Raw genomic sequence first — 71,238 nt, 5'->3', positions numbered from 1 at the left:
GCATTGAACTTAACTCCATTGCTGGAGAATTGTGGAAGTTAGCATTCTCCTGGCATTTCTTGCACTTTCTCACAAATTCTTGAGCATCCGACATCAGGGAGGGCCAATAGTACCCTGCCCTAATGAGCTTCCTGGCTAATGCCTTTTTCTCAATATGGTGGCCACAGCATCCTTCGTGGACTTCGCTCAGGACGTAGTCCGTCTGGTCAGGACGTAGGCAATTTAACAGTGGCTGGTTAAGCTCCCATTTGTATAGTTGACCCTGTTTTGCTACATACTTGGTCGCTTTCCGCCTCACCGTCCTGGCGCCTTGCTCACCTTCAGGAAGCTCGCCATTTTCTAAAAAGCTGAGGATTGGATCGATCCACGAGGGGGGTTCATCGCTTATGTCACATAGAGGGTTACCGATGATTCCTTTATCAGCCCCTGGATCAAGGATCGGTTTCCTATCTCTGGCTTTGTGCTTGTTAGATTTGACAGGAGGTCGGCCATTTCTTTCCTTTCCCTGGGTACATGTTGAATCGTGACCTCTTCGAAATCTTCACACAACTTTTTCACCTTCTTCGAAAGCTTTGGCCTGATAGGTTCCGTTAACTTGGGAGGTAACGATCTGGGAGTCGCTGTTGACTTCGACCCGTGATGCCCCGACCTCTTTAGCCAAGAGAAGGCCCCTATTAAGGCTTCATATTCTGCCTAGTTGTTAGATACTGAAAAATCGAACTTGACCGATTGCTCGGAAGTCACTCCGGCCGAGATTCTGAGTATTATTCCTGCCCCTCCGAACGCTTGGTTGGAAGCTCCGTCCACATGAAGCTTCCACCATATGCTAGTATCCTCGGATGGGTCCCCGACTACCTCTACCAGGAAGTCCACCATTGCCTGGACCTTGATTGCGTGCTTGGGTTCGTAGTGCAAATCGTTCTGGGAGAGCTCAATTGCCCACGCCATCATGTGGCCCACTAAATTGGGTTTTTGTAGAACTTTCCTGATAGCTTGGTCGGTTCTAACAGTGATTAGGTGTGCTAGAAGTATTGTTTCAATCTTCTGGATGAGGTCAGCAGAGCATAGGCCATCTTTTCTAGCTTGGTATACCTCAGCTCTGCTCCTTGGAGTGCTTTGTTGACGAAGCATACTGGTTGTTGGACCTTGTCTTCCTCTCGAACGAGGGTGGCCGCCAAGCCTTGATCCGTAACTGCCAGATATAAAGACAACAATTCCCCATCCTTCGACTTGCCGAGGATAGGGGCGCTGACAGTATGCTTTTGAAGTGGTTGAATGCTTTTTCACAGGCTGGGATCCATTCGAAGGCTATTCCCTTCTTCATCAGATTGAAGAAAAGGAGGTCCTTTCCTGCCGACGCACCGAGGAAACGAAATAGAGCGGTGAGCCTCCCCGCCAATCTTTGCACATCCTTAATGCAACTTGGACTTGTCATTCGCAAGACAGCTTCGCACTTATCCGGGTTGGCCTCTACTCCCCTCTGCGTTATCATGAAGCCGAGGAACTTTCCGGCTTCCATGGAAAAAGCGCACTTGAGGGGGTTGAGTCTCATGTTGTGTTTACGAAGAGACTTGAAGACGGTCTCAAGGTCTCCTACCAGATCGTTCGGCTCACTGGTCTTCACGAGGATGTCGTCAACATATACCTCAACCGATTTGCCGATGAGGCTGCTAAAAACTTTGTTCATCATCCTTTGATAGGTTATCCTGGCGTTTTTTAGTCCAAATGGCATCACTTTGTAACAGTAACTACCAGTTGGTGTTATAAACGCCGTCTTTTCCTCGTCAGGTTGGTGCATGGTTATTTGATTGTACCCGAAGTAAGCGTCTATGAAACTCAAGAAACGGTATCCCGCTGCTGTTTCGACCATGGCATCAATGTTTGGAAGGGGAAAAGAGTCTTTGGGGCAAGCTTTTTTTAGGTCCGAGTAGTCGACACACATTCTCCACTTTTCATTGGCTTCCTTGATGAGAACTATGTTGGACAACCATGTCGAGTACTCGAGCTCTCTTATGAACCCGGCATCTAACAGGCTAGCCGTCTGCTTGGCCATTTCGTTAGCTCTTTCCTGCGACATTTTCCTCCTCTGCTGCGCTACGGGCTTAGCGTCTGGCTTTATGGCCAGCCGGTGAGACATGAAATCAGGGTCTACTTCTGGCATATCGGCTAGGGTCCAAGCAAAGAGATCACCGTTCGCTCTAAGAGTCTTCACGAGGGGATCCTTTAGGCTGTGGGGGAGATTTTTAAGTCGGCTAGAAATACACCGGCTGCCTCCTTCAACTTCTTTCTCAGGAAAAGGCTGGTGTTGTCGCATGCGACGGTCATTTCCACATCTCCTCTTATGGATCCGACGACCTTATCGTCTGTGACGAATTTCTTAACCAGAAACTTGGTGTAGGCTGTTGAGTCTCTTAAGACGATGAACTCCGCCATTACTGACTTCTTTCCTTCGGTCGACCCTACACAGACTGGGAGGGCAATTACTCCGTCGAGCCTTATGTAGTTGTCCCCGAGGCCTATGACCCGGTGTTGGTGGACCTTGAGATCAGCTTCCCTGAGTCCCAGGGCATCAAATACGTTTTTGAATATGATGTTGGAGTCAGCTCCCCTGTCAACGAGGATTCGTTTGACCAAGCCCGTGCCGATCCTTGCCGTGATCACCATGGGTGGGTTCTCCGAGAGGTCGCGCAACCATTGGTCCTCTGGGCCGAAGGATATCCTAGGAGGGCCCCTAGATTGAGTCTTCGGGTTCCCTAACGACGTAGCCAGGATTCTGACGTCCTTCCTTGTTGCCGACTTTGACTTGGGGGGCGAGACTCGGCCTACCACTACGTTGACAACTATCATAGGGGTGTTGTCCATGTTTTCTGTTGTCCACGTTCTTTTCGGCTCCCTTATGAACTGGAAGAATTCAGCTAACTTCCCCTTACGAATGGCTTGTTCTAAGGCATCATTCAGGTCGAAGCAGACTTGCGTCTTGTGGCCAAAGCCTTTGTGATAGTCGCAGTACAAGCTCTTGTTCTCCCCTGTCCTATCCTTCAGCTGCCGGGGTTTTGATAGGATCCCTTTGTCCGCTATCTGTTGGTACACCTCCGTTATAGGGGCTGTGAGGGGGATATAATTCGTGAACTTTACCACTCGAAGAAACGGTTTGGGTCGCTTTGTCAATGCCCCTTCCCTAGGGTCTCCCTTTGTCTTTCCGAGTAGACGTGTTGGCGAGGATGGGGGTTAGCCGGCTACTGTTTATTGGCCGCCACTACCTGACTAACCTCCTCATCATTGATATATTCTTTGGCTACATTTTGAATTTCTTGCATCGTCCAGACGGGTCTAGGGGTGAGGTGCTTCCTGAAATCCTCATTTAGTAGGCCGTTCGTCAAACAAAAACTGGCCACCGAGTCCGTTAGGCCGTCTATGGTCCAGGCACTCATCATTGAACTTGTCTAGAAACTTTTTGGTCGGTTCTCCGATTCTCTGGGTAATCCCTAGCAGGTTGATTAGATACTTTGCTTTGGCAATGTGTGTGGTGAACCGGGCTAAGAAGCTGCACGATATGTCCACGAAGGCCGTAATGGACTGTTGCGGAAGCGCGTTGAACCACCGGATCGCCGGGCCTGCCAGCGTCACCGGGAACGTACGACACCTTACTGCATCGCCGACCCTTTCAAGATTCATCCTGGCTTCAAAAGCCGCCAAGTGTTCTTGAGGGTCCTTGGTCCTGTCGTACTTCATGTCCATCGGTTTGTCCAAGTGATTGGGTAGGCGGACCTTGAGGATGGAGGGGTGGAAAGGGGTTACCCCTATGATGATGCGGTCCCATTTTTTCCTTCCTCTATTTCCCTGGGTTTTCCCGTGGCCCTTGGTCTTTTCGGGCGTACGGGAGCGAGTACAGGCATTGGTCCTGGCTCGCCCGTCTTCTCTCTCTGGATTTCGTTTGCAACCTCCCGACCTTCTGGATGGAGAATGAGTGCTGGACAGGCTTGGACGAGTGTCCCTGCTGCGAGAGGGTCAGTATCGATCTCGCGCCGCCAGTTCGCGTTCAAGGTTTTGTACCCCGTGCCTGAGTTCCTGGATGATCTTTGAGTTGTCGCCCCCGTCCCCCCGAAAGGACACCTTTTGGGAGATCGGGAGTGTTGATTCTCTCTTTGCGTCACAGGCCTCGATAGCTCGCAGAAGGCTCCCGTAGAGTTCACCCTGCTTCTCATGCGGGATCCTCCTTCCTCGCGGAGCTCGTTCGAGTGCGGGAACGCTGCCATATTCGATCAAGGTCCCCACAGACGGCGCCAATGTTCGGTTGCTCGGGTCTAGAACGGGTCTAGTAAAATGGAGTTCGAGAATTGGTGGGTTGCTGGATGCCTGGCCTGGATGAGCTCCGGAAGGAAGGTGGATGAGACTCTTCCAAGCTGACGAGGAGGGGAGTGCCACCTGCAAGGACTCCAACGCTCCCAGAGGCGGCAATTAGGGTAAAGTATGTGACATACCTGGGGGGAGGGGGAGGGATAGGGCCCTTCCCTTATATAGTCTGTACTAGAGTGGGTCCCACACGTGCAGACCCTCTTTCCTGGAAGCTTCCTTTCCAGCTGTCCAGATGCTCTTACGAGGTAGGGGAATGAGGTGAGTTGGTGGGTTGGAGAACCCGTCCGGTCGGTTCGCGGAGGATACCCGAACCCGATTTGCTTGTGGGCTGGGGCAGAACAATATGGTAAAGTATTATTGTTTAAATAATAATAATAATAATAATAATAGTAATAATTTTATTTTTCTTTTTTTTAACGGAAGACTGTTATGTCTAATGAAAAAAAAAAGTTGGGGATTGATATGTGTATTAATTTTTTTTGGGACTAAATGTCTGTTTTTAAAATTTTTAGGGACTGATCTAAGTAATTACTCTATTGAAAAATGAACTGAAAACTGATTTATCTGTCGAAGTAAAATTTTAAAAATATGTTTGTGTATTAATTTTTGTTAGAAACTAAAATATATATTTTTAAAATCCTTGAAACTGATTTGGGTAATTACTCAAAAAATAATTTTAGCAGCTAAAATTACTAGAAACCTAAAAACACTTTAAAGTTAAAGTTTATTTATTTGTGGTTTTTTTTATATAAAAGAAAAGACAAAATGAGAGAACGAAGAAAAGATAGAATAAGTAAATAAAGTCTAAAGAAAAAGAGAGGCATGAAAATTAAAACCTGTATTATATTTTTTCAGAATTTTTGGTCAAGCAAAAGATTTGTTTTGTAAAGAGGTGAGTACGGGGTGGGAACTGCTACACATTTTGGGCTCATCCACTTTTGCTTTCGGCTATGCACGTCTCATCAAATTCATATTCCCCACCAATGCATTCATTCATTCCTTGAATAAAATTATATTTGTTGTTGACTTACAAATACAACATACAAGAATGCAATGAATATAGGCAAACATAATGCTTAAGACACAAGTTTCTTAAGTGCTACAAAATGGTCAATTTAACCGCCCAAAACTAATGATACTTATTGAGTTGATAGACCATTTAACCGCTCAAAACTAACGATACTTATTGAGTTGATTTTGTTTAAACTATAACGTAAGTGGGATTGTGTCCAATAATTTCGCCTTTTAGCCTTGTAACTGAGTAATCTTTCATTTGGTCACACATAAGCAAACAATAAAAAATGAATTGCCATAAAAAAAAATAAAACCATATATATACTAAAATCAACTATCAAAATCAGCTATTAATATAAAATATATGTTAGAATACAAAATATACAAAAATATATTAAACAAAAAATATATTTATATATAAATATATGGTGGCTAATTTTAGTATATAAATAATATTTTTGAAAAAAAATCAATGTTCAACACATATCTCAAAATCACGTTTCTTCTCCAAACGTACCCAATAGCAAAGAATTCAATTCAACACACGCCATTAACATAACGGCATGTAGAAATCAGCTTGAACTGGCTTATCCGTAATAAAAATAAGAAATGTGCGGAATATTAATAAACATTTTTCATGTGTTTCAAGTTTCAATAATGCAATATATATCATGCGTGAGGTTATATATGTATAAAAATGTTACTTATACACAAAAATTCAGCTATAATATTAAATACATATATTATTTAATTTATTTTTAATATATATTTTTTATATTTCAATATATATTATATACGAATAACTGATTTTTTATATACACGTGTCATGTTAATATAAGTACGAGACATATCTATTGAAGTTGGTCAAATGCCATCATACGAAGCTACCAATGAACGTTCATTGGATTAGATTCCTGTTAAAGTATTACAAACAGAAGACAGTGATGAGATAGTTCTCCTTAGCTTCTCCTCCAAAGGGTACCTCCTTATCTAGTATTCATAGTTATGGTTAAAAAAAATGATCCTCCAACAAAAATTTTATAATTATCTTCATGTAAAACTATTTCTTTTTAGCAATTAGATAATAAATTATAGAGTTTAATTTTAGTATGTTATAAAAGCGTTTTTTTTATTTAAAAGATGACTAAACAAATATATTCATGAGAAGATATTTTTGGCATTTTCGTAAGAGTGTCTGCAAGGAAAAAGACACCAGGAGATTATGTAGCAGATAGAAAAGAATCACAAGGATGCTAGAATAATTGTTAGGCATGGATCATATCATCTAAAATCCAAAAGAAGCCCCAAATAACATAAGAAATACCTGATGGAGGGCCATATGCTAATTATTTTTTCTCTATTCTCTTGCTCATGATATTCGGTGCCTTGAGCAATGTCCTAAAGGTAGCACGAGAAGGGACCATGACAGCACTAAGCAACTCACAAAGGAAGATTACATTGGCCTTGGATTTTGCTTTGTATACAGCATGCAATCTCCATTCTAACCTTGCTCGTTATGAAGTGAATAGGATTTCTTTGTTTATTGCCTAAAAACCAAAAACAAAAAGGGACACCTACGTACTTGCATATAAACCCCACTTCAAATACTCAATCGTCATCATCCAATTAAACAGAGCATTCTTAGGTTACCTGAACAGATTTTGGAGGAAGCATGCTGAAATTAGTATCTCAACCAGAAGATCTATTGAGTTGGAGAATACCAGAAAGATTAATGATAAGAAGTTATAAAGAAGTCAGTGCATCAGGTAGTGACTGGACATACCATAATTTTTTTGGACAACTAGGCTGCAATTTCCAGAGTTTTGAATGTTTTATTTATATTTGTTCATTTCCTTTAACTATTTACATTTGCAAATTATACACCTCTACACTATTAAAGCTGCAGATAATGTATGAAAAGGCTAACTGCAGAACATTTTAGCTTGATGCTCAGATGTTTCAAATCTAAAAGCTAATCAAGAAACAAAGTAAGAGAAAATTCACTTAGTTTTTGCATATGTGTTGAGCTCAAGAATACCATTTCCATCTCAAAGAGGCAGGAAGATGTTCCGTGGGCAGCAGCAAGAATGTCCATATCAAGGAACAAATTAACTAACAGCCAAGAAATATAAGCCCTTGCCTGCCGCTGTACCCAATGTGAGATATCACCAGAATGAGTTCATATGGACAATGGCAGTCTTCTTTCCCTCTTCCTTGCCAGTGTTTGTCGTGACAGCCTTAGGCGTACAGGAAGAAATATACATAAGCCTATGACAACCAAAAAAAGCCGAAAACACCTCAAATAGAGGGTCATCACCGATAAGACCACCAGCATCGTGAACAATAAAGCGAAACCAATTGCCACAGCAACATCAACCCTGCAATAACACAAGAAAAATGTCAAGCATAATACCACCAATGATATGCCATAATCTTCAAATGCATTTCTAACATTATTACGTTAATAAATCAAACAGAAAAGGAACCTTGACCAATTTTTGCAAATTACCCAGTTTCTCTTTCAAGAGAGCATCCAATTCTACAGTGGATTTATTTAGCAGAAATGTAGAATACTAACAAATAGACCCTCATTTGTAAGTGCTACAAGATACTGCACAATGGAATCCTCAGTAATGGACCAAAACCAAATATGGCAAATTCTCACTTGCAATTTAAATCTTACATAAAACTAAAGAGATGGAAACAGATGAAGTGCTTTCATTGTTATGGAATAAAAAACACTTGGTACTTTCATGGTCCATAAGAAAAATCACAGTGTGGATTATGGACTATAACTGATAAATCAAATCCAATCAAATCAAATGCAGGTGTACTAGACATCAGTTTAGCAATACATTTACATCCCAATAGACATAGCTGAAAAAGGATCAACTTCAAAAACTACTATAACAAGCTTGATCAGAAAAGATATATCTAAAGGGTAGCATATCTTAGCTTCACCAGAAGAAACCTTAGCTCTTCATAAGCTTGTATGAATCATTTTCAATCACAATTAATAACTGAAGTGAAACAAATACTCTTAGCTACAAAATGATCACAAGACATGATGCTATTCAAGATTTCCCTTTTCTCTGTAACCCTAAAAGGAAATTCAGGGGGTACTCTACTGATATCTAATAGTTACAAGACAAAAGGATTTTTTTTCCTCCCTTTATTTACTTGTACTTCCTAACAAACTGTTAAATGTTAATTCCAATTGGAGGAGTAAAAAAAGGGATCGAAACAGGAAAAAAAGTGTTACCTTGAATGAAAATAGAGCTTGGGGGAGAAGAAAGTGAGGGGAGAGTAGCTGTGTTGGGATCGGATCTGATATTCTCTGAGCTGCTCCGCAAGTTTAGAGCGAGTTATCATATTCTCTCTCAGTTTCCACCGATAACCCCAGAGAGAAAAAACTACTTTGCTTAAGAACTGCAATGGAAACGCCAATTTCAGAGATCAAAAAAGGAAAATTGGAAGCAAAGAGGGAGCTAGGCCATTGGTAATCTTGGAATCAAGGTCGCCACAAATCGAAGACAAAAGAAGAATGAAGAATCGTTGGGTTTAGGAGGCGAATCAACGAACCCAACCCTGCAAACTCATTTTCCGGCCACGTTCGATTTCCAGTTAGGGGCAGGAATGTAAAACTACTGAATCCTCTGCTAATTACTTAATCTTTGAGTCCAGAAAGGTTGCATATTATTGCTGGGAAAAAAAAATATTTTCGTTATGATTAATCTCTACATACAAGTATTTTGCATTTACAAGCTTTACAAGTCTGAACAAAATCCACCTATTAAATGTGCTGTTTATGTTACGTGCCTTTTTAACAGAATTTTAAATCAATTAACGCACAAATATATAACTTCCATTTTTCAAAAGATTTAGTTTCTTTTTCGAATTTCTTGCCAAATTGGTTGGATCTCCTTCTTGCGTTCTCTCTTTGTTTCGTTTTTTTCGATTTTCATGGTTTCTGAAATCAAGCTTTGAAATCATTTTGAAGATAATGGAACTTCAGAAATACACCCAAACGATTACATAAATACACTCAAACGATTACAGAAAGAATTACAGAAATACACCCAAACGGTTACAGAAATACACCCAAAACAGGGGGAGACAGTATATTTCTTCTTGAAATCTTTTAATGTTTTGCTGGTTAAGGATGAGGCACATGGCAAAAACAATCTAGAAGAAAAACCTAGAAGAACAGTAAAACAGTACCTTGAATAATGTTTCTTCCTTTTTTCTGGTGATTTTTATGGAGATTTGTATCTTTTCTTCTTGATTTCTTCTATTCTTCGCGAGGAGTTGGAACGTTTCTGCAGAATCATAGTAGTTTGTTTCGAATGTCCCTTGAATCTTGATGGTTTGCGTTTTGATTGAGGAAGAAGAGGAAGAGTGAACGTGTTGTGGAAGGGGCGCGTGTTTTTTTCTTGGACTTGGAGCAACTTGTATAGCTTGTAACCCAAAAAGACTTGTATGTGTAGCAGGCCTCTTTTCTTTATCAACAAAAAATTTTAAAAACACTAAGTTTTTAATGCATATATAATCTTGTTCTCATATGTATTATTCTAAGGATTTGTTTCGGCCCGGTCCAATTGGCCCTGTGTCCATGTCCGTCGACCCGATGGGTTAAATAGATCCGAACCAGAAGGTAACCCAGGCATCGTCACCTTCTCCACCTGGCACCTGACAGCTGGGGAAGAAAGCTTCCCAAAAGGGGGGGGGGTCTTCCAATGTGAGATCCGCCTCAATACAGACTATATAAGGGGAGGGTTCTACCCCTCTCCCAGAAGTACGCTACCTAACCCTCACTTTTTTTGCTACCTTGTACGGATTCTGACTTGAGCGTCGGAGTATCTTTTACAGGTGGCTCCCCTCATCACTTTATCAACCCGGAAGATCCTCAAGCTCCATTCCTCTCCCTTCAACGTTTGCCTGGGAGATCCAATCACACACGAGCGACCCGGATCCATATCCCCTGTCACCCGGTATATCAAGCCCATCTAACCCGTTCAGAAACTGACCGAATATGATTTTTTTATTTAAATTAAATAAATATATAAATTATGAAAATGCATAAATATGACGTAACTATCTAAATGCACAACCTATCATATCTTAGACACTGATGGACTATACGACGCCGTGACGTATGCAGAATGCATTCGGAATATGTGTTAAGTGAGAGAATGGATACTGAGCATTCGAGATACGCATAAACTCAAAAACGGGGTCTCAATATCCGATATACGTATAAAACGCGTAATTCGTATCTCAGCATCTGAGATATGCTCCGAGGCATATATAAGGTCGCAGTCGAGATTTTCGTTCATTTGAATAGCTTTTAAGAATTTTGTGACTTTATAACCATTCCTGAAGTACATATGACCCCGACAATATGTTCGTGACGAAGACATCAACAGATTAAATGCGACGACTTAGCACATAGCTGGAGCTTTGAGTTTTGAAATTAGTTTTTTTTCTCTTTTATTTTCCGTAAATAATTAATTTAGATATTTAGGTTTTATTAATTTAGTTAATGCGCTAGGTATTTTGAGTAGGGTAAGTTAGAAATTCTATATTAACTTAGTTAGGTATAATATATTTTAATATTCTTATAATTAATTTTAACTTAAGTTAAATAAATAAAATAGCTAAACATAAATTAATATATTCGTTAAATCAAATAAATATTTTATTTAAATAAAATATTTGTTCGATCATATTTTTTTGCTAAAACATATCGTTGGATTGAAATCATCTAGAATATTACCAATTAAGTTAGAATAGTGCATGAATGATTTATTTTTTAAATCTTGCTTGATTGTTCTTTCTTTACTTAACACTGTGAATATTAGCAATAAAAATTGTATTTATATAAAAATAATATTTTATTAATGATATTTATCTATTCGGTTTATAATATTTAATAATTATTAAACATAATTAATGGTTCAGACGAGATTAATATGCAAGAGTAAATTTTGTGACTATTGCAGAGGTCTCGGTTACTGTTATCACGTCGTGTGACCTTAGGTCTCTCTCGTCGGACAGCCTTTTGCCTTATATCAGGGAGACGGAAATTGGGCATGCAATATAGTTGAGGGATTTCATGTTGACAATTCTTTGATCTCTGCATTTGTCAAGCGGTGGAAGTCTGAGACACACAACTTCTACCTTCCACGGGGTGAGGTCAGTATTACGCTTCAAGATGTTGCCTACCACCTTAGTTCGTAAAATGAGGGTACAGTGAACTGATTAGGATTGTACTAGAGACTTCCAGCAATATAATATTATGGACACTCCATCAGAAAAAGAAATCTCATTGGATGACCCAGACCCAGCAACATAATCTGAATCGTCCTCGTTATCGTCTTCTTCGACACTATCACGAGGCCAGGCGTAGTGAATCGGTTTTACATCCAGCGGGACTACTTGAGGACTCGAAGAGAATGGCCCACCACCAACAACCACGTCACGCACCGCAGCATACCTCTCCATCATACGTTATGGCATTAGACTTGCATGTATGTTGAACATTACCGTCACATGCTGATCCCCTTTAATACAGAATAACCTGTTGGTAAATCTACTGTTTGGAAGCGCGTGCAGAAATCTATATGCAACCTGTTCAACCTCTTTACTACTTATTCCCTCATGTTGCTTAGTATGACCGTCTTTAGTGCATGCAGGGTATCAACATGGTTAGTGTGCAACATCACAGTTGAATTAGATTAAAAAATCACTCTTTCGTCACATTTTTTATTATCCCATTGGGATAAATTACAACAAAAAAAGAACTGATTATTCTCCATAAGAACAAAAGAGAAACAGAAAAAAATATTAAATTGTGAGAAGATGGTTGAGGATGAGAGGATATATATATAGATTTTTTTTCTAAGATATCTAGAGTACAGCAACACCTACATTATAATACATATATCTCGGGTGATAAGACCCGTATTAACGTTTGAGTGTACCCCGAATGCTGAGACCCGAATTACGCATTTTATACGTATCTCGAACACTGAGACCCTGTTCTAAGTTTGCATTATCTCAGATGCTTAGTATCCGTTCTTCCACTTAATTCGTATTCCTGGTGCACTCTAGATACGTCACGGCATCGTATAGTTACAGAATGAGGTCTTAGTACCCGAAATATGCCTATTTTCTACTTAATCTTACAGTATTAGAGATGTGATACGTTGTACATTTAAGTAATTACTTCATATTTTATACATTTACGTAATTTCTGTATTTATTTAATTTAAATATAAAATTTCATTATTCTAAACACATTATAATTAGAATAAATTATGATAATTTAATTTCAATAATTAATTATTATTTAAATGAAAAATTTTAAATCAAATGATCGCACTTTGTTTAAGAAAAACTAAGACGTGTTATTTTAATGGGAACTTTTTATGATTGAGCAAAATAATACTTAAACTAAATCAAATAACTCCTTTTGAGAAAAAGTTTACCTGTATTAAAATTTATCTCTTGATTTTTCGTTTTTATTTTTATTGTTTTTTATTTTTTTATTTTATAAACAAAATTATATTTTTTATTTTTATTTTTATTTTTTACTTACAAAATTTTTAAAATAATAAACACTAAAAATAAAAATACAAATCAAACTCTAATATTTTCAAGTCCAGGATATATTAAAGATGTTATAAAATATTTTAAATTTTTTTATATTTATCTTATATTTAAATAATCACTAATCAACTTATCTTTTCACTAAAATTATTTTTAACACTAAAATTTAAATTAAAGAAATATAAAGGGTAATTAAGGCAGAATACATACGCCATACACCATACCATAAAATTATAGTTGTCAAAAACTCAAAATGAAATTGATGATCGAACTAATTAAATTATTAAATCATTAAGTTGTTAATTTAATTATTAAATTATTAGTTGAACCGATTAATTCGTTTTTGTTTGATAAAAAAAATAAAATTCACGTAATCTATTATCTAATTACACAATTACATAAATATTTAGTCATAGGTCAACCCTAAAATCCAATTATATAATTTAATTAATTTTTTATTAAGTCAATTTTCTTTTTAGGTAAACACAATTTAATTTAATTTTATAATATGAGCGATTACCAATTTGAACATTTAAATTTGTCCAATTACTAGTTTCATTTTTACTAAGGTTGTTTAAAATTTAAATTTTTGTGAAAATAAATAAATAAATATATAAAATAAAATATTTTTTCTCTTAACGTTTTTGCAATTTTTTAAAATTATTCTTAACATTTAATTTAATTTAATTATATCTTAATATTTAAAATAATTTTTATCCTTGTTATTAAACTTTTGACGATAAAAAATTAGCATTTTTTTCAGTTTTAGCCTTAAGCTAATTCCACTTTTAAACCTCTATTAATGTTGCCACTGCCACCTATCCATCCATCATCACCACTACCAAGTCTATCAATATCGGTCTTAATGCAAATTCTGTAAAAAATCACTGCTTGATGCTCTCTTATTTGCTTTCTATTGAGGATATAGAAGGAACGTAAAATAATAAGGTGTTAGAAGTAATTTTCTGTTTTAACTAGTGTTGCAGTTCTATATATTAGAAGAGAGAGCTATGACTTATTTTGGTATTTTCTATTCACTTATATATAATTCTAATAGTTGAGTGCTGTTAGAAACAAGAGACTGAGAGAATAATTTGAAAAGTGTATTATTGAATGTATTGAAAGGTACAATATACAAGGGGTATTTATAAGTGCTAAATGAATCAAAGTAATAAAGACATAGAATCATACAATTAATGTACAGATATGCTATATAAATATAGGTGATGCTAATTGATCTAAATTGATTCTAATGATTCTCTAACATCCCCCCTCAAACTCAAGTGGGAGCTAAGGATACCAACTTGAGTTTGGATAACAAAATCCGAAAGCGAGTTGGGTGATGAGCTTTCGTGAAGATATCAGCAGTCTGATCCAGTGTCCCAACAACAATGAGACGAACAGCATCAATAAGGACACGTTGTCGAACAAAGTGACAATCAATCTCAATGTGTTTGATGCATTCATGAAACACATCATTATGGGAAATATGAATAGCACTGCGGTTATCACAAAAAACATCAGTAGGGGACGACTGAGGAGCACCCAGATCTTCGAGAAGCCAACGAACCGAGATAACCTCAGCAGTGGTGTCAGCGAGGGCACGGTACTCAGCTTCTGTGCTTGAGCGAGCAGTGAACGTTTGCTTCTTAGCACGCCAAGAAATGAGAGCATCGTCAAGAAACAAACAGTAACCAGTAGTAGAACGATGATCAGTGGGATCACCAGCCCAATCAGCATCGGAGTATGCCTGAAAGGTAAAAAAGGAATGGGCAGAAAAATAAAGGCCATGAAATAGAGTGCCTTTGATGTACCGAAGAATGCAAAGAACTGCCGCATAGTGAGTAGTACGAGGAGCTGACAAGAACTGGCTGAGGACATGAACTGAATAGGCAATGTCTGGTCGGGTGACAGTCAAGTAGACGAGACCTCCAACTAACTGTCAATAGAGGGTCGGATTATCCAAAACAGTGCCATCCATAGGGGTAAATCGAACATTAGGCTCAAGAGGAGTAGACTCAGTGCGACTATCTGTAATCCCAGCGCGAGCAAGAAGATCTGAAGCATACTTAGCCTGAGAGAGATAAATGTCATCATCTGTGGAGATGACCTCGAGACCAAGAAAATAGCTGAGAGAACCAAGATCCTTCATCTCAAAGGTACGGTGAAGTGATGCCTTGAGATCAGAGATACCATCAACATCATCTCCAGTAATGATCATGTCATCAACATAAAAAAGTAGAAGAACAACTCCATGTTCGCTTTTACGAATGAAAATGGCATTCTCATGAGGACTAGAAATAAAACCAAGACTGCATATGGTAGTGATGAACTTGTCAAACCATTCACGAGGAGCTTGCTTAAGTCCATAAAGTGCCTTGCGAAGGAGACAAACCTTACTGGAAGGACAAGGATATCCCGGAGGTGGTTTCATATAGACTTTCTTTTTCAAATTTCCATTAGGAAATATATTCTTCACATCCATCTGATTGAGAGACCATCTTTTAACCGCAGCAATGACAAGGAGAGCTCTAACAGACGTAAGGCGAGCAACAAGAGCAAAAGTATCTTCATAATCAATACCATACTCTTGCGTACAACCTTGAGCAACCAAGCGTGCCTTATAACGGTCAATAGAGCCATCAGAGCTAGTCTTGATCTTGTATACCCATCTACTGCCTACAACTTTCTGATTAGAAGGAGGATCAACCAAATCCCAAGTGTGTACTTTTTCAAGTGCCTGTATTTCTTCCTGCATTGCTTGTTGCCAATTTGGATTTGTGGAGGCTTCTCTGAATGACTTAGGTTCATGTTGATGAAGAATAGTAGAAAAGCAATGATAATCAAGAAGATGATGAGGCGGATTCCTTACCCTAGAAGAACGAGTGGGAGGAGGAGGCATGACGCTAGGAGCGGGATCGCCGTCCGGACTGGAATCATCGGGAGATGGAGAAGGCGGAGGAGCAAGGGCCTCGAGGGATGGACTTGGGGTAGACCCTGTAGTATCATCACTAGGAAAGAGATCAACATTTGGGTTAGTAAAAAACGGTGATGGAGTAGAAGGAATGGACTCAAAAGAGGAAAAACTAGAGAACATGTGATGCTCCCAGAAGACAACATGACGAGATATACGAATACGGCCAAAGGTAGGATCCCAACAACGATAACCCTTATGTTCAGAAGCATAACCAAGAAAATAACACATGCGAGCCTGAGGTTCAAGCTTGTTGTATTCATAAGGCTGAAGAAGGACAAAACAGACACAACCAAAAATACAGAGAGAACTGTAATAAGGAAAAGTATGATAAAGACGCTCAAAGGGAGTAGTGTTACCAAGAACAGAAGAAGGGAGTCTATTAATAGCATGAACAGCAGTGAGAACAGCTTCACCCCAAGCACGCTCAGGACAGGAAGAGGAAATAAGCATCGCACGGACAGAGTCAAGAATATGACGGTATTTACGCTCAGCTCTGCCATTTTATTGAGAGGTACCAGGACAAGAAAACTCAGACAAAGTACCCTGTTCAGCGAGAAAATTTAAAAGTTTGGAGTCACGATATTCCATAGCATTATCATGTCTGAAAATTTTAATGACCTTTGAAAACTGGGTTCGAACCATAGTGGCAAAGTTAATATAAATATGAGGCAACTCACAACGATTAGTCATCAAATAAACCCAAGTAAAACGTGAATAATCATCAATAAAGACGACAAAATATCGAGCCCCTCCCATAGAAGCGGTGGGAGCAGGACCCCAAACATCAAAATGAATAAGATCAAAAGGAGAGCATGCAATAGAGGAATTATTATTAAAGGATAAGGCATGTTGTTTTACAGTGCGACAAGAAATACAATCTAAAGACTTATTTTGAACTTGACCTAAAACACAGGTAGAGATAAGAGGACACAATTTTTCTAAGGAGCTATGGGCAAGACGACGGTGCCACAAGTGAAGAGTGGATGGAGAGAAAACAGCACAGAGATTTGTAGAGGGAACATGAAGGTTCTCGAGCTCAAATAAGCGTCCGACCTTACAACCAGTCCCGATGATCTTTCCCGTCCGACGATCCTACACACGACAACCAGAAATAGAAAAAAATGATATCAAAACCGAGTTCAACAAGCTGACCGATAGAGATAAGATTAAAATTCAATTTTGGAATAAAATAAGCATCAGAAAGGTGAATATTGGACTGTGAAATAATCCCGTGATGTGTTGCATGCAAGAGGGAACCATTAGCAGTGTTGACAGAAGGTACATTTGTAGTGGGAGACAATGACGAGAAAAGATTACGCAAAGCAGACATATGATTAAAACAACTAGAATCAAAATACCACTTAGAATTACCTGGAGGGGTGGAAAGAGTAGCGGGGGTATTACCAAAAAAAGAGAGAAGTTGCTTAAGAAGGGATTCAATATCTGATGGAGAGACAAAAGGTGTGTTGAGAGATGTGGAAGGGGTGGACGCAATAGCAGCAGCAGCAGTAGAGGCAGGCACGTGTGGAGAGTTGTTGGGATGAGGTTGATACTTGTTCTGATCTGAACGTGGTGGTCAAGTAGGACAGGTAGCAATCAAGTGAACTGAGAGCTTACAATAATGGCAGAACAGTTTTGGGCAATTGGAGCCAATGTGGCCTTTTTGTTTGCACTTACGACATTCAATAGAAGGACAGTCGGAGAAGGAATGCCCAGACCGGTTACAGTTTCGACAGATTTTTTCCTTTCTGCCGGTGGGATCTTTAATAACAGGCTCACAGGAGGTCAACTGATCCCAAATAATCTCCATCTGAGCAAGAAAATTAAAAACTGCTTGGCCACGTTCTTGCTTAAGGCTATGAAGTTCCTTAAGCAGTTGGTACTGATGAGAGCATAGTTGTAAAAACTGGACCAGACCGGCCGGTTCGACCAGAAAACTAATAAATCGGACCATACACCGGTCCGGTCCAAAGTTAGGACCGTTCAAGGCAGAGAATCGAACGAACCGGTTGAACCCATAACAAACCGGCTAAAACCGACCAAATTCGGTGAAAACTGGACCGAACCGAACCGTTCGGTCCCAACTGAAGGCGAAGCTACGATGCATCTAGGTTATGCAAGTCCACCATGCTCTCCATAAGCTCCAGCATGCCAAGTGTCAAAGCTCCAAAATGGCTGTCATAGGGTTCGAACTGCTCACTCCAGGGTTGCAAGAAAGACAATTTAACCACTAAGCTACATTGCTTCTTACTAATACATATCCAAATTATAACACATATAGCAATTTTCTATTTACTTATATTCAATTAATTTTTTTTAAAGTCACTAATTTTTAAATCAATTATATTTTATTTAACTATAAATTTTATTAATATATATATATATATATATTAAAAAGATAAAAAAATTAGTGATCATAATTTATTTTTTCTTTTCATGATTATATGATATCTATTAATATTATTTTTCAATAAATACTTGTAGTATATAATAATAGGTAAAGACTCACATGCAGTTGTCTTCATATGAAGTTGATAGTTAAAAATCATTAGATGATATTTAGTTAAACTTGTCAAATTATCTAACTGTTTTTAAATATCAACTTCACATGAAAATTAATTGTATGTAAGTTTTTACTTATAATAATATAATAATACAATAAATATGAATTAATTAATAATGTATTAAAATTTGAAAATGATCATTATTTTTATAAAAATAAAATAAAAATACTTATAATAAAGAAAAAATAATTAAATTTTACATAATTATTTAATTATACCGGGTTAACCGGTTCGACCAGTGACCCACCGGTTGAACTAGTAACCCAGTGACCCAGTAACCTTACCGGTTCGATCACCGATTCGGTTCTGATAACTATGGATGAGAGAGATCAGAAATAGTGTAACGTTTTGCCAAATGATCCCATACCTCTTTAGCAGTATCAAAATGCCCAAACTGTAAATGAATGCCAGGAGTAGAAGTGTTGTGGAACCAAGTGATAATCTGATGATTTTTACTATCCCAATCTTCCAATTTCTCTGCATATTCCTTCTCAGCATCCTCCTTGGATTTGGAGGCACCATCTTTGGATTTGTCAGTCACAGTTGGCTTAACAGGACAGGTAATATCACCAGTCACATATCGCCATAATTTTTGCCCTTTAAGAAATCCTCGCATAGCTTCAACCCCATGTGCATAGTTGGAGCCATTAAGGATAACAGGGATAGGCTGAAAGACATCTAATTTTTCTATAGTAATAGAAATAATAGCAAAGAGGGAGAAGAAACTGCAAATTCGGGGTAGAAAACGAGAAAACAGAGCACAGAATCGGAAAGAGCTCACCAAAAAATTTTAGGAAGGGTCCCGCTTGTCTGCCACATCAGCACCGCATCAGCAGGGACGTCAGTGCCATGTCAGTGGAACAGTGACACGTGGCAGCCCATGAGAGGACAGAGAAGACAGGCTGGCGTTGAAGTGGAGGTCGGGTCAAACATCGGGCCGGGTTGGGTCAAGCGCGGGTCGCAGGAAAGTTGGTGGCGTAACACGTGGAGGCTCCAGGATCGTGGGATCAGCAGCAAGATCCAACGGCTACTGAAGCATATGGGAGGAGGAACAATGGAGGTGGGCAGGAACATTCCGGCGGCGCGTGAGGGCACATCCGGTGGCTTCGGGCGACGATTCTGGCAGCGTTGGAATTTTGACGAAGAGACGAACACAATGGTGGTGGAGGTGACGAACCAAAGCGTCGGAAACAGAACGAAAAATCATAGCAAAGAAGCACTGTCAAAAGAGAAAAATAAGGAGGCTATGAACAAATGTTCATTGAAAAAAAATTTTAGGCTCTTGATACCATGTTAGAAATAAGAGACTGAGAGAATAATCTGAAAAGTGTATTGTTGAGTGTGTTGAAAGGTACAATATATATGGGGTATTTATAGGTGCTAAATGAATCAAAGTAATAAAGACATAGAATCCTACAATTAATGTACAGATATGCTATATAAATATAGGCGATGCTAATTGATCTAAATTGATTCTAATGATTCTCTAACAAGTGCACTATTATTCAGACTAATCTTCTCAGATTCAATATACTCTTCTCTGTTTATTATCTTCTGTGTTTTAGCTCTCTGTCATGAATCTTGTGTTCATTTCTTGTTTTTTGAACTTCTGTACTTGAGCTTCTATATGGTATCACGAGCTTCTGGTTTTTTCAACTATGGATGCATCTCCACATTCATCTAATAATTCACCTCTTGGGACCAACAACAACAGTTCGATCTTGGAAATTCTGGCAACAACAATAATAATTCAAATCCTGAAAATTCTGCTAACAATAACAATAATAATCTTCTTGCTAATTTCAATCCTTTTTCTTTCCTACCTCAGTTGTTCAACTCTCGATCCTTTACTTCGATCATGATAAATTAGGAGAAAGAAATCATAAAATTTGGCAACAACAAGCATTAGCAGGTAATTCGAGATCAGCTTTTGAAAAATCATCTCTATAAACTATAAAGATCGTGTTCTTCCTAGATTCACTACGATTAAAGATCAACAAAATGGAATCGAGTCATCAGCGTATACCCAGTGGCTTCAAGATGATTATAATCTCCAGTCTTGGCTTCTGGCATCTATTGATCTTATATTCAAAACCAAAATAGTTGGTTGCTCTTTTAGTCATAAAATTTGGGGCAAAATTGAACAATATTTTGAGAAATCTAAAATATCATGTCAAACAGCTCAAAGCACAAATAAAGATTATCAAAAAGCAAGGTTCAACAGCTTCTGAATATATTTCGAAGATTAAGGAGATTGCAGATTCTTTAGCAGCTTTAGACTCTCCTTTAACTATTGAAGAACATGTTGATGCATTGATTGAGGGATTGAATAAAGAATATCAAATTTTAATTCACACTATCAATTCCAAACGAGAAATTTCCAGTCTTTGTGAGGTTGAAATTCAAATTTAACCTTTGATGATATGCTTGATAAATTCCGAAAATTCACAACCACTATGATTCAAGCAAATATCTCTCAGAGTTCATTCCTTCCAATTCTAATCTAGATCGTGGTTTTGGAGGAGGAACAGGTAGAGGTGGTAGATTTTCACGAGGAGGCAGATCCTTTTTCAATCAGAATAGCCCACAATACCATGTATGTGGTAGATTTGGTCACATTGCTTGGTATTGTTTCAACAGATTCAACCAGCATGTACCTTCTCCATCACCAAAAATTCTCATACTCCCTCTTCTATCTCCTTTACCAATTCTCCAAACTCTTCTAATCTATCACAAGTCAGCACCACTACAACTACACCTCCACCACCAACACCTTCCTTTCATAACCCTGCAGCCTATATGGTAGAGCTTCTATACTTTCAACACTAATAATAAGACTATCTTCTTTTGAATGACTAAATCTTCATAGTGGTCTCTTAGATTTACGACTTTTATTATTTTAGTCTCTCAAATCCAAAATTTACTATATTCTCCAATATCCAACTATAGGCACCATATTGAACTTTGGACTCTTTCTAGTATTAAATCAGTGAATGAAGTGTTGAGTTAACTTGAATTGCCACGCTAAACACAAGGTTAAATGATGTCATTTCGTTTTGCCGCTTAAATAAAACAAAAGTGAGAAGACGAATAAGAAATTTATATAATGTGCAAATTATTTTATCTCTCCCCATCCTCTAAAATGATTTCATTTTTGCGTTGTTTAAGCTCAAAACGAAATGACGTCATTTATCCATGTGTCTAACATGATAAATCAGAGCTAATTCAACATTTTGATCATTAACTCAATGTCAAAAAAAATCCAAAGACTAATATAGTGCATGGAACTAAACCTCAAATATCAATAAAATCAATTTTAAATGTAAAATACTAAAATATTAAAAGTCATACATCTCAAATATCACTACAAAATCTCAAAGACCAATATGATGCCTAAAATTAAAATTTAAAGATAAATAAAATTAATTTTAAATTTAAACAACTAAAATATTAAAAATAGTAAATCTCAAATATTACTACGAAAATTTAGTTCTTTTGAACCCTTGAAAAGGAAAAAGAATAGACGTTATGTAATAAAACCCTTGAAAAGGAAAAAAAAAAAAACCGTTATGTAATAAAAATTTCATGTATTCTGTATTGTAAAAAAATAATTTATTTTTAAAATTTTGAGCTTAATTGGTTCACCCCATTTTAATAAAATTATGATTTTTTTAGTTGTAATGTTTTGAATTTTCTCTGCACATACAAGCACACAATCAAAGGCTATGACTTTTCAAATAGTTGATCTAAAAAATGGTGTCTGAAAATGAACCAGTTGATTACTCAGATGAAGCAAGGTGGTGAATTTCATATCTGTGACTTCGACAGAAACGACGCCGATGAAGGCTGGGGGATCTGGAGTCTAGACTACGTGGTGGAGGCGTGAAGCCAACGAGGTGGAGCTTGGAGTTCTGGCCACATAAAGGGAGATTGTTAATGTTACAAGTACGAGGAGTGCATGAACTTAGTCGCAAATAAAAAAAAGCAAGGAAGAGTGAGGAGTTTATAAGATGAGAGACTCATTAACTTGACACCTTAAGGTTTTGAGTTAGATGTGGTGTCTTCTCATCTTATGTTCTCTCGCTTGATTCCTTCTCGAAATCTCCCCGATGGTCGAGAGCTCCCCACGGTGGCCCAACAAGTGATGCTGAGTAAGGAGACACCGTGGGGGAGGAGGTGAAGTCGGTGATGGTCTCTCCTAGTTTCGATCTGGTTTAGTGATTCTACTTTTCTAGGCTCCTTGCTTTTGTTCTTCAACACCTTTTTTGTTCTGCATCTAGTTTCTACTTCTCTGTTCTGACACATTAATTTTTAAAAAATTAGGGCCAATTACACGTATAAATAGATTGGAAATCATTATTATGTAGATGTCTTAAATTAAATTATGTTATATGTGGCTAATTTTTGTAGTAATAGAAATAAATTGATATAATCCAATATTATGATTAATTAGTATATTTTTTATATGAATTTTATTTATTTATTTATTTAAAAAAAACAAATTAAACCTTTAGATCATATTTTTATAAGTTCGATTTGTGATAAAATAAAATAAAATTTTTAATATAAAATAAATTGGACAAAAGATAAATTTGATCTTTAAATTTATATATTTAAAAAATTTTAAAATAATAAAAAAAAACAAATCTAACATTCAAATTTATAAACTTCAAAAAAAAACATAAATCTGACCTATAAGTTTTCATACCATAAAAAGGCATCAAGTTTTCACATGGTTAAAAAACATCACTAGAACTACAACACAAAAAAAAAGCGGTTATATAGTTATCTCATTTGTAACTCTATATAAATCAAATCAATTAAATTTGATTATACTAAATATGTAACACCCAACCACACAAAATCTTATGCTTGTGAGGTGGTGAGGTATTACGATCTCTAAGAGTAAAATTATATATATTAATAGTAAAAAAGATATTTAACTAGGAGCCTTAAAAAACGGGTAAAACAAAATCGCAAAATAGAAAGCGCAGCGCTCAGAAAACGAGTTTACTTGCGTGCTAAGAAATCTAAAGTTTATAAGTATAAATAAACAGACAGTGAGAATAGAGAGTCAAGAATACATAATAACTAGCTCCTGACTCAGCCTGCGAAGCCAAGACTGGCCAGAGAATATTTACATACATATATACATATCTCAAAATACCCAAAGTATAAGATAAACCCTAATTCTCCATAAACCTCTAAGAGGTACAAAAATAAAGTAGCTGTTCAGAGAGTTAAGGACATGTATAAATATAAACTATACATCAAAGAAAATCCAGAAATCACTCCGCATCAGAAGTTCAGACGCCTAGTGAGGTGCCTCTCGACCTGCATCTGAAAAACAACAACACAGTATGGGGTGAGAACCAGAGGTTCTCAACATGGTAAAGGTGCCCCGCACATAATATATAAGGTCATGGAAATGCCAAAGGCAATCCTAGAACGCCGACACTCAGTTATAAAGCTTAAAGGACTAAAAATAGAAGCCATAAATAGGTGGTTGTCTAAAGGTTCTCAACCTAACCAAACTTAATCCTGCACACTAATCTTTTCCACCTTTCCTCCGTCTCCTATGAGTTGCACAGACAAACAGGCAAAACAAGGCAAACACAAGTAGTTCACAAGTAATACAAATAGCATTTATAACAAATAGTATATTATAATCACGTAGGCAATCCCATATAGTTCACAAGCAAGCAAATCATACAATATGCACATGATATATGCCTGTCCTATGGCTGTTGATATCAACTGTCGGTTACGTAGCCAGCCCGACATGTCCTCAAGCTCAACACTCACCATGGGAAGAATCCCCAAGCTGACATGGGGGAGAGAACACCCCAAGCTCAATAACATCCATGGGAAGAGTCCCAAGCTGACATGGGGAGGAGACATAATACCCTAAGCTCAAAGGTTAACCATGGGAAGAATCCCAAGTTGACATGGGAAGAACAACACCATAAGCTCAATAATAACCACGGGAAAAATCTCGGCTGACATGGGGAAGACAACGCCCCAAGCTCAAGTTATTCAATCGTTTCTTACAATTTATCATTTTCAATCTCACAGTGATTCATATCTCATCTCATCATTCTCAATTATTTAACATCATTAAGTGTCTCATACATCATTATCAATGTCACTTTACTCTCTTAATTACCTCATATACTATTTTCATCATCTTTATTGATCAAATACCATCTCCTCTGATCACTTATTACCTTTTCAAAGAATCTTTCTTCACTTCCAAGTTACCACAATTTCCTAACTTCATTCTATGACTAGGTTTACTAACAATATTTAGGCTAAAGAAATGAAAATAGAAGTCTAGAGGTTCGAGTTTGAGCTTTAAAACACAATCTATTTTTGCTGAAACAGGGGACACGCGTACGCGTGGGTATAAAAAATTCTTACTCGCGTACATGTGAATCCCAACCCGAAAGGGTTGGTCGCGTCGCGAGAAGCTGGACGCGTACACGTGGGCGTACGTTTTTCCAAAAATTTGATAAGTCTGAAAAACTGCAGAATTTCATTTTCAAACTCTAAATTTCCGATGCGCATAGCTTTTTCGTTTTAAAATATTTTCATCCATTCTTTGAACGACGTAAACTTTATGAACCTAATTTTTATTTGAAATAAGTTTGAAACACTTTGGGGGTCCGAAAATCAAGTTATGTCTTGCCGAAGTTCGGCAAAAAATCAATTTTTTACAAACCGCAAACCTTAAATTCTCACCAAAACAAGATTCTCTTTCATAACTCTAAGGTTCTACACAATATTGCACAACCCAATTCACCTTTTTCATATTCTCATTCTTTATACAACATTCAACACATCACTCAACTACTCAAAACCAATCAATCTTGATGGTTTCAGTGGCTAAGAGAAGAGGGGTTGAATCTTAGCCCATTTTTACTTGATAACACTTTCTGGAGACTTTTTGTCTTTTTGTCTCGTAACCAGCCACGAGACTTTTTCTTTTGTCTCGTACCTAGCCATGAGACTTTTCTTTTTGTCTCGTTGAACAGCACGAGATAATTTTCAGTTTTATCTCGTGTGTAGTAGAAACAGAAATGGAGTAGAAGAGAGAGGAAATTACACCCAGATATATCCTGGTTCAGCTACTAAGTGCAGTGCAGCTTACATCCAGTCTCCATCACAAAGATGATAGAATTTCACTATAATCATTCTTGATTACAAACACCAATTCTCCCTAGGAACTACCCTTCATATCCGGGACAAGTCCAGAATCTAAACCCAATCCTGAACTTGACTTGGTCACCTACCAAGCTTTCAACTGTAAAGTGCTAACCCAACTTACAAGGGGATTCCCACAAAATCATGAAACACAACACAGATATACAAAGGACCTCTAAGGACATCTATGGCTTTTTTTTTAATTTTGCACTCTCTGTCTTTTTCCGCTCTATGGCTTTTTCTTACAAACCTCACTTGTTTGCCTTTTTTCCATGAGACTTAAGACAGACAAAATTAAATAGAAAATTACAAAACATAATACATTGAAGGAGAAGAAATTCTGTTAGCTTTAGGTAGCTCTGAGAATCCTGTGCTTTGCACTCTCACTCTTTCTCCTTGAATCAAACCCTGACTGTTCACCCTTACTTATAGGGAGAAGCCTCCAAGGTTGAACCAAACAAACCAAGCTAATCTTCTTCTTCTTTAAACAGAACCGGTTCAGCCAGAGAGAGAGAAGAGATAACACATGCAAAACCCAACATGCAATTACCTCTAGTCCTTCCTTGGTCACCAATCTCCATCAATCCGAGCCCTCCATCCTTGTCTTGCTCTCCAAGATGAACTCCTGGCCCTTGATGCTTCATGATGATGATAACTTCATCTGCTCCAATCTCTGCCTCCTCCATCACATAGCCACTGTAGCTACCTCCTGTGGTGGTTGAGCAGAATCAAAGACAAGCCATCCCTCTAAGGATCTTCTTCTCTGACCGAAATCTTCTCTTCCATTTTTGGTATGGAGAAGCCAAGATCTCTTCACCAAATCTTACCACAAGTGATGAGAATCTTAGCCACAGCATACTTTTAGTTTTCTTTTTCTTGCCATCATTATGATGGTCTTGTAGCGTGCATCTTCTTCTCTTCGGTAGCTAGCTTTAGCTTCTATGGTTTGCTGTGTAATGACCGAAAAGAGAAGAAAGAAATGAGAGAGAGGAAAGAGAAATTATGAACAATAATTAATAAAACAAAGAAAGAGAATAAAAGTGAATTAATTTTTCACTCCCTTTGTTGAGTAGCGTGTAGCTTGATGATGTCTATCAAATCAAAGACCAACTCTCTCTCATGTTTTCAATGCATGTATTAACTTCAATTTAATAAAATTTGAATTCCACTACATGATAAAAATGGATTCCGTTGGAAGCTAGAAGCAAAACATTTGCTTTCTCTCAAAATTGGTTTTGGACCAAGCATTGGATCATTTAGCAAAGATTATATTTGGGCTTATAGCAACAAAATTCAATCTGGCCCAATTTCTTTTTATTTCGAACCAACTTTAATGGTCTAGTAACAAGTATTTAAATTGGGCCTGTATCACAAATTCTGACCTAAATAACACAGCAACTATTCAGCCATAGGATCAAATTAATTTTGTATCAATGCTGAATGTGTTTTCAATATGATTGGGCTTGCAACATTTTTCTTTTATTTTCGGCCCAAACAGAACCTGCATAGCAAAAATTAATTTAATCAACAAATCTAAATTAAAATTAAATTAATATTTTTATAATTAATCAAATTAATAATGTTTATTCATCACAAATGTTATCTTAGAATTTTCCAAACTCATCAATCCCCCCTTGATGACAAACATTATTAAAATTGAAATGGAAAGAAATTAAAGGTTAGAGTATAGAATACTCCCTTTGCAGATTAGTGTTTCTTCCCTTTCCAAATGTTACAAGGCTCCCCCTTAATGTATGCTAGTTTACCAAGGGAAGCTTTATACCTGTAACTTTAGAAATCAAGCTTAGGCAACTATATTATTCAACATATTAAGTTTTGAGATGTTGAATGCTTGATTTATGAGCAGAATTAGATGACAAACAAAACTCTTTTGTTATCATAAAAATAATTTTTCTACTCAATCACTTTAAAAACAAAAATTGATGTTTTCTGAAGCTGTTTTTCAAGCTATTTTGAAACTGTTTTCCAATTAACAAATCAGAACAAATTAATCATACCAAGGAAAATATTTTAAAAATAGCAACTATCAGATTTTTCATGTCACAACTTAAAGGAACTGCCAAAAATAAATTCAAAGCAGCAACATTTTATCAAGGTAAGTCAAAAGCATCACAAACCTAGCAAGTAAGTATTTTACCAAGATAAATCAAATAAATTACAAGCATCAAGCAGCAACAATCAAGATAGAACAAATACATAATCAACCTCAAACATATCATCTTAACAAGATATTAAAACATGAAACAAGGAAGACCATGAATCCTCAAAAGGATTTCATCCCCTGTTTTGTGAATTTCAATTTTTCCAGAATTTCTTCCCCTTTTGGCATCAAGGAGCACCTGCAAAAGATGACATAGAAGACAGAATATCCAAAATATATCTAAAATGTCAAGAGTGTTTCACAGTGTCATGTGTCTATAGTACCAAAATAAACTACCACAGTATTAGATTGAGCCAGAACAACCCAAATATCAACAAACAGAAAGAAAATAATAACTAATCATCAGATAGGTGAAACTCCGATTCCTCAGCTTCTTCTTCACTAGCAGCACCCAACTCCTCCTCAAGGCTCTCTAACATCAGACTCATCCTATCCTTGCATCTCATCCAAGCCCTCTCATTTTTATAGGCTAGCTTGCGGGCTGCCTTATGGGATTGTACCATAAGCTCTAACATGTTTGAGAATTCAGTGAGGATTTCTTTGATTGATTCTGTTGCCTTGGAGGACTCAGGCTGACTCTCAAAATCACTATCCGAAGCTACAGATTTTTTCCCCTTGGTTCCCTTCACAGCTCCTCCTCCTTTGATCATAGATACCTTATTTTCTACAGCTTCATTTAGGAGATCAATTTTAAAATATTCAAAGATACTTGTTAAAAATATGCCATAAGGCAGATTCACCTTTTTGGTGCTCTTAACTGATTCCCACATGTGTCTGATCATAAGATAACCAAAAGTTATAGGAGTAGATGTAACGAGAGCAAAAATTATGAGAGTCAGAAAAGGTTACTCTGTTATGGGAACCACTTTGAGGGGTCAGGATGTGGGTGATGATCCTGTGAAGCAGAGAGTTGGTAGGGCCGAGTGCTTTGTGGGTAGAAGTAGTACCGTCCAAGCCAGATAGGTTTTCACAAATATGTTGCAGGACAATTTTGTACGTGACCCCAACCTGGGAGTCCCACTTCTCAGCCATATAAGCTCTTGGCCCTGCATCCGTATAGCCCAGGGCAGTTTCAATTGCCTCAGTATTCAGAGTTATGTAAGCCTTCTTGACGTAGGAGTGGATGGTGCCATCAATCAGTCGCATATTGGCATAGAACTCACGTACCAAACCGGGGTAAATCGGTTTCTAGATGTGGAGCAGTGGTGTCCATTGGAGAAGTTCAAACAGAGAAGAAATATTGATCCCTTTGTTGGTGAGTGAGTCGAGATTGACGAGATAGGTGGCACAGAGATGGCATTTTTTCAGAACCTCCTTATGGAATTCATATGAGGCACATGAGTTGAACCTGGCAGGATCAAAGTAAGAGTGTGGTTTGTTGAACTTGTTTTTGAAATCCAAAGATTCCAGGTTTGCTGGCTACTTGGTGTTGTGCAGCGTGAACCCTTTGGTTTTTTGGGTACTCTTTCCGGGTGTGGCCTTCTTTGGTGGAGATGGCGGTGGTGATGGAATGGGTGAGGTGTGTGATTCTTCCTCTTCCGCCACGGAAACCTTCTCCTTTTTCTTCCTTGAAGAGGTTTTCGTGGCTATTACTTTCCTTCTCATGGTGTCTGTGTATTTTGAAGGTGGTGAGGGAGAAGATGAAGATGTAGAATGGATATGAATGTGGGTGTGAGTATGAGGTGTGGAAGGTTTTTGAGAGAAGAGAATCCTTTCACTTTTTCTAGGGGCGGTTTTCTTTTTCATGATAAAAAAAATGGAGAAGTGGAATAGGAAGAGTTGAAGAAGACCGAATTGAGTGATGGAGTGGGGATGTTAGGGACGCAATAAATGTGGAGTGGAGAGAGAATTAGAGGGAGTTTAATGACTATTTATGAGTGGTTATTACCCAAGGGAGTTTCTCTTTTATTTGAAATAAACTGAAAAATGGTTTCCTAGAATCAAGGGATTAGATGAAGAGAAAGATTTGATTTGACAACATCCTCTTCCAACAAGATTTGATGAGACAACAAAAGGAGATTGTGATTTACATAGAGAGAAACTAACAAAACGGTCAGAGTGGGGTCAAAGAAATTTGGTGGGCCCATAAGAATTAATTTCGGCGCAGTCTCCCCCTTGATCATAGCCCTTCTAACACACCCTAATTTTTATCTCCTGCTTTCCTACGAGACAAAACTGAGCAGAATAAAAAATTTCACAAGTTATCAATAGAACTTAAATCAATCATCCCCAATTTTTTTCTCAAAGTGCAAAATCTGTCTTCACAGAGAGGTTTTGTAAAAATGTCAGCAAGTTGCTCTTCAGATTTTACAAATTGAATATCAATAGTACCCTTTTACACATGTTCTCTAATGAAATGATATTTAATTTCAATGTGCTTGGTTCTTGAGTGCAGGACAGAATTTTTTGAAATATTTATAGCACTCATATTATCACAAAATAAGGGTATACTATTGATCTTTAATTTGTAATCTTCCAACTGCGTTTTTAACCAAATTAGTTGTGAACAACATGTAGATGCAGAAATATATTCAACTTCAGCTGTGGATAGAGCCACTGTGGCTTGTTTTTTGCTTGACCACATGTTGAGTGAGCTTCCAAGGAAGCAACACATGCCGGATGTGCTCCGTCTATCCACTCTATCTCTCGCATAATCTGCATCACAAAACCCTACTGCACAAAAGTCATCAGATTTAGGATACCACAAGCCATAATCACTAGTTTCATTAATGTATCTAATTATGCGCTTAACGGCCGAAAGATGGGATTCTTTTGGGTGAAATTAAAACCTTGAGCATACACCCACACTTTGAACAATATCCGGTCTAGAGGAGGTAAGGTACATAAGTGAACCTATCATTCCTCTATGCCTTGTTTCATCCACATCTTTGCCTTCATCACCCTTTTCAAGTTTTGTGTTAGGATGCATTGGTGTTCCCATTGGTTTGGAACTTTCTAGGCCAAAATTTTTTGATAAGTTCTTTTGCATACTTTCCTTGGTGAATAAAGGTACCACTAGGAGTTTGTTTAATTTGGAGGCCAAGAAAGAAAGTTAGCTCTCCCATTAAACTCATATCAAACTCACTAGTCATGAGTTTTCTAAACTCTTCACACAAGGACTCATTGGCCAAACCAAACACAATGTCATCCACATAAACTTGAACTAGGAGAATATCATCATTAGATGCTTTAATGAATAAAGTTGTGTCGGTGGTTCCCCACTTTCCAATAGGAAGGCACTAAGCCTTTCATACCAATCTCTTGGAGCTTGCCTAAGGCCATAAAGGGCCTTTGAGAGTTTAAAAACATGATTTGAAAAATCTTTATGTTCAAAGCCGGGGGGTTGAGCCACATGCACTTCTCTATCAATAAATCCATTAAGAAAAGCACATTTTACGTCCATTTGAAATATTTTAAAACCCTTATGGGCAGCATAGGCAAGAAGCAACCTAATTGCCTCCATTCTTACTACCGGAGCAAAAGATTCATCAAAATCTATCCCTATTCTTGATCGTAACCTTGGGCCACTAATCTAGCATTGTTATGAACAACCTTTCCATCCTCACCTAATTTATTTTTGAACACCCACTTAGTACCCGTAACTTTCTTACCATCCGGATGAGGTACTAGTGTCCATACCTCATTCTTGTCAAATTGAGCAAGCTCTTCTTGCATGGCTTTGACCCATGATGGATATTCAAGAGCTTGTTTGACATTGTTGGGTTCTATTTGTGACAAGAGAGCAAAATTGCTTGGTTCGGATTGCCTTTTGATTGAGGATCTTGTTGTTACACCTTGAGAGGGATCACCAATGATAAAGTCATGAGGATAACCCCTCATGGACTTTCATTCTCTGGGTTTCCAGAGTGGTGTGGAGCTTTGATGAGCTTCTGGGGGTCTCACTGTTTCAGTTTCTCGTACTGGCTCAGGAGACAAAATGGAAATGTCTCCTCCAATCTGACGAGACAAAACTGGACTGGCAGATTCTTCATTTTGAGCAGACTTGGGATTTTTTTTACTTGTTCCAATTTCTTCACAATCTGAATCATTATCTATCACAGTACTGGGAATTAAATTAGAATCACAAAAAGTAACATGTATGGATTCCTCTATGGTCCTATGTTCTTTGAGATAAATCCTATAGGCCTTGCTAGTGGTAGAGTATCCAACAAACATCCCTTCATAGGATTTTGGATCAAATTTGCCAAAGTTTTCTTTATTGTTAAGTACAAAGTATTTGCATCCAAAAATATGGAAATACTTAAGATTTAAAGGGGTTCATTTCCATAGCTCATAGGTGGTTTTCTTCAACCCTTTTCTAATAATTGTCATATTCAAAATGTAACAAGCTATATTTACAGCTTCAGCCCATAAAAATTTTGGATTCTCATTCTCACAAAGTATGGCCCTAGTCATCTCTTGAAGGCTTTTATTTCTTCTCACAACCACCCCATTTTGTTGAGGGGTTCTAAGGCATGAAAAGTTATGAGCAATTCCAAAGTCATCACAAAATTTTTCAAAGTCTTGGTTTTTAAATTCTCTTCCGTGATCACTTCTCAAATGGGCAATTTTTAAATCTTTTTCATTTTGAATTTTCTTGCAAAGGTTTGAGAAGGCATGAAAAGCATCATTTTTATGAGTAAGAAAAAGTACCCAACCAAATCTAGAGTAATCATCTACCACCACAAGACCATAGTGTTTACCTCCTAAACTTTGAGTTCTTGTTGGACCAAAAAGATCAATGTGTAACATCTCTAATGGCCTTTTGGTTGAGATTCCATCTTTTGGTTTAAAAGAGGATTTTACTTGTTTGCCCAATTGGCAAGCATCACAAGTAAGATCCTTATCAAATTTGATATTTGGAATTTCTCTAACCAGATTTTTCTTAACTAGCTTAGAAATTTGGTACATGCTAGCATGACCCAACTTTCTATGCCATAGTCATTTTTCAGATTCAATAGAAGTAAAACATGTTACATGTTGTTCTTTCAAGTCCTCAAGAGTCAATCCATACACATTATTATACCTTTTAGTCTCAAATAAAATATCCCCAATTTTTTCACAAACAACCAAACACACAAACTTTCTAAAGATAAATTCAAATCCTATATCACACAATTGGCTAACACTAAGTAAATTATATTTCAAACCATTTACAAGAAGAACATCATTTATACAAGATGAAAAGCTTTTACCAACTTTCTCTATGGCCACTATCTTTCCTTTAGCATCATCACCGAAAGTGACAAATCCTCCATCATACTCATCAAGCTTTATGAAGAAGGTTGTCTTTCCGGTCATATGCCTAGAACATCCGCTGTCCATATACCACATATTCTCCTTCCGTTTGGATGCTAGGCATACCTACAAAACAAGCTCAAGTGACCTTAGGTATACAAATTTTCTTGGATCCTTTCACGTTAAACCATCTCTTATGTCCTAAGCCATTATAATAAAAAACGACTTTGTAAACTTTATCACTTATCATCCTTTCACCAAAAAAGCATTGTATGGGAAAGTGTCCATTTCGGTTACATAGTCTACAAAACCTTGGAGTTGCTGTTTTGTTAAAGCTTATTGGGTTTTGAAATCTTGTATCATTGGAAGATGAAGCAATGTTTTCAAAAGGAGGTTTCTCAACAGATTTATAGAACCCCAAGCCAGCTTTATCATAAAGAGGTTTTTGACTAGCCAAAATTTGATTCAGATTTTCAGAACGTTGAGTGAACTTGACTAAGTCTTCTTTAAGCCTTTTGACCTCTTTAAGAAACTCTTCATTTTCTTTAAAATAATTTACATATGCAACAACTGAATGATCACTCTCACAGCTCCTAAGTTGGGCTTTTAACTGCTTATTTTCTTCAACAATATCACAAGTAGTTTCGGCCTCCCTTAGTTTTTCTTTGAGAAATCCATTTTCTGCTTTAAGAATGATGATTTGTTGTTCAAGTTCTTGATTATCCAGTAAAAAGCATCTTATTTTTTCAGAAAGATGATCTATCATAAGATGAAGAGATTAGTGTTAGGGTTAGGTATGATTACCTGTTCAACATGGTCAGCCATAAGACATGGTTGAGACTTGGTTTCGGATTCTTCATCGTCTTCTGAATCATTTTCCAGATCCTCCCATGATGCCATTAGTCCCTTTTTCTTTCCTTTCTTCGGCTTTTCTTCCTTCTTCAACTTAAGGCAGTCGGATTTGAAATGTCCCGTTTCCTTACAGTTGTAGCATGTCACCTTGCTGAGATCTTTCTTCTGTTTTCTTGAACTGCCTCCTTTTCCTCTCTCCTTGAGCTTCACCATTTTCCTGAATTTTTTGGCAAACAACACAAATTCATTTTTAGAATCACTGGATTCATCATCCAGGGGGTTAGTCACAGATGTAAAAGCAATTCCTTTCCTTTTTGAATCTTTTTTCAAATAAGTGTTTTCAAAAGCAAGAAGGTTTCCTCTCAAGTCATCATATGTCATAGAATCAAGACCACTACTCTCAGAAATTATTAATGCTTTTGTTTCCCACTCTTTTGTGAGACATCTCAACACTCTTCTCACAAGCACAGATTCAGGATATTTGATTCCCATAGCATCCAAGCCGACAATAATGATGTTGAAGTATTCAAACAATTCATCAATAGATTCTCCTTCCTTCATTGCAAACATTTCATACTCTCTGTTTAACATATCTATCCTGGTCTTCTTTACAATGGTGGTTCCTTCATGAGTCACTAGAAGTTTGTCTCATATTTCCTTTGCCGTTGTGCATCGTGATACCCGTCGATATTCCTCGAAGCTGATAGCGCAGTTGAGTAAGTTAATGGCCTTGGCGTTGAGCTCAACCTTCTTTCTATCTTCTTCGGTCCAGCTTGCTTCTGGTTTAAGAGAGACAACTCCTTCGGCACTTGTGACGGTTGGATATTGAGGACCCTCCAGAATAATCTTCCAAAGTCTGTAATCCACGGCTTGCACAAAGATCTTCATTCTCTCTTTCCAATAGGTGTAGTTTTTCCCATTGAAAAGAGGAGGTCTGTTGCTTGATTGTCCTTCAGTCAAGTTGTAGGACACCAGATTTGAGCCACTATTTTCTTCCATCTGGATCTTTTCTCCAAGCTGCAAAGCTTGATCTCTTTGAGACCAAGCTCTGATACCAATTGATGGTTTCAGTGGCTAAGAGAATGGGGGTTGAATCTTAGCCCCTTTTTACTTGATAACACTTTCTAGAGACTTTTTGTCTTTTTGTCTCGTAACCAGCCACGAGACTTTTTCTTTTGTCTCGTACCCAGCCACGAGACTTTTCTTTTTGTCTCGTCGAACAGCACGAGATAATTTTCAGTTTTATCTTCTGTGTAGCAGAAAAGAAATGGAGTAGAAGAGAGAGGAAATTACACCTAGATATATCCTGGTTCAGCTGCTAAGTACAGTGCAGCTTACATCCAGTCTCCATCACAAAGATGATGGAATTTCACCATAATCATTCTTGATTACAAACACCAATTCTTCCTAGGAACTACCCTTCCTATCCGGGACAAGTCCAGAATCTAAACCCAATCCTGAACTTGACTTGGTCACCTACCAAGCTTTCAACTGTAAAGTGCTAACCCAACTTACAAGGGGATTTCCATAGAATCATGAAACATAACACAGATGTACAAAAGACCTCTAAGGACATCTATGGCTTTTTTTAATCTTGCACCCTCTGCCTTTTTTTGCTATATGGCTTTTTCTTACAAACCTCACTTGTTTGCTTTTTTTTCCATGAGACTCAAGACAGAAAAAATTAAACAGAAAATTACAAAACAGAATACATTGAAGGAGAAGAAATTCGGTTAGCTTTAGGTAGCTCTGAGAATCATGTGCTTTGCACTCTCACTCTTTCTCCTTGAATCAAACCCTGACCGTTCACCTTTACTTATAGGGAGAAGCCTCCAAGGTTGAACCAAACAAACTAAGCTAATCTTCTTCTTCTTCAAACAGAACCGGTTCGGTCAGAGAGAGAAAAGAGATAACCCATGCAAAATCCAACATGCAATTACCTCTAGTCTTTTCTTGGTCACCAATCTTCATCAATCCGAGCCCTCCATCCTTGCCTTGCTCTCCAAGATGAACTCCTGGCCCTTGATGCTTCATGATGATGATAGCTTCATCTGCTCCAATCTCTGCCTCCTCCATCACATAGCCACTGTAGCTACCTCCTGTGGTGGTTGAGCAGAATCAGAGATAAGCCATCCCTCCAAGGATCTTCTTCTCTGACCGAAATCTTCTCTTCCATTTTTGGTATGGAGAAGCCAAGATCTCTTCACCAAATCTTACCACAAGTGATGAGAATCTTAGCCACAGCATACTTTTAGTTTTCTTTTTCTTGCCATCATTGTGATGGTCTTGTAGCGTGCATCTTCTTCTCTTCGGTGGCTATCTTTAGCTGTGTAATGACCGAAAAGAGAAGAAAGAAATGAGAGAGAGAAAAGAGAAATTATGAACAATAATTAATGAAACAAAGAAAGAGAATAAAAGTGAATTAATTTTTCACTCCCTTTGCTGAGTAGCGTGTAGCTTGATGATGTCCATCAAATCAAAGACCAACTCTCTCTCATGTTTTCAATGCATGTATTAACTTCACTTTAATAAAATTTGAATTCCACTACATGATAAAAATAGATTCCGTTGGAAGCTAGAAGTAATACATTTGGTTTCTCTCAAAATTGGTTTCGGACCAAGTATTGGGTCATTTAGCAAAGATTATATTTGGGCTTATAGCAATAAAATTCAATCTGGCCCAATTTCCTTTTTATTTTGGACCAACTTTAATGGTCTAGTAACAAGTATTTAAATTGGGCCTGTATCACAAATTCTGACCCAAATAACACAACAACTATTTAGCCATAGGATCAAATTAATTTTGTATCAATGCTGAATGTGTTTTCAATATGATTGGGCTTGCAATATTTTTTTTATTTTTGGCTCAAACAGAATCTGCATAGCAATAATTAATTTAATCAACATATCTGGATTGAAATTAAATTAATATTTTTGTAATTAATTAAATTAATAATATTTAGTAATCACAAATGTTATCTTAAAGTTTTCCAAACTCATCAAATCTATATCCAAAGCAATCATGAGATGTCAATAAAACAACAATAATAATTTCATATTCACAAATCCTCACTAAATCACCATCAACCACAATGTCTTATCATATCTCAATTCATCAATATCATGCATCAATCTCTCAAATACCTCAATAAAATCATAATCCACCTATCTTAGACATATAGATTCATGTCATCAAGTCATTAATCATTAACTCAATATTCATCCAACAAACACCAAATTCATATCACAATTTTTAATCAAGGTTACTAAACATCAAACACACTCATACGTTCCAACCTATCCTATGGTCATCTAGCCTAAGTTTTCACAGAACATTATATATTAAATACGTGAAACCTAAATCATATCTTGGCCGATTTCCACGTATTCCCCGAGACAACCCGCTAATGCACCGAACACAGCCCCAAAATGTCCAAAATCACCAAGGCACAAGTACCCAACCTCCACTAAGTTCCAAAACTCACAATTCAAGCTCCAACATATACATATATACACCTAATTTCACATATATCACACATACATACCCAAAATCAATACCTAATACACAAATTCAAGGAATTGACTAGAGTTCTAGTATCCTCACCTTACCCAAGCGTCGTATAAGTAAGAGTGAATATTTTTCTCAAGTTAATCGGATCCTAATACATCAAAGAGGCAAAACATCAACACCACTTACATAATTTTCGAGAAATTGGGGGAAGGAGAGGCTGAGAGTAATAGAGTAGCTTACCTATAAAATTGTTTCGATAGATTTGTAGAGCTCAACGTGCTGGACGCGTAACCGCAAATGGTGCGGCGATCGGAGCTCGAAGCAAGAAGTTGTGGTGGTTTGAATTATTGAGGGAGGGTTTGTATTCTTTGGAATCTCTCTTCTCTCCCTGGACATGCATCAGCGTGTTTCTTATTTGGGGAAGAGTAAGAAGGCTGAGCTTTTTTTAATTTGGTGGGTTGGGTTGTGTTTTTGGGCCCATTTTGGGTTCGGTTCGATCTTTTTGGTTTAATTTTTTGTCAAATTCTTTGAAATTAGTGTCAAAATTTTTGATTTAATTAACTCTATCTTATTTTATTATAAAATTCACATTTTTATTTTTTTATTAAAATTTAATTTATTAATTATTTATTCGCTAATTTTGCGAGATTTACAAAATACATGTAAATCGAATCAAATTAATTTGATTTACTGTTAATACACTAAAAATATATAAATTGAATCTAGTTAATTCGATTACTACTTGTATAGTATATATATATATATAAATCAAATCTAGTTGATTCGATTTACTACTTGTACAATTTATTATCAATGACATTTCTAAATTTAAAGTTATTATATTAACTTTAAAACATAAATATCAATTAGAATATACTCCTCATTTGGATTCAAATAAAATATCAAAAATTAAATTGAATAAGAATCGAAAATTAAAATTTGTATTTTAGTTCAAAATCCAGAAAATTTATATTTTTACAAACTTATGAATTCAAAAACAGAACAATAAACAATTTCTAAAAATTCAATAAAAGTCATCCTTTGACTCATTAGTATCTAAAAAATTATTATCGAGACTTTTAAAATTGAAAAAGTTATTATAAAGTACAACCATCATACATGTACACCAAAATCAGCTACCAAAATTAGTCACTAGTATAAAATACATGTGTTAGAATACAAATACACGTTAAAAATAAATTAAATCATACATATATTTATACATAAATACAATAGTGGTTGATTTTGGTGTACAGATAATATTTTTTTATAAAATATAGCTCTTGAAAGTAGCATGAGTTAAAACTTGATTTTTTTTTTCAAAGTCAAATGTAACAGATAATTATGTGAAATTAAATAATAATTTAGTTATATATATTTTAATTATTTTTTAAATTACATGTTGTATAAATATAGTTGGTCATTTTATATTGTGTAACTATCTATTACATTTGATTCTAAAAAAATGGATTTGGATCCTCTAAATTTTGAATTTTACTCTAGAGGGTAAAGTGTGATCTCTTATTATTTATTTCATAGGTGGGACTAAGAAAAAATATGAGAAAAATTATTTAAGGGTGAGAGATCACACTTTACCCTCTAAAATGAAAATTTAAAATTTAGAGAATCCAAATTTAAAAAAAAAATCAAGTTTTAACTCCCATGCTACCTTGTGTAAAATTGTTTTATATGTGTATCCAATCATATAATACCACATTAGCAAAAATAACTACTTTTTAAATTGACCGCGTAAATGGTCATTCAAAAGAACGGTTATGATTGCACGACTGTGTACACTGTCGATAAAGATTCTTTAGATACTAATAAATCAAATGATAATTTTTAATAAATTTTTAAAAATAATTTATTATTTCGTTTTGAATTCATAAGTTTGTAAAAATATAAATTTTTTGAAATTTGAACTAAAACAAATTTTAAATTTTTATTCTTATTCGTTTTGATTTTTTTGATATTTTATTTAAATTCAAACGAAAAGTATTTTTTATTATTTATGTTTGAAAGTTAATAACAATCTGATTCTATTTATATAGAATTATAAACGAAAAGATGTAACACAATTCAGTTTAGAACATCTATGTAATATTGATTCCTAATCTATTCATGCATGTATTACCCTAAAAATTAAATATCAATAGGTTATTGAAATTCTAGACTGGTAATTTCCTCTGGTAGGTTGGAGATGAGGGATGTCATTCAATTCAATTATGTTTTTTCTTAAGGTAAAACGACTACTGCATTTGATGGGTTTTTGGGGAAAAAAAAAACAAAAGGAACCAATTAGTCAGTTCACCAGTTTTCACAAAAAAAAAACGGGTCAAAAAGTGATTCTCACCAATTCTTTGCTATGCCCGGTCCTATGACGAACCCGAACCAGTCTTGAGGCTGGACCGCCGGTATTTTGGTCTGGCCATCCGAGTTAGTCCGGTTTTTACAACATTGAACAAAAATACAAAATACATGAAGAGTCAAACATGAGGTTAAACTCATAAAAGTCACTATCTGAGCAATAATCAGCCTTCAAGAATCACCATTTCAAAACATAGTTCCGTTAGCAGCATTTACAAAACTGAATGCCCCCGCCAAGGCATTACCGCTAAGCATTAGATATCATAATCGTATGAGACCATCCCAAAAAGCCATTTCATCATAAGTTTTAACTATATATATAATAGGCCTAGATTGTCCTTCTAAAGCAACGATATATAGTTAACTGTTAAGAGTAGAAAGCATGCCCCCAGTTGCCGTCGGAATTACAACCTCCCACCCAGGTCCTTTAAGAGGAAATGCATCGCATGGAACTTTGAGTTCCTTGTCGTCATCATTTGGATCCTGAGCAATAAGATCACTGCGATCCAACAGCTTATCCAAATCCTCATCACTAATATCTGTTTGTATCAATTTATCTTCAGCTGCATCCTCATCCCGAAGCAATGCCATAATATCTTGTTCCTTAAATCAGTACACACAAAATTAAAACATAGAAAAGTCAACCATACTATATGCAAAAGCAAACAACTGAAAATTTGTATGCCTGTGTATTTCCCAATCAATGCATAGTTGTAGTCAATTTTACAGTTAAACAATATTAACCACAAGAAAATAACCATCTAGTAGTAGCAGTAGTAGTAGTAGTAGTAGTATAGAAGAAACAGAAAGTAACTGCTGATGTACGAACCTCCATTTCATCCACTTTGAGCATTGTGCGATCTTGATGAAAATGTCCTTTCGCAATCACCACATGTTCAAGTTTCAACTTGCTAAAAGCTCTTTTCAGCATGCGACCCTGGAAAGATATCACCATATCCATTTCATTATAAAAAGCTATTATCCACAGCCTACAGAAAACATTGATCAGCCAAAAGATTGTGCAAAATACCTCTACAGATTGAGCAGTCGAGAGCCTGTAAACATGAACTGGTTTTGTTTGACCAATTCTGTGACATCTATCCATGGCCTGCAAGTCTACCTGAGGATTCTGGAGTACAATATACAATGAGCAGATTATATTCCAAAGAAATCAAACAATATAAAGCAAATAGACAAAATTGGCAGCAAAGAAAAAAGCTAAAAGTACCCACCCAATCACTGTCATAAAGAATGCATGTGTCAGCTGCAGTAAGGTTAATTCCTAGTCCACCAGCCCTAGTAGAAAGAAGAAAAACTCTGCAATTGCTATTTTCATCATTGAATTCATGGATCTGTTCACGAGAGTTAAAAATGAACAATGCTTCAATTGACTCTTCAATTTCAAATTGGTAATTAAGTTAAATGCTCAAAAAAGGTAACAGTTGGCAATTTCAATACAAATGTTATTGCAGTGGATGTAAAAAGGAAAAAAACAAATATCCTTTATTTATGTAAAACAGACAACCATGTTATAAATTAATATTAATAAATTGTACAACTTGGATTAAAAATCTAAAGCAGTATATAAAACTTATAACAAGAACAAATAAATTCAAATTAACGGCGCATGCTAATACTATCCATGAACTGGCACAGACCTGTCGTTTCCTTTCATCCAATTTCACATGACCATCAATCCTACAAACTTCAAAGCCCTTCTCACTCAAATAGTAATCCAGTATATCTAACACTTTGGTCCACTGACTGAATATCAAAACCTGAAAGCAATTGGCAAACACAAATAACCATAACAGCTTGGAGAAAATAAGATAATGTATTGAGAAACAATCACATAATTGGTGAACATACTTTGTGTTTCCTTGCAAATAACCTTTCCAACAGCCGATCAAGCAAACGAAATTTCCCACATTGTTCAACTATCTCATTCACAGGAGGATAAAGCCCTAGGAAAGCAAAACACAGCTTAATTGAGAACCATAGAGCACCAAACCAATAGAACCTCAAATAGCATGGTACTTACATGAACCATCAAAGGCAGACTCTAAGAGGTCAGGATGGTTACAGACTTTCCTAAGTTGAATAACCAAATTATTAAGCGTCTTTATTCCACGTCCTGATGTAAAGCAATACAATACCAAATTGTATTAGTATATTTCACTTTAGTCCTGTGTGATTGCAGATGCAACACAAGACTTTTAAATTGTACATTATATAGTACTAAAATCAAGAATTTATGACAAGTTAGAAACCCACATAATTTAAGGCTCAGGCATACGAAATGCAGAACCCTTCTGTTTTTCAAAGGAAAAAATCCGACAATCTTACCCATTGACTTCATGTCCGCAAAATAGTTCTCCAATGTCTTGTTGACTAAATGATCCTGCAATTTCTTCTGATGCTCAGTCATATTTGCATAGATAATGATCTCCTTCTTTCTTGGCAATGAAATCTCAACATCAGACTTCATTCTACGCAGGAGAAAGGGACGAAGTATGGCATGAAGCTTAGTCACCACCTGCATGTGATGATGCCAATTAGCTATCCTGTTCATATTTTCAATAGAAAAGTAATCAGGTATATAAAGAAATCTTAGAAAGAATACTTGGCCTCTTCTTGTCTCTTCTAATTCTTCCTTGGTTGCTCCATTGTTGCACTTTCCTGATAGATTAAACCTGCAAAAAAAAAAGTTTAATTGTATTATTGTACCAAAGTGAAAATAAGACACCATTTCCCTTTGCTTTTAAACAAATAAACAACCACTGATCATGTACAAAACAATTCAAAGCAGACTTATCATCAGAAGAGTAAAGAAAAGAAGAATTAACTCATGATAACCAGTAAGCGAAAGACACTAACCATGACTTAAATTCTTCAAGCGAAGCAAAAATATCCGGTAAAATGAAGTTCAACAAGGACCATAGCTCTGCCAAGTCATTCTGAAGAGGAGTCCCTGATAGAAGAAGCTTGTTCTGTGCATTAATCCATTTCAACTCCTTCACTAATTTACACTTTGAGTTTTTGAGCCGGTGTCCCTTCAAAGGGGAGAAAAGATTTAGTAACATCACTGGAGACATATATATAAACATCAAAACTATCTAAGTATACATGCAGCTAATAGAAAACTAAACATCAAATAACTGAATTTATGTACCTCATCAACTACAAGATACTTCCAAGGGTAAACCCTTAAATGTTTTCTAGCATCATTTAAAGCAACCTCATATGAAGTTATTAATATGGGGAATTTGGGGCCAATGGTTACAGGCATATGTTTCCGTCGGATTACATCTCTCTCTTGCCAGCTGCCATGGTAGACAATTGCAGGAAGTGATGGTGCAAACCTATTTACATGCATACAAACAAGATCAGAAAAGCGCAGCATTACACAGTAAAACTAAATAAACAAAATGTCAACAAAACACCTAATGGCCTACCTAGAAATCTCATTTTTCCAATTTGAGAGGGTACTTAGAGGAGCAATTATCATGTATGGCCCATGCAGACCTTTCCCTATTAGATGTGAAAGAAACCCAATTGTTTGAATGGTCTTCCCAAGACCCATTTGATCAGCAAGAATCCCATTCAATCCATTTTGCCAGAGTGAAATCAACCACTTTACACCTTTCAGCTGATAAGACTTCAATTTTCCGCCCGTGAGTAAAGGCATAAGCTCCTTCTGTTCTTTCTCAGTTCTTTCCTCCTCAGTCATGTTAATATCTTCTATCTTCACACTTTCTTTTGATCTTGCAAGCATAGCAACAACTGCCCTTTTGGCCCTCGTCTACATTAATTCCAAACATGATCACATAGTACTGATTAAGAAAACCTCAAACAGATGCATGCTTACAACTCTGCCTTAAAGTATCATTACTTATTAGTTATTAACCAAATTGTATTAGAATATCACTATTCTCTAGCTTCCTATTTAGATGTAATCAGATAGATAGAGATCAGCCGGGTTACATAAACACACTAAAAGTTTAACAGAGCACATTCCACTCACAGTATTGCACTGTGAAGCTGCTTTCCTTTTAGAAGCCCGGCCTCGCACTTTCTTCTCTTCGGGCTCACTCTGTTGCTCGCCCCCAGTCTAGTAATACAAATTCAAACAATAAGAGCTCGGTACAAAATCAATGAATTGGCAGAAAGAATAAGTCAGCATAAAAATGGACACAATATAAAACAATACAAGTGTGATGTCGTCCATTTTCTCCAGCAGAAACTCAGAATAGAGCTTGGTTTGAGTTAAAAGCTCATCCAATTTGTTAAACTGAGTATCAGTAAGCTCAGGTGCCTCCTCGCACTGCACTTCATCAGACTCAACTTCAACTTTCACACCACAAGCATCCTTTCCGTTAACAAGGCCATGAACACATAGAAAAACACACAAGACTTAGTAATAATATCTACTGCTACAACGACACTGAACCTCCAAAGGTTAACAACGATAACACAAATAGGGATGCGGTTCTTTACAAATCAAACGGCGCATTACAACAAATAGTGAATAGCGAACATCAAAGAGGTAAAATTCAAAATACAAATTTATGAATTAATATAAAATAAAATAAAATAAAGAGGAGGGAAGCAAAGAAATGGAAAGATACCTCGTCTTCAAGGACAGAAGTGGGAGACTCAACAGGATCTTCTTCCTTCACTTCATCCTTGGGCGCCATCTCCGAACCCTAAAGAGCTGGAGACAAAAACTTAGAGCAAAAACACCAAAAACTAAATAATAATAAAAAATATATAATAAAACAAGAATAATAAAAATTAAAAAAGATAACCGAAAAGGAGAAGCAGCAGTGGCAAGGGTTCGATAGCATACAGCGTAATGAGATGAAGGGTTTGAGCGCCGTTGAAGAAAACGCAACAAGTTTGAGAAGAGGGAAGGTCTGCACTGTAACGTTGTGTGAGTGATGCAGATACTTAAAAGCAGCGCTTCGATTTTTATTTTTATTTTTTTTTATTCTGATGGGTGGATTGGGCGGGAAAGTGTAGTTTGGTTAATTGCCCTTGGATTGTTCGTATTTACCAAAGAACCATCTTAGTTGAGGCGAGATTCAAGCGTGGGAAAGGTTAATTTAATAATTTGCGACATTCATATTCAATATGTACGACTGGTGAGTTAGTGGCTTAGTGCAGGGTGTGGGCATATAGTTACTAGTTACCAAACTGGGTGGTTTCCCATATGACATTATGATATTGATTGATTTAATTTATAATTTAAAAGAAATTACTAGAGTATATCTAAATTAAATTTTAATTATTTTTTTAATTATATATATTAACTTTTAATAAATTTATATTGTTTTATAAATTTTTTAGAAGCATTCAATAAATTGGTACCTTCCTCATTTGCTATAAAATATGGATACTTTTCTAAACTACCGTGTTAACGTGTCGGATACATTTCGAATACAATATATATCATTCGTCCGATACGCGTATTAAAATTAAAATGTGTCTTATCCAAAAAAATTGTTCAAATACGATGCAAACACTATGCAGACATGACAAAAAGAGATTTTTAATATAAATTTAAAATATAATATTTTTAAATATATTGTCTTTTTTATTTTTTTATACCAAAACATGGATATTGTTTGAAAAAAAATTATAAAATTTTAATTATTTTTATTTAATAATTAAAAAGTTTGGTTTTAATATAATAAATTTTTTTATTTTTTATTTTGTAAAAAAATAAAATCAGAAAATCCGTCTCAATTTTAAATTTTTTTTTTGTCATACTCAACGGTAAAAATTAAATACATGTCCCTCTACACTATAAAATAAAATAAAATGAAAGAAACTATAAAATAAGATGCATTTATACATCAGTAGAAAGGAAAATCATAATTCGCTGCAAGAATAATACGTCGATGCTTAATTTAAATAAATCGTTAAAGGCTACCACGATTTAAGTTTAATACAAAATTTTTGATAATCTGTTTCTCCTTCCAGCAAATTATGTTAGATTTTTTATTAAATCATTTTGTATACATTGAAAATTAATTTAACTAAGTCATATTTTTTTATGAATAACAGATTAAAAACAGAAAAAGTAAGTAAAAAAATTAAATAATTTTTGGTGATCTTTCAACAAACTGAGTATTGTGGAGAAAGAAGAAAAATATGACACAGATAAACTGACGTGGCAATTCTTCTCCTTATATTTTACAACGCAAAAAACTAGTAGCATGTGAAAGATAAGAAACAAAACCGCCAACGACGAGCATGCGAGGGACCACAGAGCTTGAGAAGAGACGAAGTAGGGAGAGAGGCAAGAGAAGCGCGGCAAGAGGGAGGCACGACCATAACACAAGCAGGAAGCACCGTTCAAGTAGACATGGAGGCGAGAGAGACGCGATCAGCTGAGCTCAGACGAAGGAGAGAGGCTAGACGCGAACATACAACACGAAGAATCCAGTGAGAGCGCAGCGACGGCAACGAGCATTAGGGGTAGCAACGCGGGCTGGCCTGCCAAATTCGCTCCGTCCCGTCTAGGCCCGCACCATAAACGGGACGGGCCAGCCCGCGCCCTTCAACTAAGATGGGTTCAAAATGCTAGTCCGTCTTGCTTTATGGTGGATAAGTGGGCCGGCGGGCTATTCTTCTTGACTTTTTTTTTTAAATAAAATTCATTAAAATTAACCAAAAATAATAATTAAAAATTAAATATAAATAAAAAATAATGAAATTATAATATAATTTTTTTATTATCTTTTTTTTTTTATTTTTAACTTCAATAAAATTGTTCAAAATAATATTTGTCAATAGAATCATCGTTATTTTAAAAAATAAGGCACATAATTTGAGCATATATACGAAATTGTAAAATAAAATAAATAAAGTTAATAACTAAAAGAAGAATAAAAACAAAAAATAAAAAAAAAAGTTTGAAACTTATATAATTATTAATTTTGTAGTAATAATCACTTTTTTATTTAAGAGGTAAATACCAAATCAGTACTCGAAAGATTTTGACGCTGACAAAATGGTACCTGACTTTTGTTATTGACAAAATAGTCACTAAAAAATTTTAAAATTTGACAAGCGTGCCTCCGAGCTCGCCAGAGCAAATCTCCGGCAAGCACAATGCTGATGTGGCCACCGTGTTTTAGTGACTTGGCAAACCACCCCCAAAGCCCCTCCAACGCACACTCCCTCCCCGTTGCAGCCCCATCCCCAAACGCACACTTCTCCTCTATCGCAGCCCCCGCCCCATCACAACCCCCTCCCCAGTGTACACTCCCCCCTTTCTCCATCAACACCACAATTCGTAGTAACAACAACCTTAACATCAACAGCAACAACAGTCTCCACCACTCTCCCTCCCCAATGCACACTACCCTCCCTCCCTCAACCCCACCACTCGCAGCAACAACCTCAATATCAACAGTAACAACAATCTCCACCACTCCCCCTTCCCCAACGCACACTCTCCTCTCCCTCCCTCAACACCACCACTCACAGCAACAACCTCAACATCAATAAAATTGTCTCAAATCATGAATTGTCCTAAATTTTTAGGTTAATTTACCATTCAAAAGATTAATAACAATAAAATTCAGAGAAAACAAACAAATTCATATACAATAATCAAAATAAAATAAATTAAAATAAAACTTATTACAGACACCACCAAAGCAAGAAGCAGATTTAGACAAGGCCAGAAGAAGAACACCAGAGACAGAGGAGGCATGATATGACGAAGCCAAGATAGAACACATATAGAGGAGGCAGGGCAGCGAGTAGGGGCGAGCAGCAAGCAGATACAAGCAATGAAGACGACAGCAGTGAAGGTGCACAGATGACGCAATGTCGACGAAGGAGACAAATGATGCTGGCGGACGCAGAAGACTCGATGATGAGATGACGATAATGCGGTGTCGGTGATACTGTAAGACTTAGAAGATTGAGCTCCACTGCCGTTTTGGGGGAGAGTGAGTTGAGAGTGTAAGACAGTGTGTTGGAAAGGGGATTAGGGTTCAAAGGGACAAGGGAAAGGGATTAGGGTTCAGAAGGGGGGATTTTGGATTGAGGAGGAGGAAAGTACGTTGGGGAGGGGGGATTAGGGTTAGGGAGGGAGAGGGAAGAATTAGGGTTGGGGAGGGGGGAGAGTGCATTTAGGAAGGGGAAGGGGGAGTGTGTTGGGGAGGGGGAAGGGGAAGTGCGTTTGAGGGGAAGGATTAGGGTGGGGGAGGGTTTTTGCCATGTCATCAAAATGTAGTGGCCATGTCAGCATTGTGCTTGTCGGAGATATGCTCCGGTGAACTCGTGGGTAAACTTGTCAAATTTAAAAATCTTTCAAGGACTTTTTTGTCAATAACAAAAGTCAGGTACCATTTTGTCAGTGGCAGAATCTTTCGGGTACCGATTTGGTATTTACCTCTTTATTTAATAAGAAAAGAAAAATAAAAATTTTTGGTCCGACGGACCGGCCTGTCCCACCCTGCGAGAACCCGAAAATTTGATGGTGTGGGTTTAGCAGATTTTTTTAATTTGACGTGTTTCAAATCCTAGTTTGATCCGTCTTTTTTAGCGAGTTCGGCAGATCGGCCCGACAGATTTGACCCGTTTTGCCACTCCTAACGAGCATGCAGTATTGGTAAACCGAGGTGAGCTCCCAGTTTTGTCTCTGTGTCTGTGGTGTGGACTAAAGAGTGTGAGTGAGTGAGAGAGCTGCGTTTGGGTGGAAATTCGTTCTGCTAGAATTTTTTTCAAAAAAAAAAAAAAACTCAAACATCAAACAACGTCGTTTTGATTTTTTTTTTTAAATGAGTAAATGGCTATTTTACTATAAATAATTTAGATATTGAACCGATCATAAAAAATTGAAATTAAAGTTATACTCTTAAAAGATGAATTGTGTTTAACAAAAATATCCAATTGTTAATCTTTTATTGATTTCGTTAAAGAATGAATTAAAACACCAGATCACTCCTACTCTATTATCTTCAATCTTTTTTCTTTATCTCTCTAACATTGTCATTGTTAACCACCCTAAAAAAAATAAGTTTATACACACGAAGTATCGCCACTGCCAGCGACATTGAACCATTGCTGCCGTCGCCGACATTAAACCATAGTAGCAGCGGCTTGAACCACAGTCGAACACACACACATACACAAGAAGCCCCACACACAAGAACTATCGCCGGCGACATTGAACCACAGCAGTGGCATCTCGAATCACCGCCACACACTTACATAAAAATTACCACTGCCGACAGTGAAGCGGCCGAAAACATGACTCGAACCACCGCCACTATCGCCGACATTAAACCACAGCAACGATGGCTTGAACCATCGCTGTGCATGCACATACACATAAAAATCCACCCACACACATAAGAATCAATGCCGTTGATACTAAAGAGGCCGAAAATGCGACTCAAACCAATGCCGCTGACATTGAATCACATCAGCGGCTTCACACACACATAAGAGAGGAAAGCGAAGAGAAGAAAAACAATTAAGGAGAAAAGGAGGAAGAAGGCGTCGCCGACGAAGATTATCGTCAACTCTGCCTTGTCCTTTCTTTCTGATATGTTTTACTTCCCTTTTGCTTTTTTCTGCTTTCCTTTTGAGAATAAAAAAAGTGAAAAGAAGGTGCAAGAGATGGTAGTAGTGAAGGAGAAGACATGAACAAGAGTGAAACTAGAGAGATATGATTTTTTTTTCCAAGTAGCTAACAATGATGGTGTCATCAAGATAAAGAAGGAAGGGTGAAAACTCAAGTGAAGTCGACTTTACGTGAAGTTGATACTGAGCGCTGTTAGATGATTTGATTGAATTTTCATCTAATGGCTCTTAGGTATCAATTTCACGTGAAATCGACTGCACTTGAGTTTCCACCAGAAGGAAGTTGAAATCTTGAAGATAATAAGATAAGAATAATTTAGGTTTTTAACTCATTTTCTAACGAAATTAATAAAAAAATACTGATTGAATATTTTTGTCAAATAAAATTTATTTTTTATAGATATAACTTTAATTTTAATTTTTTTATGGTGAATTTCGTCGGCACCTAAATAATTCGTAATCAAAAGTGGCCATTTAGTATTTACTTGAAAAAATAAATACCGAACCGGTTCGGATTTCTCAAATCCGTCGGTTCATCGGTTTTTGCATATTGTTAATGCACACAGCACAACACCACTCTCTCACTCTAGAAAGTAGAAACTAACTTCCAAAAATCAAAATTCAAATACTTTCGATCAATATTGAAATGGCAAAAACAAAAATATGAAGCAACTATTACAATAGAAAGATAAAGCAGAATAAGTTATGACCCACAATCTTTCCTTTGCCTGAATGAAAACTGGATAAACAAGCGACCATATCATAAGTTCAATAATGGCATTCTCTGTAGAAAAATTTAATTCCACAGCTTTATACGCCACCAATACAAACACATCTAAGATAGCTTGCAGAGATTTTCAAAACCCATGTACTCTTGATTTTCCATCTTCTCAATCATTTTCTCTATTCCAACCCCACCTGTTTATACAGATACATACATGAATGAGTGAGAGAAAATAAAATAAAACATCTTTGCATGGTTACTAATCAAAACAAAAAGAATATGATGTTACGAGTTCTAAGATCATGGAAAGTACCTAAGCTGATTGCACTTATGAAAATGGTCAAGGCTAGTATGAAGATGATAATGGAAGCTCTGCCAAGGATTGCAATTATTCTTCTCACCACATGCTGGCCAGCGAAAGCAGCAAAGGTTGCAACCATAACAAAGTAAGAAGCTGCAGAATTTTTTTTCCAAAACACACACACACACTATGTATTAATATTCATTAACCAGCAATGTAATATAACGTGAGCTTTTCTTAATTAGTTTCCAAAAACTAGCAATGTGATATAATGTTGGTTAGTGGTTACTTACCATAGGGTACTGGAAACCGATCTAGAAGGTAATATTGCACCACTGACATGGAGGATGAGAAAAACATGGCAAAAGTTGATGTAGCACTTGCTACCTACAGAAGCAGATAATAAATACACATTATTTGTCATTGTTATTCAAATAAAAATTGGTTTATGTACACTAAAAATTAGTGTCACCATTACCAAATCAGTAATTATGTATTTATTATTTATATTTTTATACATATTAACTCACATATTTTTTGAATTAAATGATCAACTAAATAATCAAACATGTAATAGATAAATGATCAAACTTGTTTAAAATATTATGATGAAATTCTTTTATGTGATACCAAAAAAGTATTTCTATAAGCGGTGGTTAATTTTTTATTCTTATATGCAAAGGTTAAGAAAAGTGAAGAGAAGAGAAGAGTAGAGTAGTGTAGTGTATACCTGAGGAGGAATCCCAAGTTCTAGAAAGAGTGGCCCCAAAATGAAGCCACCCCCTAGACCAAGAAGTCCACCAACAATACCAGCTATTATTCCACATGCACAGCAAAGACAAATCTGATGAATCTTCCAATTTGTGAATTCCTTTCCCTTTGATGCTATCACTCTAGTTCCTTTGGATATGCATATGGCTTCAAAAAGTGTAACAGAGACTGCAATAGGCACCTTCAACATGCATGGCAATTGGGCACATCAAATTTTGTTTAGTCCTTTAGCACAGAAAAGTATCTATTTTGAGTTCAAATCTATTATAGATTTCCTTGATGGTTGATGCACCTATTTGGTTAACTTAGCAAGTTGGAAACTGGAGTTATACAATGCAACTAGAATATTCTATTCAATATTGAAATTCATGTCATATGTAGTTTATTATATTCCTATTTAGGTATGTTCTTAGAAAACTGTACCTGCAATGTATTTAGAACCCAGTACTCTATGGAGCAAGTCTTGGTGTATGTCTGCATAAAACAGATGCACAATCACAGTAACATAATTAAACATAATAGAAAAGATGGATGTGTGTGATAAAAGGAGTAAAAAAGAATGAAGCCTAACATGTTAGTTCAATTACCTTAACAATCTGAACAATGAGAAAAGCCACCCAAACATACACAAGGAGTAATGATTCTTTCCAATATATGTTCTGTAACATAGGGGCCTGCATGCACACCATATAAGTTTTTCCATTCAATATACATAAAGTTTGATATATTCATTTTTCAAAGTGGATTAAATTTGGATAAACTCTTGGAATTACCTCTTCATCATGTATATTATTAGTTGGACCACTTGGTAGTCGTTTGTACTCACTCTCTGCAGAATCATCTGAAATAAGAGATTTCAAGTCTTACAATAACACTGTTTCCAAAAGGTGCCTATACATAACATATAAATCTACTCTTTTTTTTTTTTTGTATTTTTAATTACCATCATGCATTTTAAATATGTACATTAGCAAGAAGCAAACATTCCAAATGTTTCTTTCTCTGTATAGTTGAAGAGGTTTTATCTGTGTATTACAAACTTGTGTTTATGGGGACTTACCATCACCAGGTTTTGGTTCTGCTTCTAAAGCCTTGGCAGCTTCCTGAAAAGTCAATCAGATACCACATCAAATTGAAGAAGTGAATCCACTCAACCTTAAAAATTAACTAAGATTCTAAAAGTAAAATTTACCTTTTTCAACATTGTTTCCTTTTTCCAGGTTTCTATGCCTTTGAATAAAGCTTTTGTTGATGTACCTATCGCCAATCATTTCCACTTAAACAATTAAGCATCTTTAATCCTATATATGTATTTAGTAGATATGTTATGAAGATAATTACTAAAATGATTACCTATGAATAAGATAATAAGCAAAACAGTGACCATCCAATCAGCAAACATGACATTGAATGCAACACCAATGCTTATTCCAAGCATCAGCATAGGTTGGAATAGCAGAGCCAGATCATAATCAATAAGGGGTATGTCTAAAGTTGGGTGTCTAAGCCTCAGATTATAGTATACTGTTGACCCAGCTGCACCCATAATCATACCTGCAAAAACAATGAAAATCAAAGTATATACAATTAACATGAATACATATATATATAATGCATCAATATATGTTTGTTTAGCATGCAAGAAAATAAATAATCAAGCAATGAATGCATGTGTACACTAACACTTAGAAATGGCTGTAGAAGACTTGGGATCAAAGCCAATGATCAAAGCAAGCATTGGCACAAAAATCCCACCACCTCCAACCCCTCCAACGCTGCCCAACGCTGCTCCCAAAAATCCAACGATTGATCCCACAATAATTCTCCAATCAAACTTCATTTCCTGTTCAAACATGCATGCATTTAGTTTGTTACATGATTATTATTATTATTATAAAATACAAACAACATTATATATAAAAGAAATAGTAACCGAATTAAGTAACTCACGGGCCAAACAGGTTCATAGGAAGACTTTCCCTCTTGCCATAGAAAATCAATGACCACTCTTAGAATTCCTTTTGTTTGTTTGTCATCAGCAAAATCCGCTACCTCTTTTTCTTTCAACACTCTTTCTGCTAAACAGACAGTGAAGAACATAGTAACAAGTATCCACAAGACCAGCCATGTTTTTGCTAACGTTGTTGCTGCAGCACCCAAAGAAGTGACATAATGTTTCACTTGTGTAGTTGCCATGTCTACACTATCGAATAAGCTAGCTGTGAATTGAAGCCAAATATAGGAAAATTAAACTAGTTAGCTACTATGTATTTGATGAGAAGAAATTATATTAATTGCCTCGCATTTTTTTTCGTGGTTTTATTTTATTTGGATTCTTCAAGTACGGTTGAGGAAGGAAATTATGGTAGGTAAGGAGTGCATTTTCTTCGTTACCACTATCCTTGTTTCATATATATAATAATTAATAAGGGCAAGTACAATGTTTCTATCTGATCAACTTCTAAGTTATAACGAGTTAAGCTCTAAATTAGTATTTACCATTGAAGTATTGTGTCAAATTAGTTCTTGAAATTCTAATTGCCTGTAATGTATTTTTGTCAATATCAAAAATATAGATGCAATTAGAATTTTATGAATTATTTTGATTACCACGCTAATTTTAAAGATGACTTTAAAGTTTAGCTCAAGTTATAATTGACTCATTAAACTTTGTTATTTATTTTTCAGAAAAAAATTTTGGATATAATATTTTTAAATTAAGATACTTTAAAATAAAAAAGTTAATAAAATGATAAAGTGAAAAATTAATTACTCTTAAATTAAAATAGTAGGACATATATTTTATAAAAATTACAAAATTAATAACGATTAATTTCTCACTCTATTATTTTACTAATTTTTTCATTTTAAAAAATTTAAATTCAATATTTTTTGAGGGGGAATTAACTTCTTAGTTTCACAACTTAATATTGCCTAACGTATTGGTGGTGCGCACGGATAATTTTACATCTTTAACGTATATGTGAAAAAATTTAAAATTCACTTGTGCGAAATATTAAGCGTTATCTTTTAATATAATATTAATTAAGTTTTCCTCGAAATTATATTCGGATCCAAGTGTATTTATATATTAGGTGTTAGACATATAGTATCCGGTGCAAAAATAAAACTGATTAATTTCAGAATTTGCATTGACGTTTATTAGTTTACTTCTTAAGAATTTTAAATAACATGCATGCGAAACTGTGAATAATTTTTAATCAAAAATGCTATTTGTACACCAAAATCAGTTATTAAAATCAGTCACCAATATATTTGTCTATAAATATATGTGTGATTTAATTTATTTTTAATATGTATTTATATTTTAACATGTATTTTATACTGATGACTGATTTGAGTGGCTGATTTTAATATATACGTAGTATTACTCATTCTTAATTAATTCCAAATGTTTTTCCTTCATTCTCATAATATATCCGATTACATAATTCATAGTTCACCGAGCAAGAAGTATTGTTTGAAAAAATAAAATAAAATAAAATAAAAGTAGTCCCTTCTATATTATGAATATTTCTCATCACATATATATCCACTTGCCATCATGGCTTTGCACGTTGTTGTCACTAACTTGGTATACTTGTTTGTCCCTGTCTGAATAATTATTCACTTGCTTTAGTAAAACGATTAGGGAATGTTATCCAAGGATAATGCTAGTCATGGAAGCTTCCCGAAATGGCCAATATATAAACATGCACGATAGATAGTGACACTGGGAAATTAACTACATACGTTTAAGAACCTACCTTGTTCAGCATATAAATATATATACATCGCGTCAAAAACAAGCCAACGGGTTCTAGAGGAAGCTTCATATTATGTTTTAATGTTGAAATACTAAAACCTTTTTCTAATTTCTTTTTTTAGCTTATAGCAATTGTTTATATATAATTTTAGATTAAGGTATTGTATGGCCCCCGAAAAGATTAACCACAGGCACTTCAAGAAAATATCAAGTCATTAATTATAAGCAGTGCTACTTCTCAACCGTTGTATGCAGGTGCCATGGTTTTGAAAATGGGACTAAACAAATAGGTTGAATTTAATAAGTGATTAGATATTTACTTTCTTATGGTACCAATCTTTTCATTTTATCAATATACAATCAAATTGGAGTAAATGCAGCTGGGCTGTCCTCAAAGCTAAGCACAGCTACGAAGCTTCATAGTTAAATATTTTGGTTTCTTTCCATCCACTACCAAAATAAATTACTTGCAAATTGTCTAGTTTTCTTTTTTTAAATAATAAATGTCTGTTTTGGATGTTCTTAATGAATTATATTAATTCTTTAACCTTTTTTGCCCAATTAATAATTAATCCTGGAAAAAAGTCTTCCAAGCAAGAAAGATGTTTGTGGAATAGAAAAGTATGAGCAAAGAAAAGTTAATAAGAGCAATCGAAAGTCTAGCTAGTGGTAAGAAGGGATTGTTATGTACACAAAAACAAAAAATTGAATTTCATTACTAAAAATGTCCCAAAAATTGAAATAAAAGACCCAAGTGTAAAAAATAAAAAAGACCCCAACCCTTTTGCACAGAAGTTTGCTTGATACAACATATATGTTTGCGGCTATTACAAGAGTTATAATAATTTCTGAGACCGTTCCAAGGCATGCCCATAAAAAACAAAGTACACATCAACAATCACCATGCCACCACCACATTACAAAGCTATAACAATTAACAAATTAAATAATTGAAGAAGGTCTCATGGACTGAGGTCTGATACAAATTAAAAGTGTCATCGAGCTCAAGATGACGAGCTCTCACTTCCCCATACCAATGAATTATGCATAGCATGCAGGTAAGAGCAGTACACATACACAACTTCATTGATTATTGTTATTTTTTTTATTTTATTTTTTTATTTTTTTATATAGTCTCCTTCCTTTGTTATCACATACATACAGCGTAAAGGAGAATTATATATAGTGATATGATGGGTTTATTGATCTGTTGTAGTTTTAAGGCCTCTCACCACTACTACCGCTTGTGTTTTCCGGGCTTGAAAACACTGTTTTTCTGAACTTTTGTAAATCAGCATTGTACTGCATTGTGTCATAGTCATTGCTCCCTCCTCCTGAAGGGTTCAGGACACCACCACCGCTACCATCAGTTGCACCTGCCTTACCCATATTCTTCAAGTCATCCAATGACACATCTCCTTCCAACGCCCTTACAATCTGATGTATGTACATTTCTTTCATTAATGTCTTAATTAGAGTAAAGGAGAAAAATAGGTGGGACTTTAACAAATAAGTTTTTAATTAATTAAAAATACAAAAACGTTCTTTACTTTTTGAGATACGAGACATTTAAATTTTTTTTAAAAGTCTATTTGTCTTTATATATTTTAGATAGAAAAAATTTAAGTGCCTCGTATTTTAGAATAATCAAAACTTGTGTATCTTCGAATTAAAAAATTAGTTTCTCTAAAATTAATTACTCAAATTATGATCAAAGTATATAATTAATTAAGTGTACCTGACTCATTTTTGGACGCTTCTTGGCAGAGTGACGGATGCTGGAAGAAGCGCAAGCTGCCATTCTTGTCATTTCTTGTTTGTTATAGTTTCCTTCCAAACATGGATCTACCAATTCTCCAAAGTTGCCGTCTTCCTCCAACCCACGTATCAGTAGTGGCCGCGCCTGTCAACATTCCAACCCAATGTTTTATTTTATTTTCTTCTTCATGCATAAATTAAAGGGAAATCAACTCTAAAGTATAAACATGAATGCAATGATACTAACCCAGTCAACTAAGCTATCATCCATGGCACCTGAGAGATCCACAGGGCGCTTCCCGGTTATGATTTCTAATAGCATCACTCCAAACGAGAATACATCAGACTTCTCTGTCAATTTTCCACTTGATGCATATTCAGGAGCTAAGTACCTGTGTGTGTTAACATGTAAAGATCAGGCCATCAAGCTCTATTCAGTATTTATAAGAATACTCCTTATGACTTTGAAGAACATGTAATGAAGAAAAAGTACCCGAATGTTCCCATGACACGAGTTGAAACATGAGTGTTATTATCTGTCGTCAGCTTAGCCAATCCGAAATCAGCCACCTATATATGCATGCATCGTAAAATGTTTGTCATATATAATTAATGGGAGACACATGAATAATGTATAAGAGACATAAAGGTAGCTAAGTACGTAGAAGATAAAATATAGAAGTATGTGAGAACCTTTGCTTCGAAGCTACTATCAATAAGGACATTGGCAGCTTTGATGTCACGATGGATGATGCGAGGATGACCTGGGTGTTTTTGTAAATATGGAAAATCAAAATAAGAATGTGTACAATAAGAAAAGATAGATGGATAGAGATGAAGATAAGAATGTTAATTACAATCTTCATGAAGATAAGCAAGTCCCTTAGCAGCTCCAATGGCAATGCGCAATCTGGTAGGCCAATCCATGGTAGGAAGGTCCTTACCATGAAGGTGATATTCCAAGGTGTTATTAGAGATGAATTCATAGACCAACATTCTCTGGCCACCGGCAATGCAGTAACCAACAAGAGAAACAAGGTGGCGATGATGAACACGGCTGATGATCTCAATCTCAGCCTGGAACTCGCGCTCGCCTTGACCGCTACCGGCCTTGAGAGTCTTAACGGCCACCTCCTTTCCGTTAGGGAAGACTCCCTTGTAGACGTAACCGAATCCACCTTGGCCTATCATGTTTGCATCTGCAAAGTTTCCTGTTGCTGCTGCGAGTTCTTCATAGGTGAAGGTGCCAGCCTTGAGGCCTAATGTAATACCCGGTGACGGAGGAGGCAGAGGCGGAGGCCCCATCGAGAAATTCGAGCTCAAGTCTGAGCCGTTTGACATCATCATCTGAGGAGGTTGCTGTGCACCCCAAGCAGCACCAACACCGGCGTTAGGACCAGGAACCATTCCCATTCCGATCATTCCATTTGGCATCCGCACCACATGTTCTTGATTTGCTGGACCACCACCTCCTCCATAGTAATTTTGATTCTTCCCACCATTGTTGTTGTTGTAGTAGTAGTTAGTTTTTTGTTGATCAGGTGCATCTCCACCATAGTAGTACAACTTCTGTTGTTGTTGCTGCTTCTTCTTTTTGGACCTTCTTCTTATGCAAACAATGGCAACAATGAGAAGGATAAGAAAAAAAACTCCTATTGAAACGTATGCTACAATGTGTCCCAAATCATCACTGAAGAGATTGCCAAGACCCTTAGACCCTGATGGTGAGGTTCCTGGAGGAGACGGTAATAATGCCTCGCCGGAGGATGATCCTGGAGGTCGGGTAGCAGGAGGAGAGGAATCTTGGGAGGCTGGCGTGGGTGGTAACGGCGCTGGAGGTGATGATGATGACGGGGAGGAGGAATCTTGGGAGGGTGGGGGCGGTGATGGCGGTGATGGTGGTGGTGACGATGATGATGAAGAATCATCATCATCTTGGGAGGACGAGGATGGTGGCGAGGATGATGACGATGAGGGTGATGGTGGGCTCTGATCAGAAGAGGGAGTATCATCGTCAGAGGGTGGTGAGAGTGTTGAAGAATTGGAGGAAGACATGTTGACGTATGTTGGCTACTTCTCTCGCAAACACATTAATAAGAGCTGCTTTTTCCGGCGTAAAATGGGGCCGCTGCGGCCGCAAAACACCGCCTTAGCTCCTACTTGCTCAATGGTTGGGACCCCTGCCAAAAAAGAAAAAGAGAATGATGGTGGTTGGGAATGCAGCATAGTTTTAGAAATGAGTTTTGTGGAGAGAGATGGGAATTGAAGGAGCTGGACATACCTGATGGGAAGAATAGTTGCAGGGGATCACAACAAAAGGAGAAAAGGAAAGATTGTTTGATTGTAATACAAAATGAAGCATTCCTCGTTGGTCTCCTACAAAGGGGGGCCTCTGTTGTTGTCCACTCAACTCTATCTCTTTTTTTTAGTTACTCTTGCCTCCTTTTACCATTATTTCATTCTTTGACCGCTCTTCCCTTCATTTCCATCATTCCATCTATTCATTATAAGCATGGTCATAATCATGACACATGTTTTTCCCAAATATAGCACTATAACCAAACGCGCTCCCAACTAAATTACACTCAAAATAAATACTCCAAATCTTCATAATCTCATGCAATATAAATTAAAAAATAATAATAATAATTTTTGCTCTTAACTATGTGACATAAAAAATCAATTATCAAAATTCTCTACTTATATAAAATATATATTAAAATACAAAATATAAATTAAAAATGAGATAAACAATATCTTTATTTTTACATAAATATATAATAGCTAATTTTTATAGTTAATTTATTATGAATCCAAAATATGGTCAATCTATGTACACTTTTTTTAATAGAAATGACAACACTATCTATATCCACAAACATTTTATCTACCTAATATAAAATAGTAATATTATGTATAAGTCTTTTTGGTAACAAAGCTAAATTAAGTAAAAGATACTCTTAAAAAAACACCCGTGTACATACACTCTACTAGCACACAATTAGAGCGTGCGTTACATTTTGCGCATTTTTTGCAGCACAAAATTTCGAAGTATAACAGACTAAATTTTACATATAATACAAACTTATCGATTTAGTAGTCCACAAATTTTTACACATAACATACAAATTTTAAAGCATAGCACACAAATTTGCACAAACTTATCAATACAGTTAGAAATGTTCATGTTTTAGTTTTTTCACATAAAAACTGGTTTAAAATTAGTTTATAATGTAGTGCACTAATTTAAACCAGTTCATAAAAATAAAACCAATTTAAATTAGTCTATATGCTAAGACTAGTTTGTTGAGTTAAGAAATTAATTAATAGAATTGATGATGACAAACATTTGATTAGTAGGCTAATCACCCAATTAACTTTGATTATTTTTGATAAGTGATGCAGGCTAAAAATAAGTGTTGCAGCAGCCCAACATCAAACAAAAGATATATGCTAATGGGCTGAATGGTAAGTGAAAATAAAGACAAGCCCAAGTCATTCATCTCAAGCAAAAAAGTCTTCCAAGAAGCAAGACAAGGCACCAACGGGCTGAATTTGAGAAGAACCCAATCCAAGCCCGAATTGTTTTTCAATTCCCTCCATCTTGCCTTACCAGAAGCAACGTTCCTCTCCTCTCTAATCAAGTCAAATCAAAGCTTCAGAAAAGTAAGAAAGAGAAAGAGAGAAAAAGCTTCTTCCCTAAGCTAGTAACCAAAGAAGCAAGAGAGAGAAAGTTTAAGCTTGAAACACAGAAGCTAAAACAGAAAATCCAAACCAAATCAAGCTTAAGTTAAAGGTAATCCATCTCATCTTGCATGCATCAGATCTTCTTCTCTTCTTCCCAACTCTCTGCTCTATCCGAAAATGGCATTCAAGGAAAAGTTGGTCTCTGCCCTATTCTGCTTCACATCTACGGTCACAAGTGATACTTGGGGACCAAGTAGTTTCTCAATGGCTAAGATCAAGTTGATCATGAGAAGATTTCTACGGTTACTGCTTTGTGGCTTTCGGCCAAGATGAAGGAGTCAGAAGCAAAGTTTCTACTCTAAGGTTTAATGTGAAAAAGTGAATCTATGGGTTGGTAAAGCTCAAGGCTCAAGGTGTTGACCTTGGAAGAAGAACCCAGCAACATGCAAGGAGATAAAAGAAGCTTGCTGCTCATTCAGAAGGTAAGGAGAGAAAACCAGAGTTTGTGAGTTGTGTTCCAAAGAAGTTCCTCTACTTGGATAATGCTTTCGTTCAAAGAAGTATTCGGCCAATACTGAAGAACTGTATCTGAGGTTTGCGAATCTGATTTTGCACATAGCTAAGAGGCTGCTGATGAAGTCAATCTCCTTCATGTTTTACAGATTGTAATTTACTTTTTAATGTTTATCTTTCTGTAATTTCTTGAGAGAAAAGGCATATTGTGAGAAAGCTCAAGTAAAAGCCATGAGTGGAAAAAGGCTGAGTGATACGCTTGAGAGAAAAGCCTAGAGTAATTTTCAGATTTCTTTAGGTATGTCTATGTCTTGTATCTTGTACCTGTGAGGTATCCCTTTCTTAGTTGGGTTAGCACTAAGAGGAATAGTTAGGTATTAGCATAGCCAATGTCAAGTTAGGTTAGAACTTGAGTGTGAAAGGATTTGGTCAATCCTGTGAAATTGGTGTATGTAATACTGTTAACTATAGTGAAATTCTTTCATAGTTGTGGAGGAGACTGGATGTAGGTTGCATAGCACAAGGCAACCGAACCAGGATACATGCTGGTGTTAGCTTTTCTCTTCTCTGCTGAGTTCTGTTTTCTGATATTCATGAGACAAAAATAAATTGTCTCATAAATTTCCACTACTGAGTTCAAACAGAACCTGAATTGAAAGTTTGTTTTAAAAGGGTATTAACAGCAATCAAAAGGAAGGCATAGATTCAACCCCCCTTCTCTAAGCCTACCACAACCTTCAATTGGTATCAAGAGCTAAGGTCTCAAGAATCAAGCTTAACCGCTTGGAGCAAAGATCCAATGGCGAACAACTTGGGCATAACCACAGTTGCCTACACCCTCACTGAAGGCCAGTCAAACAACTGGCCACCTTTCTTCAACGGAAAGAACTACTCCTACTGGAAAGAAAGGATAAGGATTTTCATCCAATCCATTGACTACAACATATGGAAGATTGTTGTGAGCGGTCCCAAGGTCCCAACAAAAACAAGTGCTGATGGAGTGGTGACTCCAAAAGAAGAAGCTGAATGGAATGAAGATGATAAGAAGAAGATAAAGCTGAATGCCAAAGCAATCAACCTTCTTCACTGTGCTATCAGCTTTGAAGAGTACCGGAAGGTGTCTAGATGCAAGACAGCCAAAGAAATCTGGGAAAAACTCCATGTTACACACGAAGGCACTAAACAAGTCAAAGAAACGAGGATTGATATGCTGCGAAAAGAGTACGAGATGCTTAGCATGAAGGATGGAGAAAGCATTGATGAAGCGTTTGAGAGATTCTCAATCATAATCAATAACCTTGATGCTATGGGCACAAACTATGCAGAACAAACCTTGGTGAGAAAACTCCTTAGAAGCCTCACAAAAGAATGGGAAACCACTGCCACTGTCCTAACCGAAAGTAACAACCTAAGTCCCATAACCTATGATGAGCTGAGAGGAAAACTCCTTGCCTATGAAGCCACAAACACAAACACAGACTCAAAGAAAAAGGGAATAGCCCTCAAGTCACAAATAGAACCAAAAGAGAGTGAGTCTAGTGATGGTATTTCAGATGACGAGCTTCTGTTTTTTGCTAGAAGATTTAGAAGAATGATGGAGAACAAGGGCAAATACAAGGGTTCAAGTTCAAAGGAACACAAGATCAACTTGAGCAAGGTGACGTGCCATCACTGCAAGGAGGCTGGACACTTCAAGCTAAACTGTCCAAAGCTCAAAAAGAAGGACAAAGGAAAGAAGGAAAGGAAGAGAGTACTCATGGCATCTTGGAAGGATCTTGAGAATGACTCAAATGAAGAAGAAGAATCTGAAGGAGATGACAAAGACTGCTTCATGGCTGGAAACAACAATCTTGATGAGATAAACTATTATGATTTGACCATTGAGGATTTGCATGCTATTATTGATGATCTCACTTTAAACACATCAAAACTGCTTGATAAATACAATGAATGCAAATCTGAAAGAGATGTGTTAAGAGCTGAAAATGAGTTTTTAAAAGAAAAAGTGAAGGAAACTGAATGTGCTTTGGAAATCATTGAAGAAAACAGATTTCTAAAATCTGAACTTGAAAAATTAAAAGAAAAGCACATTGTGGATCCTTCTCATGAGTTAATTGCTGAAAATGAAAGATTAAATGATATGATTAAAAGACTGAATGGTGACTTGGCAAAATTTGCTCAAGGTTCTAGCAACTTGGACAAATTACTTGCAAGTCAAAGACCATTGTTTGAAAAATCTGGTTTAGGCTACATAGCTAAGGAAGATGCAGTTTCTAATACTTCCTCTATAAAATTTGTGGCTTCTTCATCAAATACCAAATCCATACCAAGCAAATCAGGTATCGGATATGTTTCAACTTGTGAAGAAAAATTTGATGAAGCATACACAAATGAAACTGAGCCTTCACCAAGAACTGGTCCGAGTTCAAACCGGCCAGGTTTGGGTTACATTTCAAAAAATGAGGCTGTTTTCAAGAAACCACCATTTTACAACAAAACCTCATATTCAAAAGGTAAAAATGTTCAAAGAAATTCTGGTGAAAATGCTTTTGCAAAGAGGAACAACTATAATAAAAATCAGTTTGTCAAAAGAAATGCATCTCCTCCAAAAACCAGAAAATTTCAACACTTTAATCATTTCAAGCAATATAATTCACCTCAATTTCAGCGACACACATCTGAAAATCATTGTGTCAATTGCAAGAAATTTGGTCACTCATATGAACAATGTTTCATTGAAAAAAGAGTTGTTGGAAATAAAGTTTACAATGTTGTCTGTGATTTCAATGCACTTGGGCAACCAAGATGGATTAACTTCAAAGGATCCAAATTAATTTGGATACCTAAGGCTACTTGAAACTCATCATGCAGATTTGCCTAGCATCCAAGAACAAAAAGGACATGTGGTACATGGATAGTGGATGTTCAAGGCATATGACTGGAAGGTCAACCTACTTCATCAAACTAAACAAGTATGATGGAGGTTTTGTGACCTTTGGAAATGATGGTAAAGGTAAAATCATTGCTGTTGAAAAAGTAGGTAATGAGCAATCTACTTTCATTGATGATGTGCTTTTGGTATGTGGTTTGAAGCACAATCTTTTGAGTATAAGTCAGCTGTGTGATTTAGGATATTTAGTGATTTTCAAAAGATTTGAATGCTGTGTTGTTAATGAAAAAACAAATGAAGTGATGTTTGTTGCCAAGCGTTTCAATAATATGTATGGACTTACTCTTGATGAACTAAAGGATCAAAATGTAGCTTGTCTTCATTCTAAAGAATCTGAAAAGTGGTTATGGCACAAGAGATTGGGCCATGCAAGTATGTTTCAAATAAACAAACTTATAAAGAAAGAATTAGTAAGAGGTCTTCCTTTGATAAATTTTGACAAAGACATCACTTGTGATGCTTGCCAAATGGGAAAACAAGAAAACGAGAGTAGGTGAATATGAACTGCATCGTTTCAACAAGAACCTATCTTATAACTTTTGCACCCCATTATACTTCTTTCTCATGTTTAGTAAAGTGCTAAAATTATATAACTTTTTTGCATATAGTATCAATTTTCAAGGATAAAATTTTTTATAAGGGGGTAAAATGTAAGACCTTGAGTTTTTGAAATTAAAATAATGAGATATTTACGATTTATTATATTTGTTTAGGATTTTATTTTAAAATTTTTTATTAAAAGTAATTAAATTGAATTTATGATACTTTGAGTTTAAAAATTATTTTGGACTCATGTAAATTCTATCATAATTAGATATTTTCTAATATTTTAAAATTTATGAGTTTTAATAATTTGAAAATAATGAAGATTTGATTTAATTTGAATAATTGAGATTTGGAATTTAATACTTTGATTTTATGAACTAAAAGAAAATAAATTAGATTATCTCTAATTTTAAATTAGGGTAATTATTTGAAACTAATTAGTAAGTCGATAAATAAATAATATTCTTAAAATAATTATATTGGAATACATTTAGTTTTTAATTACTATTCTATCCTCTAATTTTATCAAAATTCCTACACTATTCTTATTTTTTTTACCAAACTTTAACCCTAATTTATCCACACACACAGGGATGACAAAGCGGGCGGGCCCTGTCCTGCCCCGCCTAGGGCGTACCATAAACGGGGCGGGCCAGTCCGCCCTACCAACTAAAGTGGGTAGCCCACCCCGCTTTATGGCGGATTGGCAGGTCGACGGGCTAGCCCACTTGACTCTTTTTTTTTTGAAAAATAAAATTCATTAAAATTAATAAAAAAATAATAATTAAAAAATTAAATACAAATAAAAAATAGTCAAATTATAATATAAATTTGTTTACTATCTTTTTTTTACTTTTAACTTCAATAAAATTGTTCAAAATAATATTTATCAATAGAACCATCTTTATTTTAAAAAATAAGTCACATAATTTAAGCATATATATAAAATTGTAAAATAAAATAAATAAAGTTAATAACTAAAAGAAGAATATAAATAAAAAATGAAAAAAAGTGTTTAAAAATTATATAATTATTAATTTTGTAATAGTAATCACTCCTTTATTTAATAAAAAAAAGAAAAAATAAAAATCTTTGACCCGGCGGCGCGACCTGTCCCGTCTCGCCAAAACCCGCAAATTTGGCGGTGCGAGTTTGGCAGATTTTTTTTTAATTTAGCTGGATCCAAATTCTATCCCGACCCGTCTTTTTTAGCGGGTTCGACAAGTCGGCCCGACGGGTTCGACCCATTTTTCCACACACACAATGTCGTCGCTACTGTCGGTTGGAGTAAAGAGGAATTTCGAAGAGAGAGGAGTTCACAGAGGAGAGAGAAAAGGACGCGCACATACACACACACAATGTCGTCGCTGCTGTCAGTTGGAGTAGAGAGGGACTCCGAAGAGAGAGGAGTTCGCAGAGGAGAGAGAAAAGGACGCAACAGTATCGCTGCTACTGTCGCAAGAAAAGGCCGTCAAAGCTTGTCCGATCTGCCGTTCTGGTTCTGCTGCAACTCGCCCATGTCCTTGCTCATTTCTGTCCTCTGTTCAGCCTTCGCCGAAGCTCCTTGTCGCCGAATAAACACGTTGGAGCTTCCAAACTTGCCGGCAACACTGCCTCACTATTGCCTCCCAGTGTGGACTATTTGATTTGATTTCTATACTGAAAATTCCCTTGTTGATTCCCTTATTAGTATCAACTACAATTTTCTAAGTAAAATTATTTTGATAATAATGTTTATATGCTCTCATGTAGATTATAAATGTATTCTCTAGTTACCGAGTTACAAAACTCATTCCGTTTTTAAAAAAAGTATTTTTCAAAAACAAATACATATGTGAGATATTTTATTTAAGAGTAATGATCTGTAATGGATACTTATTTTTTGTTAAATTCCTATATGTTATATGCTCCATATATCACAGGCAAAATTCAACTATATTAGTTTATTTTATTAACAATAATGTGTAATTATTCATTTTGGTACTTATAAATTTATTAAAAACATTTGTAACCTTCTCATTTAATATATATTCTAATTTGTTTAGCTTGTTAGGGGATAATTTTCTTGAGTACGAATCATGATTTTTTTGGACCGTAACGGCAGATGTTCATAAAATATTATTAACAAATATTTTTATATAATACCTTTTTTAGCTCATGCTTTTTGCTATGGTCAATAATTCTGTTCATACCTTGGCCCAAAATATAAGCTAGGCCCAATCAAGATAAGAGGCCCAATCCAAAAGGTTGGCTTCACTAACTATCCGATCTCCACTAAGAAGTCGGAGTCAACACCCGCAGGCAGTCATCACTTATCCAAGGGAATAACTACCTCCTTAAATCTCTCACTTACTTCTAGAAGAGAGATCCCAACAACCCTAAGATAAAGGGTGTAAGACTCAGAATTTTCGAAAAAATCTTATTGTGAATTAATTTCAATTTATTTATTCATTAAAGATTTTAATTTCGAAAATTATTTTGTTAAAGCTAACTAAATCAAGTTTTGATAATTAAATTAGTAATTTTATCTAATTTTACAATTATTGGGTAATTTTCATATTTAAATTATAAAGTTTAAGAATCGTAAAATAATAAGAATTTACATAATTTGATTTAAATAATTGTGATTTTAGAAATTAATACTTTAATACTTTAATTTTTATGAATGAAGAAAATTAATTATATTATCTATAGTTATCGAATTAGAATTATTTATTTGAGAATAATTTGTAAATTGATAATTAAATAGTATTTTTAATAAATATTAGTGTTGGATTAAGACAGGTTTTCAATTATCCTATTACTCTTAAATTTATAGAATTGTTATATTACTTATATGAATTTTATCTTAACTCTAAATTCCTAAATAAAACCCTAATTTTAATCAAATTAAATTATAACCCCCTCCTAATCTAACCTAACCACCGCCACTCATCTAACCTAACCACCCCCACTCCTTAACCCAAACTCAGTTCCATCCCTTCAGAAAAAAAAAAGAGAAAGACAGAAAGAAAGAAAGAAGCGAAGGCAACAAAAAGGGAAACAGGGAAGGGGAGAATCAGGGAGGAAGAGAGCGTCGGAGAGGAGCCGCCGCCGCACTACTGCCGCGCTGCTCAGGACCGTGTCCCGCTCACTATCGCGCCGCGCTCAGTGTCGTCCTTGTCGTCGCACCCGTGTCGTCATCACGCACAAGAGGAGGAGAAGGGGAGCGACGGGGAGAAAAGGAAGGGATGACGCCGTGACTGGGCTCGCCGCCGTTGCGTCGCAGGAGCTTCCAGTCCCGTTGCTGCCGTTCGCGCTGTCACCTCCAGCCCGTGCCGTCGCCGTTTGTGAAGAGGGAAAGAGAGAGAGAGAGAGAGAGCTCGGGAGCAGAGCAGAGGCTCGTGTCCAGCCACCGCCGCACCTCTGCCGCCGAGAAGCTCCACTGCCGCCACTGAGATTCACCATCGGTAAGGGTTTTTAAGTTTGGTTTACCTTCATTTAAGATTCCGAAAACCTTATTGTCTCTGCGTGTTGGTTTTAGTCACCGTCGAAGAAGCTTCAGCCGCCACCGTCGATTGTCACTGGGGAACAACCATCGTGCCTCTGGTCGCCGAAATCACGGACTAGAGAGAAGGGGGTTGCCTCTCCTATTGCTGCTATTTCGTTCTTTTATCGTAAGCGGTCTTTGTTTCCAGTTCCATTGAATTCATTTCTGTTTTCGATTCCATTGAGTTTAAATTCTCTATTTTGCTGTAACCATGGTCACTGTTGCTGGAATTACTGACGCCGCTCTCGGTGCTGATTGGATTAACCACCATAGCTATTCTGCATCACTTTCACTTTCCATTATTTCTGTCAGGTCCCGTTCTTGCCAGTGTTGGCCATTGGATTTGTAACAGCTCCAACTTTTATTTTCCTCTTGATTCGGTGAGTTTTTCTTGTTTTGGAACTCTCGCTGTTAGCGATTCGTTATAGTTTATTGAGGATTTTGCAATGCTATTTGCTATTTGATTGAGTTTCGATTATTTCTTGTTGCGATTAGAGTAACTATGGTTGTTGCAAAAGTGGTTTGGAGCCGCGGTTGTGGCTGCCGCTGTGATGAGCCAGGGGAAAAAGGGATTCAACGCGTTTAATTATGCGGATTGCGAATAATTGAGGTAGGGTTTTTCTTAAAATCTATTTTATATTACAGAGTTGTGATAAATAGATATTGATGCAAAAAGATATATTTCTGTGATTATATTTGTTTTGTGGATGTGATGGTCTGTTGGACTGGATTATTGGGTGCTTGATTGCTTGAGTGAAGTACGATTGTTGATAAGAAATGGATTTGAAAAGTTATTTACTTAATTATTAGGAAAAGTGATTTTTCTTGGTTTGAAGTTAAAGCGGTTTGATTTTGAGTCGGTCTGATTTTATAAATAACTTAATACTTGAGCTAGTTTGACTTTAAAAAGAGTTTTATTATTGGAATTGGTCTGATTTGAAAATAATTTGATGCTGGAATTGGTCGAATTTTGGAAAGTGATTGAGATTTGGAAATGGTTGAGAAATGGTTTGAGAAATGTTTGGATGGGACCCATAAAGGGTGGCAGTGTCCGAGTTTTAAAGGAAATACTGCCGAAATTTTATAAAATTGGAAGTTTTATTTGAAGTAGTTAATTAAAAAGATTTGTTTTTAAACATTATATGTTTAAGATTGATTTATTTATCAAAGAAAGAATTATGTTTGAAATTGGGATTGTTAATGAATGGGATGGAACGAAGGATGATGAGGATTGATGAGGATTTTCTTTGAAATATGGTTTTTGAATGAATTTGAAAATGAGATTTGGATTGATGAATGATTATGATGTTGAGAATGTTGAGATATGATCTTTGAATTATTCATATGGCTTATGAATTTGAAATATTTGAGATACGAGGTTCCCTAGATTAAGTGCCGTGGCTTGCCACCATGTGTACCAGGTTGAAAACTCGATACTCTGTTGACCCTACGACGTAAGTGTGACCGGGCACTATATAAATTCTCGGGAATGTTACCCCCATTGAGCAATATTGATTATTTGAGAAAAAGCTATGCATAGACTCTTGGGGATGCACGTCAGGGGACAGTTGATGAGCGGACAATTTATACGCTTTTTGACATTATTTTTAGTATGTTTTTAGTAGGATCTAGTTACTTTTAGGGATGTTTTTAATAGATTTTGTGTTAAATTCACATTTCTGGACTTTACTATGAGTTTGTGTGTTTTTCTGTGATTTCAGGTATTTTCTGGCTGAAATTGAGGGACTTGAGCAAAAATCAGATTCAGAGGTTGAAAAAGGACTGCTGATGCTGTTGGATTCTGACCTCCCTGCACTCAAAGTGGATTTTCTGGAGCTACAGAACTCGAAATGGCGCGCTTCTAATTGCGTTGGAAAGTAGACATCCAGGGGCTTTCCAGCAATATATAATAGTCCATACTTTGGCCAAGAATTGACGACGTAAACTGGCGTTCAACGCCAGCTTTCTACCCAAATCTGGCGTCCAGCGCTAGAAAAGGATCCAAAACCAGAGTTGAACGCCCAAACTGGCACAAAAACTGGTGTTCAACTCCACAAATAGCCTCTGCACGTGCAACACTTAAGCTCAGCCCAAACACACACCAAGTGGGCCCCGGAAGTGGATTTATACATCAAAAACTTACTCATGTAAACCCTAGTAGCTAGTTTATTATAAATAGGACCTCTTACTATTGTATTAGGCATCTTTGGACGCCTGGTTCTTAGATCAGAGGGGCTGGTCTCTCGGCCATGCCTGGACCTTTCACTTATGTATTTTAAATGGTAGAGTTTCTACACTCCATAGATTAAGGTGTGGAGCTCTGCTGTTCCTCAAAGATTAATGCAAGTACTACTGTTTTCTATTCAATTCATCTTATTTCTCTTCTAAGATATCCATTCGCACCCAAGAAAGTGATGAAGGTGATGATTATGTGTGACGCTCATCATCCTTCCCCCTTATGAACGCGTGCCTGACAAACACTTCTGTTCCACATGAATTAAGCTAGAATGAGTATCTCTTAGATCTCCTAACCAGAATCTTCGTGGCGTAAGCTAGAATGATGGCGGCATTCAAGAGAATCCGGAAGGTCTAAACCTTGTCTGTGGTATTCTGAGTAGGATTCAATGATTGAATGACTGTGACGAGCTTCAAACTCGCGAGTGCTGGGCGTTAGTGACAGACGCAAAAGGAGGGTGAATCCTATTCCAGCATGATCGGGAACCGACAGATGAATAGCCGTGCCGTGACAGGGTGCGTGAGCATATGATTCACTGAGAGGAGGGGATGTAGCCACTGACAACGGTGATGCCCTTGCATACAGCCAGCCATGGAAAGGAGTAAGACTGATTGGATGAAGATAGCAGGAAAGCAGAGGTTCAGAGGAACGAAAAGCATCTCCATTCTCTTATCTGAAATTCCTACCAATGATTTACATAAGTACCTCTATCCCTATCTTATTATATAATATTCGAAAACACCATTATCACTTTATATCTGCCTGACTGAGATTTACAAGGTGACCATAGCTTGCTTCATACCAACAATCTCCGTGGGATTCGACCCTTACTCACGTAAGGTATTACTTGGACGACCCAGTGCACTTGCTGGTTAGTTGTATCGAAGTTGTGACAATTATGAATTAAGATCAAAGCACCAAGCTTTGGAGCCATTACCAGGGATTGTTCGAGCCTGGACATCACAAGTTCGTG

At 36.3% G+C, this 71,238-nt stretch overlaps 5 protein-coding genes and 2 long non-coding RNA genes across 9 annotated transcripts in view; 1 reads left to right on the top strand and 6 right to left on the bottom strand.

The window, feature by feature from the left end:
• The window catches only part of LOC140179104 (uncharacterized), a 1,683-nt gene extending 735 nt beyond the window's left edge, over positions 1-948 (bottom strand). The window contains exons 1-2 of the mRNA XM_072217721.1: positions 709-948; positions 1-505 (exon numbers count right to left, since the gene is read on the bottom strand). The exon at positions 1-505 is cut by the window's left edge and continues 124 nt beyond it. Of these exons, the coding sequence (XP_072073822.1) occupies positions 1-505; positions 709-948 (745 nt within the window). The remainder of the gene's footprint in view (positions 506-708) is intronic.
• A 1,275-nt stretch (positions 949-2,223) lies between these two features.
• On the bottom strand, positions 2,224-3,738 carry LOC140179103 (uncharacterized). Its single transcript, XM_072217719.1, has 2 exons — positions 3,396-3,738; positions 2,224-3,104 (listed from the first exon to the last, which is right to left on the bottom strand). Exons 1-2 carry the CDS (start codon positions 3,736-3,738, stop codon positions 2,224-2,226), a joined length of 1,224 nt encoding a protein of 407 aa, XP_072073820.1.
• A 2,793-nt stretch (positions 3,739-6,531) lies between these two features.
• Positions 6,532-7,553, bottom strand: LOC140179587 (uncharacterized). Its single transcript, XR_011873143.1, has 2 exons — positions 7,409-7,553; positions 6,532-7,020 (listed from the first exon to the last, which is right to left on the bottom strand). It is a non-coding gene; the product is annotated as an uncharacterized lncRNA (long non-coding RNA).
• Positions 7,554-40,006: 32,453 nt separating this feature from the next.
• LOC112749116 (ATP-dependent DNA helicase DDM1) lies at positions 40,007-44,825 on the bottom strand. Of its 3 annotated transcripts, none has more exons than XM_025797383.3 (16): positions 44,725-44,825; positions 44,504-44,589; positions 44,086-44,244; positions 43,900-43,986; positions 43,331-43,677; positions 43,048-43,237; positions 42,753-42,928; positions 42,499-42,568; positions 42,222-42,411; positions 41,917-42,009; positions 41,745-41,839; positions 41,534-41,653; positions 41,108-41,227; positions 40,906-41,004; positions 40,705-40,812; positions 40,007-40,478 (listed from the first exon to the last, which is right to left on the bottom strand). In XM_025797383.3, exons 2-16 carry the CDS (start codon positions 44,570-44,572, stop codon positions 40,236-40,238), a joined length of 2,166 nt encoding a protein of 721 aa, XP_025653168.1. In that variant the 5' UTR covers positions 44,573-44,589; positions 44,725-44,825; the 3' UTR covers positions 40,007-40,235. The 3 variants fall into 3 exon arrangements, with proteins under 3 accessions (XP_025653168.1, XP_025653169.1, XP_025653170.1); XM_025797384.3 differs by having other exon boundaries at positions 44,504-44,602; positions 44,725-44,819; XM_025797385.3 differs by having other exon boundaries at positions 44,504-44,581; positions 44,725-44,793.
• Positions 44,826-50,089: 5,264 nt separating this feature from the next.
• LOC112749110 (sulfite exporter TauE/SafE family protein 3) lies at positions 50,090-53,669 on the bottom strand. Its single transcript, XM_025797375.3, has 12 exons — positions 53,231-53,669; positions 52,964-53,123; positions 52,634-52,834; positions 52,473-52,537; positions 52,341-52,383; positions 52,054-52,121; positions 51,868-51,954; positions 51,704-51,754; positions 51,240-51,461; positions 50,803-50,896; positions 50,522-50,662; positions 50,090-50,402 (listed from the first exon to the last, which is right to left on the bottom strand). Exons 1-12 carry the CDS (start codon positions 53,474-53,476, stop codon positions 50,320-50,322), a joined length of 1,461 nt encoding a protein of 486 aa, XP_025653160.1. The 5' UTR covers positions 53,477-53,669; the 3' UTR covers positions 50,090-50,319.
• A 2,057-nt stretch (positions 53,670-55,726) lies between these two features.
• LOC112749108 (proline-rich receptor-like protein kinase PERK15) lies at positions 55,727-59,379 on the bottom strand. The gene is made up of 7 exons (XM_025797373.3): positions 59,086-59,379; positions 57,662-58,984; positions 57,498-57,568; positions 57,298-57,374; positions 57,052-57,196; positions 56,785-56,949; positions 55,727-56,483 (listed from the first exon to the last, which is right to left on the bottom strand). Exons 2-7 carry the CDS (start codon positions 58,857-58,859, stop codon positions 56,265-56,267), a joined length of 1,875 nt encoding a protein of 624 aa, XP_025653158.1. The 5' UTR covers positions 58,860-58,984; positions 59,086-59,379; the 3' UTR covers positions 55,727-56,264.
• On the top strand, positions 56,349-57,169 carry LOC140179586 (uncharacterized). Its single transcript, XR_011873142.1, has 2 exons — positions 56,349-56,488; positions 56,814-57,169. It is a non-coding gene; the product is annotated as an uncharacterized lncRNA (long non-coding RNA).
• Positions 59,380-71,238: the final 11,859 nt, after the last annotated feature.

This window comes from Arachis hypogaea, chromosome 15 (assembly GCF_003086295.3).
Source record: "Arachis hypogaea cultivar Tifrunner chromosome 15, arahy.Tifrunner.gnm2.J5K5, whole genome shotgun sequence".
Taxonomy (NCBI): domain Eukaryota; kingdom Viridiplantae; phylum Streptophyta; class Magnoliopsida; order Fabales; family Fabaceae; genus Arachis; species Arachis hypogaea.
This window is presented reverse-complemented; position numbering and strand designations above follow the sequence as displayed.

What these genes read in the sequence shown, in the direction of transcription:
- LOC140179103 (XM_072217719.1), bottom strand. Translation starts at nt 3,738, where the DNA reads ATGGACATGAAGTACGACAGGACCAAGGACCCTCAAGAACACTTGGCG. An exon ending in TAGACGGCCTAACGGACTCG is followed by an intron (nt 3,105 to 3,395) that starts GTGGCCAGTTTT and finishes TCCCCCTCACAG; the next exon opens with CCCCTATAACGGAGGTGTAC.
- LOC112749116 (XM_025797383.3), bottom strand. Translation starts at nt 44,572, where the DNA reads ATGGCGCCCAAGGATGAAGTGAAGGAAGAAGATCCTGTTGAGTCTCCC. An exon ending in AAATGGACGACATCACACTT is followed by an intron (nt 43,987 to 44,085) that starts GTATTGTTTTAT and finishes TTGTATTACTAG; the next exon opens with ACTGGGGGCGAGCAACAGAG. An exon ending in TCAAAGTGGATGAAATGGAG is followed by an intron (nt 40,479 to 40,704) that starts GTTCGTACATCA and finishes TACTGATTTAAG; the next exon opens with GAACAAGATATTATGGCATT.
- LOC112749110 (XM_025797375.3), bottom strand. Translation starts at nt 53,476, where the DNA reads ATGGCAACTACACAAGTGAAACATTATGTCACTTCTTTGGGTGCTGCA. An exon ending in CCTATGAACCTGTTTGGCCC is followed by an intron (nt 53,124 to 53,230) that starts GTGAGTTACTTA and finishes ATGTTTGAACAG; the next exon opens with GAAATGAAGTTTGATTGGAG. An exon ending in AGGAAACAATGTTGAAAAAG is followed by an intron (nt 52,384 to 52,472) that starts GTAAATTTTACT and finishes TTGACTTTTCAG; the next exon opens with GAAGCTGCCAAGGCTTTAGA.
- LOC112749108 (XM_025797373.3), bottom strand. Translation starts at nt 58,859, where the DNA reads ATGTCTTCCTCCAATTCTTCAACACTCTCACCACCCTCTGACGATGAT. An exon ending in CGTGTCATGGGAACATTCGG is followed by an intron (nt 57,197 to 57,297) that starts GTACTTTTTCTT and finishes TAACACACACAG; the next exon opens with GTACTTAGCTCCTGAATATG. An exon ending in AGCGTCCAAAAATGAGTCAG is followed by an intron (nt 56,484 to 56,784) that starts GTACACTTAATT and finishes TACATACATCAG; the next exon opens with ATTGTAAGGGCGTTGGAAGG.